Source organism: Lissotriton helveticus, chromosome 8 (assembly GCF_964261635.1).
Source record: "Lissotriton helveticus chromosome 8, aLisHel1.1, whole genome shotgun sequence".
NCBI lineage: Eukaryota > Metazoa > Chordata > Amphibia > Caudata > Salamandridae > Lissotriton > Lissotriton helveticus.
The window spans coordinates 669,215,636-669,287,724 of record NC_136069.1 but is presented as its reverse complement, the minus strand read 5'-3'; positions in this window follow the sequence as shown (position 1 = coordinate 669,287,724).

Genomic DNA, 72,089 nt, shown 5'->3' with positions numbered 1-72,089 from the left:
TTCTAATAAGTTTTACAGTGATGGCTTTCCTTAAATTTTCTGAAATGCTTTTCTTGGAAACCTGTTGTGTCAAAAGCTGCTGGATTTAATGCATTTCCACAGTTCTCGGTGTCGCTATCCGTCATTTTGTTGACTGAAAGTTTGCAAAGCAAGTTTCAAGGAAACAAAGATAAGGTGCACAATATTTTGGAACACTGTATCCTTCAACGTTGAAAAAACCAAACAGCTACATAGGATTTTTGTCCTACTCAGCTATGGTGGATATTATCTCTTTACCCACTCCAGACGTATATTGGAGTATTTAGGGAAAAAGGGGTCTCTGAGAAAAGCACAACTGAGTTACTTTAGTATCTAGTGTTAAATGAGTGCTTTACCAAATGTTGGGAGCCATGTAGTGTAGTTCCTATATTCCCAATAGGCTCTGCACATTGGAATAATATATCCTATAGATTTGACGTAGGACTTAAGTCACTAGGTCTCTATCGAATATATTAAACTTAATTGTGTGTGTGCCAGCTAACTCAGAGGTCACTAGAAACTTTCTTGAATACACAAGAAGGGATTAGTTTCTGACAACTGCATAAACATGACAACTTTGTTTCCCAAGAATAAGAATATATCTCTCAGAGTCGTGGAAACAATAGATAACTATTTTACTCAGTCAATCGTGCATGCTTTGTTTCTACAGAGTTATAGAGAAATGGACGTTTTCAATAAAAGGGTTTATTGAACAGTCTTCTTTCTCATGCAAGAGAGGTGAAATGCTACAATCATTAGGCAGAATGCAAAGTATAATGAGTACAGCATAAACAGTAATATGAAATAATACTGTAAGAGCATTGTATGGTTTCCAAGCCATATAAGCCATATAAAAATGCATACATAAATAACATACTTAACTGGTGCTTCTAAAATACGCCTACCCCAATGTACCTAACCTAAGGCTAGTACATGGGAAGAAGTAAGTATGGTCTTTTGCATAGGTTTAGTTTTGCCAAGAATCTACCAAAGGTTTCTCTAGGTTCTAATCAGCTCCATACCTTTTTAGAATGAAGGAGGTCTGGTATCTCTGTCTCGGGACTCGATTTCCCAACACCCCGCAAGGGGAGCAGAAACACTGGATCAGGATTCTTGGCAGAGAAGGGCAATTTCCTGATCAGTGCGTCAGCTGGAGAGTCGGCTTCCTTCGGCACTTGCTGTAGTGAGCTGCGTCAGGCAAGTAGGTCGTCGAACTGCTCCAAACCACCGTATCTTGCTATAGCAAGTGAAGGTATATTTTTACATTGAAGGTGTTTAGGAATGCCATAGTTGAGGTAAAGTCGGGCTTATGAACGTCATGAATGAACGCCTGTTGAATAATTGTGCATTGTAAAGTAACTGATTGTTGAAGAAATCATTATTCAAGCAAGGGAAAGTCCCTAACGGCTTAAGCTGGTTTTCCAAGAAATCGTTGTGAAGTTTGGTGAAAGGATGGGATTAGCCATGCCTGTATTTGGGTAGCATGGGCTATACCTAAATAAGGGCTTGATTTCTATGCCTATATAAGGGCAACGTGAATTGTACCTATATAAGGGCATCAATCAGGAAAATTCAATCGGAATCTAAAACGCCACACAACAAGGGAACATGCTGTGAGTAGTTGTGCAGCCCTCCCACCCCTAAACACCCTCCCAGCCAAGATGGATACACACCTGTTATGTGAGGGTGAACACTGCAATGGCTGCCACATGCTTGTGGGTGGGAGGGAGTGCTCTATCCTGCTGGTGTGTGGGACAAGGGGCATGGTAGGAGAAGTAGTGTAGGCTGCCTGTGCTCATGCTCCCATCGTAATATTGCTGGCTATGTTTAGAGTAAATGGGAGTGAGTGAAGGTTGGATCTGTGGGACAGGTTTTTGTGGGTGTATGGTGCAGATGTATGGAATTAATCTTGGGTAGTTTTTGTTTTTGTTTGTGCAAGACAGTACATATCAGTGTGTTGGTTAACATTTGTTTGTAATTACCAGCCTCCACTCCCCCAGGTACTCCTTTGAGACTCTCTTGATGCAGTATAGCGAGCACCTTCTCCTCCCACGGTGTGAATGTTTTCGGCGGGATGGGAGGGCAACTGCCAGTCTGGTTAGCTAGTTCTTGCTCCTCCTCTCTTTGACAACCCTCTTGAGATCATGCCATCGCTTCATGATCTCCTTCTTGGATCGCGGGGTGTTCCTTACTGCATTGACCCTTTGTACTATCCTTTCCCACATCTGTGTCCTTGTGGCTGATGGTATCTGTTGGGCCAGGCTACCAAACAGTTGTGGTTCCACTCTGACTATCTCATTGACAATGGCTGTCAACTCACTCTCTGTGAATCTAGTCATTTCATGTGTGGACATGGTGCGTGGTGTGCAAAGTGTTTGTAGGTGCAGGGGTGTGGGTGGTGGGTGTGGTGTTGGTGTGTGTGTGTGGTGTGTTATGTGCTGGAGGCTTGTTGGTGCTAGTGTGATGATGGTGGGGGTGGTGGTGGTGGTGTTGAGTTTGTTTTGTCCTTTTTCCTCCCCTATTTGATCTGGCGGATGACCTTCTCTTCTGGAGTGTTGCAAAGAATTGTGGTCAGTGAAGGGGATTGTTTTATGCTCACCCCTTGATGGTTGTGTCCTAATGGAGTTTTGCTGTCAGGTGTGTTGTGGGTGTTGTCCTGGGAATTGTATGTTTCTGTTTGGTATATATTTGTTTCATTGTGATGTTTTTTGTGTATTTGGGGTGCTTGGCAACTTTGATTTGTGCAATGTTAGGCATTATTGTGGGGTTTTGGCATCGTCTGCCATGTTTTGTATGGATCGTCTACTGCGGAGACTGTGCAGCAGCTCTTCTGCTGGCTCTAACATTCACTGCAGTGTGCGACCGCAGCGGACTGAAACAGCGGTTCGTACCACGGGACCATCAGGGATATACTAATTTCCCATGCGGTGTCTCCACTATGCTTGTGGCTTGTTGTAGATTTTCCGCTGCGCTTCTGACCTCAGCGGTCGGATTTTGGACACAACCGCCCGCAACGGGCGTTTTTTCTAGGCCTGCTTCCTCCGAACTTTTTTGGCAGTTGTTCCTAATTTGACCGCCGGTTTTTTCACGGTCACGGCGGGCAGTTGTTTTCCGCTTCCATGGCGGTCGGGGTGATTTTCTGACCACCATCCTAATGGGCCTCTAAGTCTGAATGTTGAAATCTTCACTGCGACTACGTCCAGCACCTCTTAATGATAACACCTCCTCCTCAGACACCGCTGGCTACCTTGCTATATTGAATTTTACCTTCTCAGAAATGTTGTTTAGGTCAAAGGTAAGCAGAGCCCGGGACCAATCCACTTCTTGTATCCACACCATGCTCTATTCCTTTCTAATTTTCCCTGGTCTTGGGCGACTAGATGTCCTCGGTTGCTACTTTTATTTTTTAGGCATTATTTTTCACTTTAAACTTTAAAAATTCATAACTCCATTGCTACTGATTGGATTTTTGATGTTCTGGTGTCAATTCGTTAAAATGTAATCTATTTATTTTACATGGTGTGTGATTTTTCTGTTACTGTGTTTTAATTTTATGACTGTGTGAAGTGCTGCATACATACTTTACACTTTGCCTCTAAGTTAAGCCTGACTGCTTTTCGGTCTGCCTACCATATGGTTAAGAACATGTTCATTTAGTGACTTTTTGTGGTTCACCCTGAAAAGGAATATGACTGATACATATCATTAAATCTTTCTGTATTTTCCATCAAAAGCTGAAGTGCTAAACAGATAAACAGGGAGCATGAAATTATGCTGGAGGCTTGCCTATTCCCTTTTATAGTTTGTAGGGATTGTGTGAAATACAATGTCTCCATTGCCCCATTTAAAACTAGGTACTCACCCTTTTTATGTCACTGGTACTAGATGCATTACAAAGTTGAACAGAATTGCTTTCAACATATGAAGGTACATGCACCTTCAATGACAGGGCTACTACAGAGCTTATGCTTTACATTCAACGTGTCCTTAGATATTCCTCTGGGCTTTTGAGCAGTCCTTTGAACCACAGGTTTTCTCCTCAAAATATTGGTTTCTAGGAGGTGCCTGAAAGCAAGCGTTTTTTTGTAGGCTGAGATATTATTGTATAGGTCTCCAGTACCCATAGACTTAATACAATTGCAGAATCAGGTGTGCAAAGCCTGATAATATTGATATGTTGTGGGTTGATAGATAACAAAGGAGAGAAACAGACTGATGTTCTCCAACAAATACAATGGTCTTTAGAAACATTATACAATTGCATAGTGAGCAAAGTTTGTGATAAGAAAACAATTGATGGCAATGTGCCCAATTACTTACATATGCTCAATAAAATAATGTGTAACATTGCAGTCCTTACATATTAATTGGGGGAGATCAGTTGGGTAGACCAACTTCAGAGGAGCTGAAGGGAGAAGAGTGACACATAATGAAACTTGAGTGAATATGTTAAAAGCATGTAAGAGAGAAAAAAGGAGAGACAGGAATTAGATCATTTGAAATGGGAGAGAATAATTCCTGTAGAATGCTGAAATTTTAAAACAGCAGCAACACAGAGCATATCAGGAACGTTTTTATCTAAATGGAAAAAAGAGAAAGGATGGAAATGCAAAAGTTAGTAAATTGGAATGCAATTCACATCTTTGCTATCTATTTTTGAGACGTGCAAAGTGATAAAGCACTAAATATAAAAAAAGTTTGAAAGTTGGAATGAGATGATTGAGGGAGGACTTGCTGATTTGGTCTTTATTGTGTGCTGTTACACATTGAAATGAGTCGGCTGATGTTAACACTATTTCGGAAAGAAAAATAATGTGGATCCTCTGCAGAATGTGACGAGGGACCCCTGAGTCAGATCAGAGGCTACGCCAATGTTGAAGCCCTATTAATTTTGTAGAAGGGGAATACTACTAAGGACCTACATCAAAGGTGAGAGCCAGGGAAGGGAAGGGCTGAGGGAAACGGAAGCCCAGCACTGTCCTACTACATGTTCAATTAAACAAATTAATTGTGGAGTGCACCTTGATCCAGGCATTTTTCTCACAACCTAATGGCCATAAACAAGCTTTCACTTATCATCTGCTTCTGATTTTCCTATCTCCAATAATGTTTTTATCTGCCCATGTCACCAATTTTCACCTGTCCAAATTACCTCGTCCCATCTCCCCTACCCCCCACTGCTTCAAGCGATGTTGTGAGGGCAGCCTGTGTGGACTCTTCTCCTTCTTTTTTTTATCTTGCTGTCTCACCTGGCACCCCCAAAAGAAATAGACAGCTTCTTTTCTTTGAGGGCACAAAATGTAGGTGTCCTACAGCGGTCCCCTGCCCGCAGTTTTGCCTACCATTTAGAACTGTGCTGGGGTTGCACTTTGTCCCTCAGCTACAACGTGCTCAAGAGTGGTAGGGCCAATCTGGAAACGTGCTAAAAAATGCAACCGGCTTCATGCAGCACCGGTGTACTACAGTCATTCCCTGCCCACAATTTCCCCTACCATTAAGAAGTTTGCTGGGATGGGACTTCCTCTTCCAGCTGCAATGCGTCCAGGAAGGGTGAGGCGAATTTGGAAGCACACTCAAAAGTGTGACATGCTTCCTGCATTGTGGGACGCACCTGGGCATGCTCCTGGGCCAAGACCTCGCCAAAACTGGCCAGTCTTTTCCTTTTGTCTCCTGGAAGCGGCTGGGTTGTGCCTCCCTCCTTGGCCCCTTTGAATGCTGCCCTGGAATAACATTGGTGAGTTCATCTTTACCATACTGACTTGTTTGCAGGGATTGGTTCCATTAACATCCTTTGACAACAGCTATGGGTAAGCACAAAATAGCTGGCAAAAAGGACAGAGTTGCTGCAAAAAGCCGGACTGGTACAATGATAGATACATTCCTGGCTTAAGCAGTGAGTGTAATTGCCTAGGAAATAGATCTGGCAGAGAGGTGCCTGTCCCTCAATATGAGAATAGGGCTTAATTGTATTGCGCCAACTGGGGTACAACCACAGTCAGGAACTTCTGAGGTGACCGCCAGGCATTGCCATAGCTCACCGCCTCCGGGGAATGCCAACATAGCTCCCCTGTCGATCATTACCAGGATGTCCCCTTCGGATCTGCCCATGAGCACTAGTCTTTGTCACCCTTATGCCAAGAAGTAAAGGAAAATTAAGCAAGGGCCAGTCCCTGGTCATGCTAAAAAACAGGGGTCTACAAAATCATCCGGGCCTAGCCTTCAGCAGTCTGAATTAGTTCCAACTTCCATCCCTAGTGAAATAAGCGGGGCTGGGAAAGCATCATTGTCTGAGTTAAAACCATTGTGGCTTCGTCAAGTGCTCCACTGACAGACAGGCTATGCTACCTGGAAGGGACCATCCATGAATTTGTCTTCCAAGTTGAATCTACTTTTGGCTCCCCCAAGATCGATGAAATCCCAAGGCTGTTCTCCTTAAAGTGATGGGGCCGGTTGTGCTATCATCAATACTAACCCAGAGTGGAGGTCGCTGCTGCCCATTGACTCATCCGCTCCCACAACAAATAAGCCAATACCTGTGCAGGGGGCAAAGTCTATGCCCCCTCCAGTCTGCAATGAAGTTGGCCAAGGGCAAAAAAGTCAAGAAGGGGCTATGTGTACCAATAGAACTCAGTTCCAGGAACCAAAGCCCCAGGTATGTATTACACGTACCACCTCTGCTTGAAATTGCCACCTGATTACTGCCAGTATGTGGTGGTTTTGGTTGCTGTACTGCCACTTACTTCCAACAGTGATGACTCATATCTGTAACTTAAAAATAAAGTTTTGCCATTGCCTTACATGGTAAACTGATTTGTCGGTCTCTGAGTACAATGATATACTACTGCTGAGAAGTATTGGGTGGATTGGCAAATCTGTAAAATCAACAAAAGAAGACTATGTGGAAATAAACTGTAGGTACCAATACATGGCACTTCGCTTGATTAAACCTGGCTGCAGACCAGGAAAACTTGGAGCTGCTGTCAGCATTGTCCCCTTAGGATATTTTTGCAAACAAAATTCTGCTAGGCAGCTGAGTGGGAGAGGTAATTTACCTTATTGAGTGGATGAACCAGGTGCCTTTAATGTTCCTACACTTAACAGAAACTTACCACTAACAGAACTTTCTTCTTATTTGGCTCGGGACTGGGCGATTGGCTTGGATAGGGCTACTGAAGCCAGACCCAGTGCTGATGTATTCCAACCTCCCACAGTTGATGGCTCCTTATACCCAGCGTCTGTTCCCCATTGCCTCTCTGTTATTGGTGATATGTCTCAATTGCCCATCGGTGAGGCCTCTTTAGTTTTAGTAGCTAATGCCCATAGCTTGTCTACCAGTAGTGGCCCTATGATTCATGCCAAAGCCTGCACAAAGATTGTCTCTTGGAACCTTGTGGGCATTATGAACAAACTTGCATGCCCAGAATAGTGTACCTTTGTGGACTAATTTGATATTTTTATTTTTCAGGAGACCTGGGCTGTTACCCCACAATGTTGACCTTGCTTTGCTAGCTTTGATTAATCAGCATCTTCATCTGAGAAAGGCCAGCCTTTGGGAGGCCTAATGATCTGTATTAAAACAACCCTGGAATGCACACTTAAAGTAATTGAACTTGACTCTACTGATGTGCTGTGTGTCATCATGAAATTATTTAGTAGAGTCTAGGAGGCATATGTACAAGCGCCTGTCGCCCCCACAATGTCACTTTTATCAATGGTGTGGTGGCCATAGGCGCTTAGCCTTAATTACAAGACAGCATGGCTTAACGCTGCCTTGTAAATAAGGCCCCTTTCTCGCTATGGTTACCAGGAACGGGGTGGACAGTGGGTGTTGAGGTGTGTGTTCCACTGCAACACCCATTCATTTTGACGCTGCCCCCTATTTACAAGGGTGGAGTACATAGGAGGCAGCGACAAAATTAAGATCAGGTAAAACCTGGTCTTAAGTTGGCGAAACGAGGAGCGTTTTTGCTTTTTCCATGTGTGCTGCCTTGCACAGCACACATGGAAAAATCTAAATGCCTTTGATTGTTTATGTACATAAATAATTCTTTAAATAAAAATGCAAATTTGTGACTTTCATGTGTGCTGCACGAAGCAGCACACATGAGAGCGATGGAATGGCATTTTAGGATTGTTTATGTGCAGAAAGGGAACACCTTCCTACACATAAACAATACTCCCCTGCACGCAGACACCTTTGCACTATGGTGCAAGGGTGCCTGTGTTGGCGCTAAGTTGCTAAACATAGCACCATCGCAGGGGGAAACGCAAGGCTGCACCACATTCTTGTAAATATGGTGCAGCCTTGCCTTTCACAAGTGGCAGAGAGAGGCGTTAAGCCAGGAAGACTAACACCTCTCCGCCATTTCCTTGTACATATCCCCCCAGGTCTCACCCTAAAAGAGCTAAAGTGGCCCTCGTGTACATTAAGGCTTGTAGGCTAGAAAGGCGCTTCTTGACGATCGCAATCAAAGTTGGGTCTAGAGTCTTAATACAGGTAGGCAGGTACTCATAGCAAGCTACTATATCTAGAATGTAAAGGATAAATGGGAAGCTCTTCAATCAGTGGTTAAATGGAAGAATCACTGTTCCTTCTGGCAAATTCTGTTAGGCAGGGGATTGGAATCCGCTGCTCCAATGTCTAGTAATATCACAGCTGCTGCATAGGTGAATCACTTTTCAGGACTATATGCACTTGACATGAGGTGGACCCCCACGAGTGTGAATTGGGGAAAACACAAGTTGTAGGATTGACAGGGGGAAGTCAAGAGATCAGTTCCATATGGGTGTCGTGCCCCCCCAAATAGGACAGGAGCCAGGAGTAGTCTTCAACACATCTTTATTCATGGTCATCCTACCCTTAACTGATCCTTCCGTCCTTGTCCCTCCTATTCCTGTTCCTCCTCCCTATCTCCGCCCCCCAACCACTAGACTGCATCACGACACGACATCTCCCCCCTTTTTAACAAATAAAGTTGATTCTCAAAGTGTCTATAGTTCCGTGATCAGCTGCACAGGGCTGCGGCCCGCCTGTTTGAGTCATGAAACACCTCTCCATTACAAACTCAAACTCGGTCTGTTTCTCAGGTGTCAGCAGGGTGCAGTCTGTTGGAGGTACTTCATTGTGTCTTTCCGACTGTCTTGACAGGATTGTCGCTTCTTGTGATGTGGCTGTTGATGGCTCCGCTAGATGTCGGCTGTCCGTTTTCTTTTGTGGTTCTTGTTTGAGTGGTAATTGATCTCTTACACGTGTGTCCGTTGTTTTCGCTTTCTTCCGAGCGCCTGCATGCACTTCTATTTCTCGTTGTCTTATTCGGTCAGGGGCCTCCCTGTCTTCCTGTCCGTGGACAGGCATACCAGATGACCCAGGTGCACGTTTCCCTTCTGACTGATGATAGTGACCTCTCTTTCTCAACGGGTTGGCCCCTCTGGGTGGTGTGACTGGGTGGTCCCTTCCCGCCCAGTGAGTACAGTTACCGGCATCTGTGCTTCTTTTGTGTCCCTTTTGTGTAAGCCTTGCTGACCCCTTCAGCGGTGACGGTATATTCTTCACGTCATGATGTGCCTGGGGCTGGCATGGCATGGTGTCTTGTGGAGAGTTCAGGCATAGCGGGTTGTTGGCCTGAGTTGTGTTGTTTCGGACAGGGACGACGGTCTTTGCTTCCCCTGTGTTTTCAAGTGGTGGACACCGTGACCGTTGTCGGTACCAGGATTCTGTTGCTTTAAGTGATTGTCCGGACATGCTTTCTGAATCGGTCGATGACGCACTCCTAGAGTCGACGTTGTCGAGGAGACACCAGGATTCTGTTGATTTAAGTGATTGTCCGGACATGCTTTCTGAATCGGTCGATGACGCACTCCTAGAGTCGACGCTGTCGAGGAGATACTCCTCTGGGTGCATCTCTTGAAGCGATGACACACTCTTGGAGTCGATGCTATCGAGGAGACACTCCTCTGGGAGCATCTTTTGAAGTGTCTTTTGTGTTATTGCTGTGACGGGTTTGTTTGCTAGCTCCGTATTTACTTCCTTGGTTTGGTCTTGGGATAATATTCGACTCTGCTCTGTTTTCTCCTGATCACAGATGGCTTGAGCGTATGCGTCTTGAGTCATTCGAGTGTATGTGTATATCGGTTTCTGGGGATGGCGTGGCTTGTCCCCTCGCCTGTGTTTGGTCCTTTCCTCATAGTCGTTGAGTCGACTGTCGTCAGTCTCCTCTGTGTGATCTGTGTCTCTGCTTGATGGTTCTCCAGTGTAGTATGTTAGTTTCCGAATATAACGTGACTTGTCCCCTCGCCGGTGTTTGGTATTTTCATCATGACCATTGAGTAGACTGGTCTCGGTCTCCTCTGTGTGGTCTGTGTCACTACTTGATATGTCTCCAGAGTAGTGTGTTGAGTGACTTCTCGGCGTTATGTCAATCCGGTTGTTCCTGGCTGTCCCAGTCTTTCGTACACCCTTATCCATTGTCCTTTGTGTTGGTGACTCAGGGAGTTCCCTGTCACTTCGTCTTTCATGGTATCTTGTCTCAGGTCCGCCTTCGCCCTCCCTCTCTCGGGTTTTGTTCGTCTCCTGGGCCTTCCTCGCGGACATGGAGGATGTCTCCTTGGATGTCTCCTTTCTTCTCTTTTTGTTTCCTGCTTCCTTGTCACTTTGTCTCTCATGACATCTTGCCTCTAGTCCGCTTTCGCCCTCCCTCTCTCGGGTTTTGTTTGACTCCTGAGCTTTCCTCGCGGACATGGAGAATGACTCTTTTCTTCTCTTATTGTTTCCTGCGTCCTGGTGGAATTCTTTGGACGCTTCCCTCGCTGTGACCCGCTCTCCAATTTCGGCTCTCCTGATGATCTCTTTTAGCAAGAACCGTCCTTGAATGATCTTGCGCTTGGTGTCAGGTTTTGAGCAGCCTTCAATCACCCGCAGTCGGATAGCATCTTCATTTGTGAAGGTGTCGAAGTGGCAACATTTCACTAGACGTTGCAGCCGGGTAATGAAGCTTGGTAAGGATTCTAATGGTTCCTGCCGTGCTGCGTTGAAAACAGTGCGTTCATGATCCACGTCTTCCTTCGCGTAGAAATGAGCGAGCAGCGTCTCTCTGAGTCCTCTATATGTCTTTGTGTCTTTTGCTAAAAATGTTTTGATTAAAGGTCGGCCTTCGTGACCCACCAGCTGAAGCAGTAGTAGTCGACGTCTGCTATCCCTCTGCTCACCAGTCGTTGTGAGGAATTCGTCCAATGACTCCAGCCACCTTGACCATTCAGGACCTAAACAGTGGGCGCTGGTCTGTGCCACTGGAGGAGGTACTCCAATGCAGGGTTTGGGTTTATGCGTGTCTTTCCTCACAGGCATGATGGTGTAGTACGCAGGCTTCAAGTAGACGGACTTGATTTCTTGGGATCAACTTGGTCGTCACTCAGCCGTTGGCGTAGTTGTTGCGCGTGGTTGTTCGTGTTTGCTTATATTTTTTGTATGCGCTCACCAGGCTTGTTCTCTTGTGTTTGCCAGCGCAAATTGTGGTTTCCTCTCGTCTTCACCGCTGTTTGTTTCTTTATTTAATTTCTTGTGTTTACGCAGTCTCGTATGTGTGTCGGTCTTATTCCGTCTCTTGCACCTTGCTTGTTGTTCTTTCTTGCACTTGCCTGTGCTTGTTTCTTTGTTAAGCCTCTTGCTTTTACTTGTGTTTGTTGCTTCGCACTTTGCCTTGGCTCGTGCTTGTTGTGTCTACCGTCGCCTTGACTTGCGCTTGTCGCTAAGATCGCTTCGATACATCATACTTTGCATATGTTCGTTCGCTTGTTCAGCTGCTTATATTGACTTGTGCTTGTTGTCTGTACACCTTATTTATTGCATTTATCAATGCTTGTTTACATCATACTTTGCATATGTTCGTTCGCTTGTTCAGCTGCTTGTATTGACTTGTGCTTGTTGTCTGTACACCTTATTTATTGCATTTATCAATGCTTGTTTACATCATACTTTGCATATGTTCGTTCGCTTGTTCAGCCGCTTGTATTGACTTGTGCTTGTTGTCTGTACACCTTATTTATTGCATTTATCAATGCTTGTTTCCAGGTTTTTCCTTCTTGTTTTTTTTTTCTTCAGAGTTCATTTCCCAAACCCTGATTGCCTGACTTAAAGATGGCCGCTTAGGCGTTTGAGCAGGGGTGTCTCTGTATGCTGCCTGACTTAAAGATGGCCGCCGACACTGAAGTCTCAGTTCACACGAGACTTCCCTTTCATTCATTCCGGTCAATGCTGATTCATCCAGGACTCACCGACCGCTAGTCGCAGAGGCAGCAACTCTTCTCCGGGTCTCTTCGCCCTCACAGCGCTGCAGCATCCAGGTGAGGTCGGGGTGGGCTCCCACTTCACTTTCCTCGGTCGCGCGCTCACTCGGCGACTGTATGCCAGGTCTCACGCGTCGGGGGTGAGCTCCCGATTTTGGGCTCCAAACAGCGCTCGGCTTCAGACGGCTCCAGCGCTCAACAGCGCTTGCTGGTCAGGCTTCATGCAATCACCTGATTGTGGAGGTGGCTCACTTGCCATGACTTCAGGTCTAGTTCATGGGGCAGCATTCAGGCTCGACGTGTGGCGCGTTTCATTTTTGCGCTTCTCGCACTCGGCGCTGACACAGGCTGCAGGCTCTCAGGTCTCGGGCCGTTCACGGACGGCAGGGGTTTTGGGCAGATGTGGGTTTCAGCATAATCCCACCCTCGTCGCCATTGTCGTGCCCCCCCAAATAGGACAGGAGCCAGGAGTAGTCTTCAACACATCTTTATTCATGGTCATCCTACCCTTAACTGATCCTTCCGTCCTTGTCCCTCCTATTCCTGTTCCTCCTCCCTAGCTCCGCCCCCCAACCCCTAGACTGCATCACGACACGACAATGGGGTGACCTGGGGGGGCAGGATGCCTAAATAAACCTAAAAAGGAAAACCGGACACTAATAGCGCTGTTTTTTCCCTGGTAGCCTGCCTATATTACAATCCTGGGACCCTCCCTTTTTTGTCTAGTAAGGGGAGCAGGGTGTCAGCAATTTATTTTCAATAACTGCCAGCCAAGTTAATAATGTGATAGACTGGATTACCCCAGGTAAAGCTCAAAGGCTAGAAATGGTACCGGGGAGACCTGTTTAAAGCCGACAAAGATAAATGGAGCCCCTATTTTGCCTTGTATAATGTATGGGTTACCAATGCCCCATATATGTGCAGGGGCTGAGATTATATTGTTTTTTAAGAAGGGTCTTTGGTCCCTCCCTTCCAACTACTGGCCAATTAGCCTTATCAGCAGCACCAAGAAGCTTTCCAGTCTGATCATGCTAGACAGACTGCATAAATGGATAAATGGATTGAGGACGTGGATTTGCTGATACCTTTACAATCTGGGTTTAGGGCTGGGACTAGTACCACTGACCAAGATTTTCATTTGCAACTGTTATACTGGGAATATGTAACAATAGAATGTGGATGTCTATATGTAGTGTTTGTCGATCTTCGGCCGGCCTTCGAACTTGTCCAAAGGGAGCCCCTGGGAAGTATCCATCTAGATCAAAGAGTACCTAAATATCTTGTAGACGTTATCAGTAGGCTCTACTTGAATAGGTATGCACAGGTCAGATGTGGCTCCCTTGGCGAATTGAGAGTATACATTCCAGTAACTCTGGGAGTAAGGCAAATATGTGACTTAGCCCTGACTTTGTTTTTATTATATATCAATGACTTGGTGGGCCAGTTGGAGTTGTTCAAGCATGATGCCTGAACCTAGCAAACAGGAAGGTCCCTGAGTTCCTGTCTGCGGATGACACCTTACTGCTCTCCAAATCATCTATGGGTATTAAAAACCTGTTAGACTAGTTTGGGGTTTTTTGCTGAGAGTGAGGGCTGGAGATAAATCTTTCTAAATCTAAGTACATGGTATTGAACCCATGTCCCATTACCCATCCACATCTGGCTCTTCAAGGTGTCCCACTGGAGAGGGTCCACATATTTGACTAATTGGGGTAGACGCTTACTGAGCAGTTTGGCTGTTCATCCAGATACAGAAGTGTAGATTTAGGCTAAAACACTATACAAGGAGTATGCTTAGGACACATCATGGCTCTACTTTTCGCCTGATATCCCCGGCCCTCCGAATCTATAACTCACAAGCACTTGAGGGGTCTTTATATGGTGGGGAACTTTGGGGGGCACAAGAATACAAGCCAAATGGAGTTTGTGGAGAATTGTGTTCTTAAACTCCTCACCAGCCTGTTGAGTAGTACCTCACTTATTCTTCTCTGGCTAGAATTAGGCCACAGACCCCTCGCCCATAGAGTAGGACTCAAACAACTGTTGTACTGGAGAAGGGTTTGGGCAGCAGTGGATCTAGTGTCTTATCAGATGGGTCAGGAAGAAATCATAAAGCATCCTGGGGCTGCTAGAGTGCCATGGTTACCCTACATTAAAAGTCGATTGATTGAGATTGGGTGTGAGAATCTCTAAACAAATCCGAAGACTGCTTGCAGAGTTCCGAAGTCTCATCTCAAAGGGGCATATTGAAGGCACATGGATGGTGGTATTATCAGGAACAGGAGGGTGGGCTCTCTGACTAGCATTTCTTAGGTTTAACGATGTCTATTCTTTAAAAGAGTACATGGATGAGATTGAGCCATTGCACGTAAATCCCTGTACATTAAATTTCGGATTGGGATTTTTCCTCTTCATACAGTTGCTGCCTAATTGCAACTTCCTACACTGAGTTCGATATGTCTTATGCTCTGAGGCAAAGGAGTATACTGAGCATGTTGTCTTCTTCTGTCCCCTTTACCACGACTATAGAAGGAAGCTATTATTGCTGTAATGTCACAAAATATACAAGATGATGGATGGAATGTTGTACAATGGCAAAATATGCACCTTCATTGACAGATCTGGGTTTAATCCATCGTTATTTTGCTCACCAAGCCACCCCAGTTCAGACATGGCCACATGCAAATCAGTCTTGACCCTGTGCATCATGGGAACAGTCCAGACCGAACTGTCAAGCCATGTCTTCCCTGGACCAGAATCAAGCATCCTAGGACCGGTTTCTGGCTATCAGCCGTCTTCAGCCAGGATAGCTTGACTCCAGTGGTGTAGTGAGCACGGGACCCACTTCTGGGCATACCCTTCTGCGTAATGTCGCATAATGGGGAATATGGATTTTAGGACAGCAGCTAGGATCCTAAGCACACATTACAGCCAATTGTATTTGCTGTTTCCCGCTTCCTGCTACATATGTGGAGATGCAGACAGAAAAATGTAGCCCTCTGATAGTTGTGATGGCTGTAATTAAAGCCTGCATCTGGGAGCTGTGCAATGGTTTATATGACCTAATGCTGACAAGTCTATTTGTGGGGGTTCACAATGCAGATCTTGGTTGCATTACAAAATAGGTCTCCGCTGTATGAATTATATGTGTATTGTTTACTATGATTTTAGGACCTTTTACCTGAGAGTGTACATTTTATGAGGTTCATGAACTCAGCAGGTATTCTGGATAATATTTGCCCTTTACTAGTAATGCTGCTGTTGTAAGGATCTTTTATTGTTTTGATGCTAAAACAATTGTATGACATGTTTTTAAGTGTTTCATTGTATTGATGTCTTAACTTTATGTTCTTTATGGCAATTTGCCGAATAAAGACTTATGATGATAATGCTGTTCTTGAACAAAATATAAGGTGTTGTATTATCTAACCAGACGCATAACCGCAGTTCTTGATTACAAAATACGCAGTGTGATTGGATGAACACCTGTGATTTTTTTCTATTTAGAGTATTATTACAGTACTATTTCAAAATTTACAAATAATAGCGTAAGTAGCAACCACTAGTAAAAGGGAATATGTGGCAATTTTAGAATGGACCAATTAGCACCTGAATACTATATTTGTGTCTTTGAGTACACGATAAAGAAATGAGTATATTTATTTCTGAAAATTCAAGAAACTGGGCGTCGATATAAAGGAACATCAGGGTCCTAATTACAGCCACATAAAGCTGTGACCAATTTTATATAATTTGAGTGAACAAAAATATTGTCTTGCAAATGTTATGTGCTTTATCCTCCATTAAAGGTGGAAGCATTTATTGGCATGGCAAAGTAGGTGTACTGAAGTGCCAGTTGAATGTGGCCAAATTCTAGATCCTTGTATTGATTTAATGATATGTAACTGTGGCACAGTCACTTTTAGAAGAACTTATTTCCTACTTAATGGCTAAACTGTCGTAATTCTGAGCGGAGAACTCGGGGAGTTGGCAAACATATGCATACTAAAGAGCTCTGCCTCCACTCTGGCAGCTTTATTAAATCTGCATGGAAGCTGCACTTTGATCCTGCCACCCAGCTTACAAGACTTTACTCACTTCGCGCTGAGAAATTAATGACAGCTCTCCCCAGGGGCAGGCAAAGCTCTTCCAAAGCAGAAAGTCTGTTTTGGAGAGGATGCGAGGATAATTCTAATTCATTAAGGGGCTCTGCTCCAATCAAGGTAGAGCGCAGCAGACCACCCAATCTTTCGAATCTCGAAGACACGGAATTTACATAGATTTCAATTATGCTTCATATTCCAATCATTTTGACACATACTGGCAGGGGCACAAAATGAAATTGCATGCATTAATTAGGAAAGACCTTAAACGTTTGCTGTTTTTTAAAGAGTTTCAGAGAAGTAGTGCTCGGATGCTATTATTTCCCATCATCGCTTGGCTTGTGTAGAAGTCAGGCACTTAAAAAAGTGCTTAAATGGTGAATGAGTTAGATTTGAAGTAATGTCCCATTTATGAGAAATTGTTCTTAATTCTACGTTATTAGGATGAGTCTATGGATTTTCTTTTTTCAGTGTAAGCAGGTGGAATTCTGTCAGTGTAAGAATAACCTATGGAAACAGTGTTTAGAGAATAGCAAGATGCTGCCACATGTGTAAAGCAGACTTAAACGGTGTACTTATTAAGTAGAAATAACAGCTAAAAATGATTCTGGCAGCCAGTGTGCCCACGCAGCTGTTTAGAGCAACGTGGATGTGCGTCGAGCTTTATGGATGAAATAAAGGTTACCAGATGAAATCATGTGTTGTAATCTGAAATGTAATTCCAATAGTTTTCTTGTATGCATAGAAAGAGGACAACTAACAGAGTGCATTAGGTTAGTAAATAGAACTCCAGGACAGGAATGAGAGTCTCGAACTGTTACCTTGTAATCTATCAATACTACAATTAGAATGCATTAGGGTGCTAAATAAATGTCGAGGACGAGAGTGTCACAAAGTCAACCAGTAATTCTGACAACACTGCCTGAACACATGAAGTTGATAAACAAAATATCAGAACTGGAGCATTGTATACTCAGTGAAAGCGAGTAATTTTGTAAACTAATTATGTTAAATTAATTTGCAATATAAAGGCCCAGAATTTGAGTTTTAGGCACTATCTGAATGGAGTCATCTGGTAACTCTGTTGTAAGGAAATGCCTCTTTTTGCATGGCCACACCATTTTTTGGACTGATGCTGGTGTGTGCCTTTTGAGTCAGTTCACTGGGACTTTGCTAACCAGATCTCAGTGCATTTGCTGTGACCCTAAAACATGTCAGAATTTGCATAGTTAACATAAAAGTAATTCCCTAATATCTGGTACAAGTGTACCACACGCCTGTAATTTAAATGTCACTAGTAGACTGCAGCACATATTGTACCAACGCGAAAGTAGCAATACAAAACACGACTGCAGGCCTGCCGCCATTAACTGAGCTGTGCGGGTTTTTAACTTAGACCTGTCAAAATATTCCCTTGTGACAGGTCTAGACCTGCCTTTTAAATATTAGAGAGTTACCCCTAAGTACGCTGTGAATACCCATTAGGTATTGTGCATGTTATATAAACGTAGGGTATGTAAAACGTCATTGTTGAACATGTCTTTACAGTGACAATACACTATTTTCACTGTACAAGGGTTTGCAGTTCTGTAGGAAAGCTTTGTGATTCTTTTTCAAAGTTAATAAAGTTATCGCCACCTAGGATCCATATACAAAATTTATTGTTGGACTGTCCAAAATATTTATTATAATTCCAATTCATTGGTAAAGTCAGATTTTACAAATTGTTTCAAAAAAGGCACTTGTATCATTTAATTTTAGCCTGCATAAAATGTCTATAAGCCTATTTCCTGGACTTCCAGCTCTCACCCAGCAGCTGAATAGCTCCTTGTTTAGGTGTGAATTGGCTCACAGAGATGTGACAGGATGACCATCTGATTATCTGGGCAGTGTCCAAAAACATAATTATCTTGAAAGGGGCCTTCCCTTAGCACAGGTATATGTAGTTCAACCCTGGGCCTTTTCCCACTGTCGTCTTTCTAGCTCACCAGGTACCAATTTCATTGGGAGAAAAGCTACCCCTACAGCCGATTCTGGGGAGGGATTACTCATTAGCCTGACGATCCCTCTCAGGCGGGCACAGGATCACTGCACTGGGGAAATACGGTCTTGTCCTCTTGGTTTCACGTAGAGAGGGGCACTGTGGGACTATTTTCAGTAAGACACATAAGAACTTCTGCAATGGTAGGTAGGGTGGCCCCTGGGAACTCTTTCCCCATTGGCTAGGGAGGGGCCAGGAGTCACCCACACCTACAGAATAGTGCCAGAAATAAATGTGGAACCCCTGGGCACCTTTTGCAGAACACCACCGAACATGTGGAAGACAGAAGAAAGACTCAACCTGCTTTTGAGATCTGTGAGGAGAACCCCAGGGATGAACCTGCTTTCACTTGCACCCAGGACTAAGAACTTCACTCCATGGGTCAGTTGGCTTACCTACTGTTAAGCTACAAGGACACAAATGCTGCAAGAGGACAACGTTCCTGAAGGAGACTGCTGACTATTTTCAAGTGGACCTGCCCTGAACCCTGCAGGTAGCTTCTGTTGAAGTGAGTCCTGACCTGTTAAAGTGCTGATCCTGAGATACTGGTGTTAGAGTGAGTGTAACGTTCCTGCTCATACTGTAAAACCTGGAACTTCTAAACTTTTTGCAAACTTTCTGTCCAGAGAACCAATGAAAACTGGATTAGTTTTGGAAGCCCTAGCCATTGTCACAAGTCGGAATCCGCTTGCTGGTCCCGCTGAAGGAAACCAAACCTCCAGAAAATGTTCCAATTGGGACCATAGAGTGCTTTCCGGGGAAAGGCGCTCAGCAGCATCTGATTGAAATTGTGCCTTCCTGGACACAGACTCCAGTCTTCATCAACCTACCATTGTCAATCCCCGCTTGGCATTTCAGCTTGCAACTTACCCCTTGATGAAATCGTCAGCAAATTGTTCTCAGTTAAAAATGCACGCATTGCATTTGTATGTAGAAAGTGGCAGGCACCGCGCGGTGCCTGCCGCTTTCTGCATACAAATACAGGGGGGTACCATAGTTACCCCCCATGTGCACCCCCACCCCCCCTTCACCTAGGGGGCCCGCAACGGGCCCCTGCAGTGAAGATCCGTATGCTTTTCAACGGCGGGAAACCCGCCGCGGAAAAGCATATCTTGTCAGCAATCCTAATATGGCGGACGGTGTCTTAGAGACACCGCCACCATATTAGAGCTTTTCCGCCGCGGTTGTAAGCCAACCGCGGAGGAAAAGCGGCGGACGGAAACCAGGACCCACCAGCCATCCTAATGTGGCGGTGGGTCTTTGGTGAGTCCGCTGCGGTTTTTCCGCATCCTCCGGGCCAGCGGTGGCTTCCGCCGGCCCGGAGGATGCGGAAATTCCGCAATCATAATAGGCCCCTAAGTCAGAAAAAACAGCTAAGCAGTGTCATGCGCAAAGATAGCAAAAGGGAAAAATGGCGTTTAAACCTCGAATAAGCCATGCTAACTTAACATACATGCAAAAGAGGCCCATAAACCGTACGAACCCCCCCCCCCATGTTCGGGGAACACACATCACTCAGGGCAAACATGCTAGAACGCAGAGTTCAAGTTCGAGGAGGACAGAGTCAAGCTCAAAAAGTTCGCTGATTTCGACATTTTAGGAGTGAAAATCTAAAATATATCCAAATCAGTGGGAAAAACACCTTAGCCTTGCAAGGAAAAAAGCTAGATAACAACTAAAAATATTCACGAGTCTAGCACGTGTCTATGAAGTAAAAAAATAATCAATACTCCAGTCCAACAACGTGTAAGCACCAAACGTTGCAACTGCTTCCAATAAGAAGTTGTTGTTCTCATCCATGAACATTTCAGCCATCCAATTAAGCAAAGGGTAAGAACATACATGTTACTAGATTGCCGGAGCATCTAGAATCATCAGAGGACAACTCGGGCTTACTTCAAAATAACTGGATCCAGAAAGTCATTGGCTGCAGTCCAAACGTTCCAATTGCCTAGAACCCCATGTGCCGCTGCGCAGGCCATAATTTCAGTACCAGAACAGTCTATTTAATGAGCAACTAAGGGACTCATTAGTAGATCAAAATCCAGATCAGGAGACACCGTGTTGCAGAGACACAAATTCAGGGCCCACTCGAATACACAATCCAGGCAATGAAAAACAGGCTGCACGCAAGTGAAGAAAGAGAACCGGAAGGACAAACCATATGCTACACTTAGAGTCGCCAAAGGAAGCGCGCCATAGTATTCTAGCATCCGGTCATGCAGGTGGAGCAGCCGGGACTGAACGTCTAGGGGCACATACTGTGCATCCATTTTGCAATAGACAAAACAAAAGCAGAATGCCCGAGCCCAAAGCCAGGAGCAAGGGGAAACCTCCAAAGACGCTCGAAAAAAATCGAATGAAAAAATGCAGGGATCACACCGAATATAGTCTGAAACGAGGTAACAAGGCCAGAGCATACTACTTTAAAAAAAATGAGCCAGGCCAGTAGTCGACGAGAAAGAGAGAAAGGTAAGGTTATTAACCCATGAATAAGCAAAACAGCTGAATTCGCTTCTGCTACAGAAAATGGCAATGGTTCTAATTTTTCAATATGCAACAGGGAAAACGTGGCATCTTTCATTGACATAAATTGCTCTTTCAACATCAAATTAAAAGGCAGGAGTAACAAGGTTGTGTTCATGTAATTTCATGGAACGCGCCAATTTTTAAGTGTTTGCAAAGTCCAAGCAAACTGCATAACAGAACGCTATTGATTTTGCCCATGATGCAATACTGCAACATCTTCTTGTACAATATCAACCACAGATGACTCAATATTATCTAAAGTGTAGATTCAGGAAGAAAGGGTGTTAATGCTATTTTCTACTACAGCTAGCACTTTTTCTAAATTAGCTTGATCTATAGCTGTAAGCCTAGAAGCAACTTCAATTTGCGACAGTTTCCAAACTTCTTTGGAAGCAGCATATATCCATTGTTTCGATCTGCCACCCGCAGGGCCCTTAACAAAATCATTTAAATTGACAGACTCAGTAAGTTTGGACAAATGAGGCTTGACAGATGGTAAGGATGATAGTCTGAGCCAGCTCTGGCACAATTTGCCAACAGAATAGGTGGTGACTGAATGGTGAGTTGGAAAACGGGGATCAACTCTAACCGCCTTATTGCCAGGGGCCAGACCCAGAAAGAGGTGCTGGCAGGAATCTGCACTTTTTAGCCACAACAACCAGCCCTCGGGATTAATGCTGGAAACAGTAAAGGAGAAATTAAAAAACAGTGCCTGAATTTCACTCAGGAGTGTACTGGTAAAATTATTCAAATATGTGTATTCACCCAAATCAGGAAAATAAGGAGCATTCAATTTTTTAGAAGTAGCCAATCCAAAGCATGTTGTCTGTGAAATAGTATCATTCAGAAAAAACATATGGTTTGGGATGAGACCAGCTAGAGAGGGCTGGAGAGGAAGATGGCGGGCGGCTAAGACGATCGGTTGGGAGCTTCACGCTCACCGAGAACAGAACTTTTTTCAAACCCAGTTTCCACCTACATCACGCATCAAAGAAAATAGCAACTGTGAAATAAAGGATTAGAGATTCTACCTGGCGACTTGGACGTGCAATTCTCTCCCCCATATGAGCTCCTCCGGAACAAGCAAGACCGCGTACATTGGGACCTGAGCGGCGGCGTTGGATGAGAAAAGAAGTTGCCGCACAGCGATAGGAAGAATCCCCTTCCTGTTCTGGGGTAAGGGCAGTAGTGGCAGCAGTAGCATCGGATGCATCAACAGAGCCAGCATCCTAGAGACGGCGATGCCTACCCAAACTAAAACGAAAACGCTGCAACCCCAAACAGCGAGAGGAGGACACGTCGGAGCCGCGAGAGCCTTGAGAGCCACGAGAGGGGGACACGACGGAGCTGCGCAAAAAGATTTCACCTTTAACAAAAGATATAACCCCAGAGGTCCGGGCTCAGAGAGGACAGCAGCGAAGGAGACTGAGCCGGGGGGACATTTAAATCTGCCCATAACCACAGAAGAGATTGCACACCGAAAACGTCCGGAAAGAGGGGCCCGACTAGCACCCAAAGCGGAAGCAAGACATCTAGAGCCTCAGTTCCAGCCCCAATTCCAGTAGGAGTTCCACAACGGGAAAACGGGCTATACGTCCATGATTAAGGTACAGAGGGGAAAACGAGGTGAGGGGGCGCAGCGCCTGACTTGATAGCTGGGTGCAAGCAAGTAAATTTCACGGAGGGACAGGTGGTGAGGGATAGCGAGAAGGCAAAGAATTAAAGAGTGATCACAGTTGAGATCCCGGAGAATAGAAACGCTGAGGGCGGCAAAGACTCTCACTCCCCAGTATCACCTGAGACAGTGATTGAAAGCGGAAACAGAGTAAAATCCTCCTACTGTCTCAGGAATAGACAGTTCTCGAAACAAAACTTCCTTCCACCCACAAAACAGATCCTGGCCCCTAGGAGCACAAAAAGAAAACAGAGAGGGTCTCCAAATCTTGAAAGTTTATCACAAAACATAAAAACCAGAGGGGCAAAAGCAAAAGAGCTAAGTAAACTTCAACTTGGAACAAAAAATCAAAATAACTCCCTCCCTTAGATCTTTCTTTAAAGTCCAGCAACTAGTTCAGGTCAGAGGCAGCTGCTCTACCTCACAAGATAAGATCGATCACTTACCTTCATCCCCAGTCAACACTGTAATCATAACTCCACCAATGGATGAGGGATTAGACGTGGCAAACACAGGAGATAAAGTACAGGGGGCTAGCAAGGGAGAAATCTCTCAGACACCTACAAGACTACAGTCAATAATGAGAGCCTCCGAACCCCCTTTAATGGAAACCTTTGAATCAGTTTCATTCGAAACAGGGGGGGATCCCCCCACTGTAATTCAGACCGAAAAACTCTTGGAAAAATGTATGGATAAAATGATGGGAGAATTGAGGGAGAGATTTACAGTCTCTGAAGCTAATCAGAATAAAATCCACGAAGTATGTGAGAGCTTAGACCAAAAACTAAACAAACTAGGAGAAAGAGTCACCACAGTTGAATCTGCAGTGGAGACTCTGAGCAAAGAAGTAGCCGCAAGTCAAAAAGAAATAAGGTCGCTAAAAGATAGAGACAGAAGTATCAGAGAAAACTAGAATCGCTTGAAAATCATGCAAGGAAAAACAACTTAAGAGTACTAAATGTTCCAGAAAATCTGGAGGGGACGGACATTAAAACATTCATTATCTCCCTCCTAGAAGAGTTTTTCCCCTGGACCAAAGAGAGCAACCTGGTGGAGGATATTCAAAGGGTTCATAGAGACCCCTTTGGAAAAAGCAAAGATAGAAGGACACCAAGAAAAATCTTAATTAATTTCAAGACCTATACATTAAAAAAAAAATGTTTTAAGTGAAGGCTTAAAAAATGGAACACTGAAAAAAGACACTTGGTCCTTCAGAATCCGTTCCGACATGTCCAAAGCCACCCAGGACAGACAATGGGAACTGGGACAATTCATGCAAGAACTAAAATCCCTTGGGGCCACGGTTTAAATGAAGTTCCCCGCAGCCCTCCGGATTATGTGGCGGAACAAAATGCACAACATAAGAGAACCCAAAGAGGTAGAAATTTCCATTGAACAGCAAAATGCACAACATAAGAGAACCCAAAGAGGTAGAAATTTCCATTGAACAGATTAAGGACCAGCTGCGAACAGAAAAATAGAAAAAAATAAAAGAAGGAGGAAACTGATCTCTTATACCTGGTGAAAACGGAGCTCGAAATGGGCGAAAATTCTGCCCAAAAAGAAGAAGGGAGGCTTCCTCAGGGTGGGAAAAATTGAACCTCACAAAAAAACACTATCACAAAGTAAAACCAGACCACGGGTGGGGAGAAAATTAGGAAAAAAAAATAAAAAATGTCCTCTGCGATTAAATTAAAAAGAGTCATCGGGAACAATGAATGTCAAACCTGCCTAGACTTCCTTCCAAAAATATAAAGAAATAAATGGTGACAAATCAGAAAAACATAAATGTTCTCTCATGGAATGTTAATGGCCTCACAATGATTAATAGAAGAAGAATCTTTGAATACTTGAAGGAAGCCGAGAGTGAAGTAATTATACTGCAAGAGAAACACCTCTTAAGCACTGAGTGAGACCAAATATTGAAAACTCTAAACTGGGTGGATATCTGTGTATGCACCAAACAAGACTGTAATATTAAAGGTGTAGCAATTATTTTCAAAATATCACTTAAAGCCAAGGTCTAATATGAAGCAGTTGGTAGCAAGGGTAGATTGGCTGTGACCAAGGTAAGAATAAATGATAACATACTTTCTATAGTTGGCTACTATGGTCCAAATCTGGACGACCCGACCCCTCTCCAAATACTCTACTCAGAGCTGCTACCAACCACTGCCCCCATCATACTAGGTGGCGACTATAACATCATACTCAACCCTAAAACGGACAGATCCCCCCCCAGTAAACATGTAAACCTACCCAAGATGAGGGAATGGATTGGAAACAACCAAAAAGTCAACTGGACTTTTTTAAACCAAGTCCTCACCAAATACAATCCGGGGGAAAGCTTTGGCCACATGGTAGGGGAAATATACAAAAAGCCAAGAGCAAAAATACTAGTCAACGGCAGCCTCACTAGCAATATTGAAATACAAAGAGGTACAAGACAAGGATGCCCACTATCGCCGCTTCTTTTTAATCTTTATATTGAGCCACTCGCATGTTCCCTGAGAAACCACACCCTAATATCACCATTTAAACATCAAAATGAGTTTAAAAAAGTGGCACTCTATGCGGATGATCTGATGGTATTAACAGATAATTTTGAAAACTCCACAGAGGCAATAGAGGACACAATAATAAACTTTGGTAAAGTCTCAGGCTACTTAACAAACCAAGGTAAAACGGAGGCTATGAGCTGGAATACGCACCCCAATACTCCATACAACAGAAACAAAATAAAATACCTAGGGATCAACCTGGTCAAAGAACTAGAAAAAATCCCCCAACTGAACTTGAACAGAGTCCTCATAGAAACAAGGATTTTACTCAAAGTTTGGGATGGATTACCCTTAAGTTTCCCTGGAAGATCCAATATAATAAAAATGTCAATCATACCCAAATTGACATACCTTTTCAACACCATACCACTGGAATTCAAGAAAGAATCACTATAAAAGATCCAGGGGGAACTAGCCAGTTTCATATGGTCATCCAAGAGTACAAGAATTCCTTGGAATAAATTTAGGAGGAAGAAAGAGCAAGGAGGAATAGGTAGCCCAGATCTTTTCGAATACTACCGGGTATTCCATTTCAAGAATATGAGACCCTTATTAATGAAATACCAATCCTACCCTGGTTTTCTACAGAGCATGACCGGCAAATTAGACCATTTCTTGTTTAAGTTTGGCCACCCTAAATTCTTCAACAAAAAAAACTAAAGATAATGCACAGTGCCGCAAAACTATGGTACCAAATAAGAAACACAGTAAAGATACCGTACTATTGTTCTATGGCTCCGATATGGGACTCTCCAGGCACACCAGACTGTTTAAAAGACTCTTTGGCCTTACCATTAAAAGCGGCAAAAATCGAAAGTTGGGGGCAACTGCTAGTAGATAACACCATAATTTCGTGGGAAAAATTATCATCAACCACCAACTTAACTCTATCGAAATTTAAATATTATCAGCTGACCAGCTGGGCCAAATCCCTACCAGATATAAAATGGGGTAACGAAGTCTTGGAGAAGGATATGATAAAAGTCACACCAATAAAAAAGGAAATATCCAGATGGTATTGGGGTCTCATCACGGCTGGAGAGGAAGAATGTCCAGTTCCCAAAACAACATGGAGGAAAGACATGCCTGAATTGGAACTACAAACTATTTGGCAAAAATCTCTAGAAAGATGCTGGTCCACTATAAAACCAGCTACTCTGAAAAGGAATCATTTGTTCACAATTCACAGGGCATACTGGACCCCAAAAAGATTATCGACATTCAAAGGAGCAAACACAAAATCTTGCCCTAAATGCGGAATGGAGAAGGCAAATGATATCCAAATGTTCCAGGATTGTCCCTCACTCACCTCCTTCTGGCATGAAGTCGGTAAGACAATAAACATGGTTTTGGGAATCCAAATAGCTGTAAGTATTACTCTAATTATTTTTGGTATTTCTCTCACAAATAACATGGGCACAAATAATTTGACCAAAAAACAGGAAAGGCTGGTATTTGTCTTAATATTGTTAGCCAGGAGAGAAATCTGCATTAACTGGGTCAAACCAGCACCTCCTACGCATACAAACTGGATAAACTCCATATTAAAAACTAACAGACTTGACAGGAAAGGGAAACCCAGCAAATAATCTCACTTTTGGGAAATATGGGAACAGTACTACCAATTAGTAAACTAATATCCTTTGTATGTATTCGGCAAATAAATCCAATGATTAAAGCGATGACAATAATTCAGGCAAAAATCATTTCTGCCGAGTAACCAGGAAGGCTAGCTCCCCCCACATTCCTCAACAGAATTATTGACAATGATAAAGGATAATGGAGAAACGTGTTTGGAAACAACATCTAAAGGGATACTCCCCAAACAAATACGATAACTATGGGGCAGTGACGGCACAGGAAGTTGAATTGACAGACTCCCGAAACTCCTTACACACACAATCGCAAAATGAGGATAACATTTTTTTTTTTAAATAGTTTGGGCTGAGACATGCACGATGCAAGCCTTGGTGCCTTGCACTTGCCAACTTTTAGAACCCCAAACAGATTTAAGATCAATAGTATCTCTCCACAGGTCATAGCCCCCAACAGCCAACTAGTCAATAAAGGAATTTGAATAAAGTAATTTGGTGTGGGTAAGTCTAACCTTGGAAAATAACTCTCCAGTCAATTTAAAATAAAATGCATTAGGGTTGGATTGATCAAAATCAGTAAAATAGGAAAACTTTTTCAGGAACGTTTTGGAGCTGCATTCCACTGGTGCAGGACAATGTGCCCACTGTGTGAAATTAACCATACTCCTAAATGAGCTAGTCTTATGCAGAAAGTGATTGCCAAAATGTTGATAACAGTATAAATCACCATAATTCGCAGACTCTAAATATAAATATTCAGCATCAAAGGCAGCATAATATTTCAAATCAGTAAATAAGGCCTCCACAACTTTAACAACTCAATCATTAGAGTGAATATTGTGTTTAACCACATCCCCCATAGAAACATGGAGTACATTGGGAACATTAATAACCTTTGTGGGACCATGAATCTGGAACTTCACAGTATCCCATACAATCACATCTAAAATGACCAAGCAGTTATATTAACATAAGTCTGGTCCTTCTTCATGATGTGCGAAGAGGAGTGGGGAGCCAATGTTCCATCAATCACTCAAATTGACGTTCTTTCTTCAATATAGTGTCCATTGATAAAACCAAAAAAATATACTACAAATCATATGGACATGAACAAAAAAATAGCAATCAGCACCAGCCAAATATAAATCCAAGGGGGAATAAAATTTTTTTTTTAAAACCAGGTAGCAAAAAGCAAAACTTTTGAAGGGGCCTTCCATGTGGATGAGCCAGTGTCAAATGAAAAACGGGATTGATTAGCCACACGGGTCTCCAAATTAGGCATAGACAAGTCAGTTGGATAAGTATATTCAGTGTCATTAAGAGGATCACCAGCAAGTAGATTTACTATAGGATTCGTAAGTGGACTCATTTCTATGGCAGCATCAGGCCCAATGGCAGGATCTGGGGCCAAAACAGAGTGTTGCACCATTGCTGGACACAAAACTGCAGGTGTAATACTATACAGTTCAACCCAATCACACGATTAGGGAACTCGAACGTGTGCACAGTGAGATATTTCTTAAAGTGCTTAGCCCTCAAATTATCAACAGTTTTGCTCACTGAGAAGCAGTGGGATCTCGTGTTTCTCACGGAGACCTGGCTTGATGATTGCTCGGCCCCTGATGTTATGGAGGCGTTACCGGAAGGCTACACTATGATTAGGCAGGATAGACCTACCAGCAGAGGAGGGGGGATAGCTATCGTAGCCAAGCAACGCTTACGGTGCCACTTAGAGTACATCGCCATTCTGGACAGCGAGGCGGGTATTTTTACCATTAAGGTGAATGATGGCTACACTATGAAGGGTCTCCTGATCTATGTTATGTTATGTTATGTTATGTTATTTATGTATTTAATATAGCGCAACGGCTACTCAAAAAGAGTGTCCCGGCGCTTTGGGTAAGGGGGACAGATTCAGAATAACATAACGCAATTAAAAAGAACAAAAAAAGACACCACACACACAGAGAAACAAGAAAGAACAGCTAGTGAGGCCTACTGGGTGAACAACCAGGTTTTAAGACCTCTCCTAAAGTCCAAAAGACTAGTCGCTCCCCGAAGTGAGAGTGGAAGCGCATTCCACATCTGTGGGGCTAGCAGACTGAAAGAACGCCAAGGAGGAATATTTAACTGGGAGGCGTGCCTATCATGGGTTAATTAGGAAGGCCAAGCCGGCATATTATGCCAACAGGATTAGGGAGGCAGGGAATTCCATGAAAGAATTGTTTTTAATATACAAAACTCTTTCGGTAGGAAATCTTCCACTGTGCCAGATGATCTATAGACCCCCAGGCCCTCTTGTCAGGTTTGGGGACAGCCTAGTAGAAGGCATTATAGAGGCTGCGCTACGCAGGGATAAGTTCCTGGTGCTGGGGGATCTTAACATGCACTTGGATGACCCCATGGATAAAGCCGCCATGGACCTCTGCCAAGAATTACGTGCCCTTCAGTTGGATCAGAAAGTAAAAGATCCCACCCACCAGCGAGGCCACCTACTGGACCCCATATTTGCCAACTGGGGGGAAGTAGATGCCCTGACTCCTATCCCTATTCCCTGGTTGGACCATCATCTGGTACCTTTTACCATACGAATCCCAGGGGTTAGATTACCGGAGCCAGCTCCTCTGAACCATCCGAGGCGGAGATGGGCCACTTTCTCCCAAGCTAACTTCAGTGCGGCACTTATTAGAGGGGGGAGTCCAGGGGGGGATGATGTGGAAACAGCTAACACTAACCTCTATAAGCGCATTACCGAGGCGCTAGACTGTACGGCCCCACTGTCCCATGCAAAATTGGGTTGCCGTACTCAAAAAACGGCCCGTGGTATAGTGATGAGCTTCGGGTGGCTAAAGCCGTACTTAAGCGCCCTGAAAGGCAGTGGCGGGTGGCATTTGCCATGCACGCCAAGGAGGAATATTTAACTGGGAGGCGTGCCTATCATGGGTTAATTAGGAAGGCCAAGCCGGCATATTATGCCAACAGGATTAGGGAGGCAGGGAATTCCACGAAAGAATTGTTTTTAATATACAAAACTCTTTCGGTAGGAAATCTTCCACTGTGCCAGATGACTGCTCAGTGGAGTCCTGCAATAGGATTGCGGACTTCTTCGCCGGAAAAGTAGCAAAAATATACTCTGCCTTCCCTAGCCATCCTACAACAGGGTCTGAGTTTGTAGAATCCCCTAGGGAAAGGGGGGACCAACACATGCTGACCAGCTTTGTTACCCCATCCCCGGAGATTCTCATGCAGATCTGTGGGTCAGTGAAGTCAGGCTCCCCTCGGGATCCGACAACGCCAAAACGGCTAGTCGGCAGCCTGCCGGCTCTGGAGCCTTACATTAGACATCTTTTGGACGTCTCCTTCAGGACCAAGACTGTGCCCAGAGACTGGAAACAGGCGGTGGTGCTTCCTCTCCAAAAGAAGCCTAACATCAGCCTCGAAAAACTGGAGAACCTCTGGCCAATTTCCCTCTTACCCTATATGGTCAAGGTGGCGGAGAAAACTGTTAATACCCAACTGATGGACTTCGTGGAAGAGGCCACCCTGCTGCACGAGACCCGGTTTGGTTTCCGTCCCCGCCACTCTACTGAATTGGCGCTACTGATGGCAGTAAAGTAAAGTAAAGTAAAGTCCACATTTGTAAAGCGCACAATCACCCGTAAGGGTCTCTAGGCGCTGGGGGCCGTCGGGAAGATTAAGCGAGCTATTGCCCAGAGTCACATGGTGCTGGGCTAACCTGCCGCCGGAGCCGGGGATCGAACCGTGGTCCCCAGATTCCAGCGTCAGTCGCCCTGGCCGCGGCGCCACACCTCTTCGATGGCAGTGGAGACCATACGCCAGGGGGTGGATGAGGGCCAGACTATGGCTCTCATCCTTTTGGATCTAAGTGCAGCATTCGACACTGTAGCTCATACCACCTTGCTACAGTGTCTGAATGATGGAGAGATATCAGGGGCTGCACTTGAATGGATCCAGTCTTTTCTGACAGGGAGAGGCTTTCAGGTTCGACAGGGAGACTGCTACTCAAGGGAGATTGGTTTGGGCCAGGGCGTGCCTCTGGGCTCGTCCCTGAGCCCAACCTTATTCAATCTATATGTCTCCCCGGTGGCGTCCATCATCAAAAGCCATGGCCTGCATATAGTGTCCTATGCCGATGACACTCAGCTGGTCATCTCCCTATCGCGCGCGCCCAGTCTTGCGGCGGACAGATTCAGAGCCTGCATGCAGGAGCTGGCTACCTGGATGTCCACCAATTGCCTGAAGTTAAACGGCAGCAAGACTGAAGTGCTCGTGGTGGGGGGGGCCCGTCTGTTTGGTCATCGGCATGGTGGCCACCCATTCTGGGGGATGCTCCCACACCCTGCCAGGAAGCGAAAAATCTTGGGGTGTGGCTTGACGCCGATCTGTCTTTTGGACCTCAGTTAGGCCGTGTGGTGGGGGTTTGCTTCGGCGTCCTGAAAAGCCTGCTGAAAGTTCTTGATCTCCTACCAATGATAGCCCGAAGGACGCTGGTGCATGCCCTCGTCACATCGCCCCTGGATTATGGCAATTTGCTTTATCTGGGGGCCACTGGAAAGGCCATCAACCGCCTCCAGGTGTTGCAAAATGCAGCAGCCCACTTGGTCTTGAAGCTTCCCAAAAGATCGGTGGATAACTCAGCCCTCCAGGCCCTTCACTGGCTCCCAGTAAGGAGCAGGGTTGAGTTTAAGGCTCTCTGTATGTGCCACCGCATTTTGTGCGGTAAGGCACCGGCTCCGCTTCAGGGCCTGGTCACCCGGTACGCGCCTGTGCGTGCTCTGCGTTCCTCCTGTACAGGGCTACTGAAGGTCCCCAGGATAAAAAAGGCACGCAATAGGGTAGGTCCTTTAGATATCTGGCCGCAAAAAGATGGAATGCCCTACCACTGGAACTTCGCCTGGAGCCCTCTGAACTTGGCTTCAGGAAGAAGTTAAAGACTCACCTCTACACGCAGTAAGCCGGGCCGACTTTGCGGTTGTGACTCTGTTGATTCCACTCACTACAGTACGGGGACACGCTGTTGCGCGTAACCAGGCGCTCTACAAATTTCCCTTAATATTATTATTATTATTATTAATAAGATTGACACTCTAACTTGGAGTGACCCACCGTTAAAGCCACTATGGGGTAGATGTATCAAGCCGTTTGAGATTCACAAAGGCCGGAATTCGCAGAATTCCGGCGTTTGCGAATCGCAAACATTCTTTTTGCATGTTTTGACATGTAGCAAAAATTCGCAAAATAAGGAATTGCAAAAATTTGCGATTCCTTATTTTGCTTAAGCATTTAAGGAATCGCAATTTTGCAATTCCTTAAATGCTCTGTATGTAGCATTTTGGAATTGCGAATTTAGGTTAAGAAATCGCAAATTACCACCAACTTGTAGTTGGTGGTAATTTGCAAATTCTTTTAAAAATGCAAAATTTTGCATTTGTGAAGGTGGCATGTGATGCACATATATGCCCATAGGGCATGTATGTGCGTCATATGCACACACATGTAAATTTCAGGGGTGCAGCAGGGTGTTCTTGAGACACCCCTGCTCCCTTGAAATTATTCTCAATTTGCGATTAGCAAATTGCAAATCGCAAATTGAGAATTATTTCACAATCATTCCTATGGGCCTCCTGGCCCATAGGAATGAATGGGAAATTATTCCTTAATTGCGAATTTGCAAATTGCGAATTCGCAAATAAGGAAGAATAAGAAATCGGAAAAAAATAGCGAATTTTTACATACATCCTATTTTGCAATTTCTAAATAGCGATTCCTTAACAATCGCTATTTAGAAATCGCAAAAGGGTATGCTGATACATCTACCCCCGGACATAAACAAAAACTATTAACCAAGGAGTATCAAATGTGCAATTTCAATTTAAAGCATCAATATTTCGCCATTTGTCAGAAGAAAGAAAGTTCCAAGCAGGCTTGCTTCATCACTTCATAAATGTCTTTAATTTGTTATCTCATTTGTTGGTCCTATCGACTGTACAGGTGAACATATTCTTTTTTTATCTTCATTCCCATGCATAAAGATTTCACAATTTACACATTTCTCACAGCTACAGCCTACGCGTTTCGTCCCTACCAGGACATCATCAGGGCTGTAAGAAAATAAGAAAAACAAAAAAATGTAACCGTGAGGATCGGAGTAACCTTAAAATAATACATTTCCTTATAAATCCACATCCACTGGATCCCTCCTATATGCCATCCTATACATCATATTTGCATTTAGCAATGGCCTGCCTTTATTCCATTCTAAAACAATCTAAATAACAATCATCCATCTGTTATGTTTTTGATCAGATACCGTCGAACCCCCTCTACGTGGTCTTGATAGAAAAAAAAGGACATTCAAACAATTTTATGCATATTTCTAGTACAAGTTACTCAGTCAAGAAACATGTGTGTTCATGGTGCTGTCAACCTGGCGATATCTCTCACCTTATAAAGTAATCGTCTTTGCTCACAATCAATAAAAGTCTGATCACTGCATTACAATATTCCTTCCAATTTATACGGTTCTTCTTGATCGATATCAGAAAAACACAAATACATTCAAAAACAGAAAAATAAACGTGAGTATCTCTCTATTCTCTCCTCACATGCCATCTAAAAATGATTCAGTATGTTGACAAGAAACCTATAAAGAGTAAATGTTCGAATTCCCACTCACCTAAAATAAAGTAGTGAGTGCTTTCAATCATATCATCATGTCACGGTGACGGGGAAGGTATTTCCGTATGCAGCGTCCAAATATTTTATGCCAATTTGTTTATCAAGGCGACCAAAATAAGTCTGTAATCAATTAACTATATCTATTAAAATCCTACACCCCTGCTATGGTTAATGTTCCACCATTCGATCCAAATGAATTGCAAAACATATATATCCCCCTGTCTAAAAAAGTCCCCCATTATTCTTAAATGAGCTTCAAAAGCTGTGCACAAAAGGTGTTTTACGATTCAGAAAAGGGGGTGGTGATGAACAGAGTGCCTGAATTAAGCAGACCACTCTTACCCAGTCCAAAGATCAGGGCTTGATCCATCACCGTTTTTTAGCTCACTGCACCATCCCAGCTCAGAACTTGGCTATATGCAAATTAGTCTGTTCCTGTCCCAGTGCATGATGGGAACAGGGCAAACCAAACTACCAAGCCAATTCTTGTACTGGGAAGGAAACAAGCTTCCGGGGACCGGTTTCTGCCATTTCAGGCGTCGTCGGCCCGGCTTGCTTGAATCCTGATGGTGCAATGAGCAAGGGACTCACATCTGAGTATACCCTTCCACGCTTATGGTGGACAAAATGATTCAGAAAAGGGGGTGGTGATGAACAGAGTGCCTGAATTAAGCAGACCACTCTTACCCAGTCCAAAGATCAGGGCTTGATCCATCACCGTTTTTTAGCTCACTGCACCATCTCAGCTCAGAACTTGGCTATATGCAAATTAGTCTGTTCCTGTCCCAGTGCATGATGGGAACAGGGCAAACCAAACTACCAGGCCAATTCTTGTACTGGGAAGGAAACAAGCTTCCGGGGACCGGTTTCTGCCATTTCAGGCGTCGTCGGCCCGGCTTGCTTGAATCCTGATGGTGCAATGAGCAAGGGACTCACATCTGAGTATACCCTTCCACGCTTATGGTGGACAAAATGATTCAGAAAAGGGGGTGGTGATGAACAGAGTGCCTGAATTAAGCAGACCACTCTTACCCAGTCCAAAGATCAGGGCTTGATCCATCACCGTTTTTTAGCTCACTGCACCATCCCAGCTCAGAACTTGGCTATATGCAAATTAGTCTGTTCCTGTCCCAGTGCATGATGGGAACAGGGCAAACCAAACTACCAAGCCAATTCTTGTACTGGGAAGGACACAAGCTTCCGGGGACCGGTTTCTGCCATTTCAGGCGTCGTCGGCCCGGCTTGCTTGAATCCTGATGGTGCAATGAGCAAGGGACTCACATCTGAGTATACCCTTCCTCGCTTATGGTGGACAAAATTATTCAGAAAAGGGGGTGGTGATGAACAGAGTGCCTGAATTAAGCAGACCACTCTTACCCAGTCCAAAGATCAGGGCTTGATCCATCACCGTTTTTTAGCTCACTGCACCATCCCAGCTCAGAACTTGGCTATATGCAAATTAGTCTGTTCCTGTCCCAGTGCATGATGGGAACAGGGCAAACCAAACTACCAAGCCAATTCTTGTACTGGGAAGGAAACAAGCTTCCGGGGACCGGTTTCTGCCATTTCAGGCGTCGTCGGCCCGGCTTGCTTGAATCCTGATGGTGCAATGAGCAAGGGACTCACATCTGAGTATACCCTTCCACGCTTATGGTGGACAAAATGATTCAGAAAAGGGGGTGGTGATGAACAGAGTGCCTGAATTAAGCAGACCACTCTTACCCAGTCCAAAGATCAGGGCTTTATCCATCACCGTTTTTTAGCTCACTGCACCATCCCAGCTCAGAACTTGGCTATATGCAAATTAGTCTGTTCCTGTCCCATTGCATGATGGGAACAGGGCAAACCAAACTACCAAGCCAATTCTTGTACTGGGAAGGAAACAATCTTCCGGGGACCGGTTTCTGCCATTTCCGGCGTCGTCGGCCCGGCTTGCTTGAATCCTGATGGTGCAATGAGCAAGGGACTCACATCTGAGTATACCCTTCCACGCTTATGGTGGACAAAATGATTCAGAAAAGGGGGTGGTGATGAACAGAGTGCCTGAATTAAGCAGACCACTCTTACCCAGTCCAAAGATCAGGGCTTGATCCATCACCGTTTTTTAGCTCACTGCACCATCCCAGCTCAGAACTTGGCTATATGCAAATTAGTCTGTTCCTGTCCCAGTGCATGATGGGAACAGGGCAAACCAAACTACCAAGCCAATTCTTGTACTGGGAAGGAAACAAGCTTCCGGGGACCGGTTTCTGCCATTTCAGGCATCGTCGGCCCGGCTTGCTTGAATCCTGATGGTGCAATGAGCAAGGGACTCACATCTGAGTATACCCTTCCACGCTTATGGTGGACAAAATGATTCAGAAAAGGGGGTGGTGAAGAATTGGCTTGGTAGTTTGGTCTGCCCTGTTCCCATGATGCACTGGGCCAGGGACAGACTAATTTGCATATAGCCAGGTTCTGAGCTGGGATGGGGCAGTGAGCTAAATAACGGTGATGGATCAAGCCCTGATCTTTGGACTGGGTAAGAGTGGTCTGCTTAATTCAGACACTCTGTTCATCACCACCCCCTTTTCTGAATCATTTTTGGCCACTATAGGTGTGGCAGGGTATATTCAGACATGAGTCCCTTGCTCACTGCTCCATCAGGATTCAAGCAAGCCGGGCCGACGAGGCTGAAATGCCAGAAACCGGTCCCCGGTAGCTTGTCTCCTTTCTGGTGACGAATTGGCTTGGTAGTTTGGTCTGCCCTGTTCCCATGATGCACTGGGCCAGGGACAGACTAATTTGCATATAGCCAGGCTCTGAGCTGGGATGGGGCAGTGAGCTAAATAACGGTGATGGATAAAGCCCTGATCTTTGGACTGGGTAAGAGTGGTCTGCTTAATTCAGACACTCTGTTCATCACCACCCCCTTTTCTGAATCATTTTTGGCCACTATAGGTGTGGCAGGGTATATTCAGACATGAGTCCCTTGCTCACTGCTCCATCAGGATTCAAGCAAGCCGGGCCGACGAGGCTGAAATGCCAGAAACCGGTCCCCGGTAGCTTGTCTCCTTTCTGGTGAAGAATTGGCTTGGTAGTTTGGTCTGCCCTGTTCCCATGATGCACTGGGCCAGGGACAGACTAATTTGCATATAGCCAGGTTCTGAGCTGGGATGGGGCAGTGAGCTAAATAACGGTGATGGATCAAGCCCTGATCTTTGGACTGGGTAACAGTGGTCTGCTTAATTCAGACACTCTGTTCATCACCACCCCCCTTTTCTGAATCAAAAGGTGTTTTACTGCCTAAGTGCCGTCCTAACATCTAAAAATACCCTAGTTATTCTTTCTACCATTATCTGACTGTTACCGTAAGCTTGCTATTAGCTCACCTTAGTTCCAATTCCATCCGTTTACCCTGTATATTTATTTCTTTTCGGTTCCAAAGTGTTTGTCAATCACATCCCGTCTCCGCGATCTACAAGCCCCTAAAGTAACAAAGAGACAATGTCTTAAAACATGCTCTGCCTAATTCCCACTTGCTCCTACTACCAGCATCAACAGTCTCCTCACCTCCCGAGTCTCAGTCCTTCTCCTCGACCCTTTCCTCAAGAGTGACAGCCGGTACGATAATTTCTGCCGTAAGTCGCTCCATCCTTAGACCCATTACTTGTAGCAGGTCGCCACCAATCACATTTGACTGCGTTTCCCACGGAAACCTCCGAAAATGAGAAACCGGGTTCCTCTGTGGTTCGCATTCCCATGCTACGGCCGGATATAATTCTTTTCATTTCCTGATTATCCCCTCAACCAATCACAATTGTATATATTACCGCACATGACTCAGAGTTCTGTTCTGTTTGGTCCATTTAGTCAAACTAGAGTGATGCACCTCCCGCGGCCCAGATCGTATCTAATGTTATTCATTTACTGTTTCCGGACTTATGACTTACAATGTGCACAAAGATAATATCTACAGGGTGCTAAAGAAGAACTGGCATTTGTTAATGGGGGTGCCAGGTTTATAGGAGAACATAGGGGAAGTTCCTAAAATAGTTTACAGAAGGAGCCCCACAGTAGGGAACATAATCATGAGAAATTATATTAAACCAATGCAAAACGCTACTATTGGTTGGATGCCCCCACCACCTACAGGTTTTTTACCTGTGGCTCATGCAATATTTGCCCTTTGGGCATCAATCGAATTAAGGAGTTCAGGTACAATAGTGAGAAGTCCTATCGGATACAGGAATTTATTAATTGCAATAGCACAGGGGTGGTTTATGCGTTGATTTGTGCATGCAAAAAAATGTACATTGGCAGCACCAAGAGACAATTGAAAATTAGGATACAAGAGCATAGACGGGCCATTTTGAACCAAGATCCCAAATCACCCATATTTCAGCACATTAAGGATTGTCACAATACCCTTAGGGATTTTAAATTTCATGGTATTCAGAAAATAGAGCGGGGCATGAGAGGGGGTGATTGGGAACTACTAATTAAAAAACAAGAAGCTAGGTGGATCAGCCGCTGCAGAGCGGTTAGGTAGGGTTTAAATAGCGACTCAGAATTACATTATTTTTTATAAAGTCAAGCTGCAATGAAAGGTTAACAGAGGGCTTGAAGTGGGACATCCGCCTTTAATTTAATGATATTAGATGTGATTTCATAGCATGCTTAGTAAAGTTTCTGTAATGTTTTATCAGTGTGTTTAGGGTAAATTGAGGTAAAGTATTGCACTTTTTCGAGTAATGTGTGGCCGGAAATCTATAGATTGAAAAATATGAGATGGCATATGTGTGGCTAGATATTACTTTGTTGTTCACATAGGGGTCACCACTATAGGACATATTGTAAATAATGAGTAGTCTTTCACGTTCATCGGTGCAAAGATTATTGAGAATGTTTTAGAGACAGAACGTAGTATTGGATTGAATGATCACGATTGATTGCCAGGATCAATAATCGGGGAATGTTAGCTATTCGGGCCGTGATTGGGGAATCATGGGTGATGACGATGGTTGGCCGTAATTAATAAGCGGGTAATGCGAGTTTTTGCTGGGCCGGGATCGGTGCGTCATGCGCGATATGTTTTAAGTTTTAATAGGAAATGAATGGAGTAATTTCCGGCAGAGGCTGTGGTAGTGGGTGATAGTGAGATGATATAAGTAATATGGTAAGGATGTGATTTTAAACATTCGAGAAGAAATGGTTCGATAGCTGGTGGTTTTTGATGAATGTATGATAGGAACCATGTCTGTAGATTTGAAAGACCCAACTGAACAAAGATGGTGAATGGTGCCGGGAGTTAGAAATAAAGATAAAGCGAGGAACTATTCGAGTCTACGTGATGAGATTAACGTCAGTTTGATGTAAGGACCAATCAGAACAAGAAACAGAGGTATATCCGGTATGGAGATAGCGCGAAAAAAATCGGCTATAAATAGCATTAGATACGGTCTGGGCCACGGGAGATGCATGACTTGTATTTGAAAAAAGGAACAATCAGAACAGAATACTGAGGTATGTCCGGAAACAGGAAATGAATAGCATTAGATACGATCTGGGCCACGGGAGGTGCATGACTCTAGTTTGACTAAATTGACCAAACAGAACAGAACTCTGAGTCATGTGCGGTAATATATGTCTAAGACATTCCCCCAAAATTGACTAATTTCAAACAAATGCTAAAAACTCACCTTTTTATACATCTTGAATAGCTTTTTTCCTGATCACTCTGATCAGTTTCCTCACCGCGCCAGGACAGTCTTGACTAACAGTGCGCATAATAAATCGATATATAACATATAACATAACATATACAATTGTGATTGGTTGAGGGGATAAACAGGAAACTAATAGAATTATATCCGGCCTTAGCATGGGAATGCGAACCACAGAGGAACCCGGTTTCTCATTTTCTGAGGTTTCCGTGGGAAACGCGGTCAAATGTGATTGGTGGCGACCTGCTGCAAGTAATGGGTCTGAGGATGGAGTGAATTACGGCAGGAATTATCGTACCGGCTGTCACTCTGGAGGAAAGGGTCGAGGAGAAGGACTGAGACTCGGGAGGTGAGGAGACTGTTGATGCTGGTAGTAGGAGCAAGTGGGAATTAGGCAGAGCATGTTTTAAGACATTGTCTCTTTGTTACTTTAGGGGTTTGTAGACCGCGGAGACGGAATGTGATTGATAAACACTTTGGAAATGAAAAGAAATAAATATACAGGGCAAACGGATGGAATTGGAACTAAGGTGAGCTAATAGCAAGATTACGGTAACAGTCAGATAATGGTAGAAAGAATAACTAGGGTGTTTGTAATGTTAGGACGGCACTTAGGCAGTACAACACCTTTTGTGCTCAGCTTTTGAAGCTCATTTAAGAATGTTGGGGGATTTTTGTAAGACAGGGGGATATATATGTTATGCAATTCATTTGGATCGAATGGTGGAACATGAACCATAGCAGGGGTGTAGGATTTTAATAGATATATTTAATTAATTACAGACTTATTTAGGTCGCCTTGATAAACCCATTGGCATAAAATATTTGGACGCTGCATACGGGAATACCTTCCCCGTCACCGTGACATGATAATATGATTGAAAGCACTCACTACTTTATTTTAGGTGAGTGGGAATTCGAACATTTATTCTTTATAGGTTTCTTGTCAACATACTGAAATTTTTTTAGATGGCATGTGAGGAGAGAATAGAGAGATACTCACGTTTATTTTTCTGTTATTGAATGTATTTGTGGTTTTCTGATATCGATCACGAAGAACCGTATAAATTGTAAAGAATATTGGGATGTAGTGATCAGACTTTTATTGACAGTGAGCAAAGACGATTACTTTATAAGGTGAGAGATATCGCCAGGTTGACAGCACCATGAACACACATGTTTCTTGACTGAGTAACTTGTACTAGAAATATGCATAACATTGTTTTAATGTCCTTTTTTTTCTATCAAGACCACCTAGAGGGGGTTCGACGGTATCTGATCAAAAACATAGCAGATGGATGATTGTTATTTAGATTGTTTTAGAATGGAATACAGGCAGGCCATTGCTAAATGCAAATATGATGCATAGAATGGCATATAGGCAGGATCTATTGGATGTGGGTTTATAAGGAATTGTATTATGTTAAGGTTACTCTGATCCTCATGGTTACAGTTTTGTGTCTTTCTTATTTTCTTACAGTCCTGATGATGTCCCGACAGGGACGAAACGCGTAGGCTGTAGCTGTGAGAAATGTGTAAATTGTGAAATCTTTATGTATGGGAAGAAGATAAAAAAAAGAATATGTTCACCTTTACAGTGGATATGACCAACAAATGAGATAACAAATTAAAGACATTTCTGAAGTGATGAAGCAAGCCTGTGTGGAACTTTCTTTCTTCTGACGAATGGTGGAATATTGATGCTTTAAATTGAAATTACACATTTGTTACTCCTTGGTTAATAGTTTTTGTTTATGTCATACTATACAGTATCGGCCACCCTGTGTGGTTTGACATGGTCAATTGAAATGTACCTGTTCCCCTTTCGTCCAGGAAGAGGAGGTAAAATGACTGTTCTTGTACCCTGCACATCAAGCACGGCAACTGGAGCACGATAGGAAGGACCAAATTCTTTCTTGATGTCGATCTTCTCTCAGACTATTTCTCCAACCTGGGGTAGCCAGCCGACTACGGAAATCTGCAACGCAGCTTCAGACGTAGAGGGCAAGTGTTCCTTTGCAAGACTGTCTCTGGTCTTTTGTAGATTCTGTAAAACATTAGAATGTTCGTCTACGTCAAAGGATGCGGCTCCCGTCCCCATGTCTAGACCGTCAAGGTCCGGAACAAATATCTTGATGCCAAAGACCATTTCGTATGGGGTCCGCCCACCCAGAGACCTTCTAGGGAGATTATTAAGTGCACGTTGTACGCTATGCAAGTGGGTGAGCCATTCTCTGCCAGCACCTAACACCTTCGCTGTCAATGATTGCTTTAAGTCATGGTTCATCCGCTCCACAACACTATTGCCCTCAGGCCTGTATGGAGATGAAAATTTGACTTGGACCCCCATTGAACCCATGGCATCCTTGTACGCCTTAGAGGCGAACGGTGGACCCTGGTCTGAATGGAAGGTACCACATGCAAAAATTCCCACAAAGACACGCAAATCTCCTATGACAGTTCTGGCATCAGTGCTCCTTTGTGGCCACAGCCACACAAAGAGCGTGCAAGAGTCAACTGCTACTAAGATGCATTTATACGCTGTATCAGAGGAGAAAGGACCGCAGTGATCCAAATAAACACGCGCAAGTGGCTTATTGGATATGTACAACTGAGTTTGGGGCAGTCGTGCAGCAGAAGAAGGCTTAATTTGCTGATGAATGCCACGTTGAAAGAAAAAATCACGTGTCTGTTTGTACAAACCCCACCACCAATACCGTTGCTGGAAGAGAGATACAGTAGCTGACACGCCGGCATGCGCCGAAGCCATCCCCGCATGGGCTGCAGTAATCAAAGCCTGTCTGCATTGGGAATCAGTCTGTCACCAACGTTGTTAATTCTCACATAAGGAACTTTATCGGGACTTAAGTGATAAGAGTACTTCGAAGGGAAACCCTTAGGATAATTACCTCCCTTCTCAGTCGCGGCAATAGCTACCAAGATGTCATCATCAATCTTACTTTTGGAATGTGTTACCGCTGCCACTGCAAATGTTGCTACTGCTGTCTTCGCGGCCTCGTCTGCGAGACAGTTGCCAACAGCATGTACTCCCACGCGCTGATGACCCAGAGTATGAATTACAAAAATTAGTGGGAGACGTTCTTTAAGTTCCGCCACTCGAACCCAGATCATTTTAGGTTTTATTGTGTGACCTTTGGAGTCACGATAATCATTTTGAGTCCAAAAGGGTAGATTGTCATTGAAAGACTGTACACAGTAGTAAGAATCACTCGCAATAAGAGTAGTCACACTAGGGTCTGTATACTCCAATGAAAGCATCAGAGCACATAGTTCTGCTAATTGGGCAGTACAGTCCCCTAATGTCTGTGTATGCACGACATAGGACTTGAATTCACCATCCATCATTGCACCAACCACAATTGCACAGGCCGCGGAATACGCATGTCTAGAATCCGTAGCCGCTTGAGCACTTCCATCAGTGTAAATGATACAACGAAAATCCTCCAGTGGGCGCATAGTCTGAGGAGCAGGATGAACAAACTCATACTGCAAAAACTCCTGAGTCTGCAAAGAGGAATCAGAAACGAATGTTACATCCGAGGATGTCAAAGATGTAGCCCATTGTATTCACTGAGGGTGCAAAGCCTTGGAATTTGGTACACTGGCCTTCGTCACTGCCTCCAAGGCAGGATATGGAGTAACAACAACAATGCGTTTTCCCTGCAACAGTGCACGCTCCTTAAGAATCGCCATTTGCACTGCTGTCAAAACTTTTTCCACAGTGGAAAACTACAACTCCGCCAAAGTGTACCGGTGTGACTTGTACGCAATAGGAACTGTGTCTCCCTCATTAAAAATGAGGTACGTGAGACTCACCGCCCCTGGCACGATGGTTATCACAAGTCGACAAGAAATCAGATTTAAGTAAGTCAGCCTGCAAAGATTGCAAGACGGCTGAATGTTCAGGCAGCCAGCACGGTTTGGAAAAAGTAGGTTGTATCAATGCATAAAGCTGCTTGATACGCTGGGCATATTCCAGAATGTATGTAAACTTGTAAACTTGCCGATTTATAGAGCGCGAATTGTTGCCCGGAGGCGTCCAAGCGCTAAGATAGCCAAAACCTACTGATAAGCAGAGGAGGGGGGACAAGCAGTTAGTACGAGGATGTGAACAGAAAAGTCTTTAATTGTTTGCGAAACACCGTGAGGTTAGGGTTAGCTCTGAGATGGAGTGGAAGAGTGTTCCAAGTCTTGGACGCGTTATATGCGAACGTCCAGCCGAAATTCAGAAAGCCCAGTAAGGATTGTAGTTTCTTCAGCATTGTGGGGACTTGCAAAAGTGTGCACTTCTCCAAGAAGTGAGGAGCCAAGCCTCTACCTTAATTGTTGAGCTAGTGGCCTAGGAACAACACTGTATATTCTGCAATGTGTGATTTTGCAAAGTTTAATTTATAGCCAAAGTCTGCAAAGCTGCAAATTATGCGGTCAACACGGCACAGATGCAGCCATAACTCGTCGTCAGTGACATAAATGTCATCTACATACAAACATGCATCTGCGTCGAGCCTCTCAAGCAGAGAGACAACACGGGCAGCAAAAACACCTGGACGAAGAAACTGGCGTTGTTTGCCACCACAGGTAAAACTCGTCCACTCACTACTAAAAGGGTAGAAGTTATGGGCAAAAAAGCCATTGGAAATGTCAAGTGTGGTTTTGAACCTTTTATACACTAGACTATTCCCTAGAGCAGAGCTGTGAGTATTCTGCACTTACGACAATGTGAGTTTAAGTGGCGGTAATCCAATACCAAACGGTATGAGCCATCTGGCTTGGTCGCAGTAAAAAGTGGGTTAATCATCGGAGAAACTTACGTTTCAATTACACCTTGATATTCCAATTGTTCAAGGATTTTGGCTACAGAGGCTTTCGCCTCATGCCGTATGGGATTCAGGGGTTGTGGTTGTGGCATGGACCGCAAAGGGATCTCATGTTGAGAGGATAACTTGTCCCATCCACAATGAGTACGGTACAACGCAGGCGCAAGCGCCTTAGCCCAACCTTCTGCAAACTGCAGCGCCTGCTTCTTCGGCACGGTGTGCGCGAAAGCAGGGAGGATCACCTCCTCCCCTTGCGGAGGGGCCAAGACAGATGGTGCGGGCCAGTCGACCTCTGCCAACAAAATGTCATAAGTAGTCGTTAGATTTTCCCAAAATACCCCCTTTATGGTATGTTCTATGTCACCTTCAATCACAAGTACAATTTCATGAAGCCTGTCAGGGGGAGCCACTTTGGTGTCTGCTGTCTCAACAACAACGAAGGAGTCAGTCGCTGTCACCTTCAGTAGTGGACGCAGCGCCTCTCGAATGATAGTAATCTCCACCAGGCTGTCCTACAGGGTCAAAGCCCATGTCAGATTCCGAAGCTGCGTTCTCACTATCTGTGGCATATCTCGCTGTTACAGCAGCAACTTTCTTCTTCTGAAACTGGCGTCTCTGATGCGGTGACTCTTCCTGCTTGCCTTCTCCGTCAGCCTTACGAGGCTGCTCACGGCTCTGTTGGGCACCTTGACCTTTGCCTCCGCCTCCTCCACTAGTGGCTGTTACCGATGTATCCTCCAAAGAGCAAGGAGAACCTTGTTAAAGGAACCTATCAGGTGACTTAATAGTACTGCGGTTGCACAAATCATATTTACGCTCCACAGGGGCAGGTGTAGGCGAAGCGGGACGGGAACCATGTTTCTGCTGCTGCTTCCCCTGTTTTTTGTTCTTACTCCAATTTTGTTTCTGACCTTTCGGGCGGTCATCCTTATCAGATGGCCCTTGCTGAGCTTGCTGTTGCTTTTCTTTATTCGCGAAAGACTTAACACCTAAACTATTACGGCCCACGGTCTTATAAGCCTCCGTAAAAATTTCGCCAACTGACGGGGTTTATCGATGTCGGGTACCTCGCGCAGATCATTAGAGACCGGGAAACTTACAGCATATCCCTTGACATTAGCAAGGACGAGATCACGTACCATATCAAACGCTCCCACGAGGCGCATTCCCAACTCCACTGCTGCCTCTGGTCCGTGCTCATCCTGAACAAGCTTGATCACAGTAGGCAAAACAGTAATTGACGGGGTGCCAAAGCACCGAGTGTAGACTGCTGCAAAAATCACCCCCCCCAAGTTGTACACTCAGTTACGTCAGGCACTAAGTCTTTCTACAAACACACAGTGAGAATCCTTTGTTACTCAACAGGACTAGTATTTGGGAACACTGCTTCCAGTTGGTCAAATTTGTTGGCAAGCCAAAAAGGCATTTCTTCCTTATCCTGGGGACGCTTGCCCATGACCGCATTAACCATGACGGGACTAAGTTTGAATCCGCCACCGCCAACTGGATGTGCTGCACCAGCTGGGGCCCCACCCGGGAGGTTGCGTGAAATGTAGTGAACCAGACCCCTGATAACTGCTACAGGGGTCGCAATTGAATGGCTGTCAAAGCGCCCACCTGTGAATGCAGATTGTAAGCAGCCAACACAGGCCAAGTTGCACCTGAAATGGACAATGGTCCTTGTCTGACCGCTGTAACAACGTGTGGGAGGGTGCCATTAAACCAAACGGCATGCTGCCAAACAGAAATTAGAATTTCTACAGTCCGATATGGAGCGTGCACTGCAGGAGCATCAGCGGGGGTATACGAGTGATAAACACCAGAAACAGCATCCACCGCCAGAAATGTGACCCTTGAGTAGTACAACTCAAATGGGTATGCCACATCAGCAGAGACCACAAAAATTACCGCCTGTCCCTCAAGAGAGACAAGGTATTCCTGCAAATGATTACGCACAGCAACACGACTGTGAGCCGGGATATCAACCTCAGCCATATCAGAACAGTAATAGAAAAGTACAAGACAAAACTAGAATGCACAACTGGGTTGTAATTCAAAGAAGTAACCTTTGAGAAGTAAAAAGCTTGAAACAGCCTATGTAAACATAGGTAGGTTTTTTATCCGTCACTACAGTCAACCTGATACGATAGTGAGGGGTTCGTAGACTGATATAAGCACTACTCAAATGTTTCACATTAAGACCACACTCGTTGGCGGTGCCATATAACAGGGATTCTGAGCAAACACAGAACTGTGCACAGAGACTTGGGACATCAGTGAATTAGGGTGTGCTAAAACCCACTTTAGTACCCAAAATCCCTTACCAGACTAGCAAACAGTGTCAAATTAGCTCTTCGTCCTATAGCAAAGAAACCAATGATTAGACAACCTAGAACATGCGACTTAGAACCATCTCAGGAATGGTGGGAAGTGAGAACACTCTTTTGTTATACGTACATACCAGTCCACAATGGGAGTCAAATAGAGACACAATAATGTTAAAATGTTTATTTTAACAACGTGATCTCAAGTGCAGTATTTTATTCAACATCAGCATACATATGGATAATAATAATACGAACAGCATGGTTACAATCCCATAAAATACAAAAGGAGGAATCATGTTACAATGATAGTGCAAACAGGTGATAAAAGCGCATATTTAAAACACCCTCCCTATCTAGGTACTATCAGTCACATGCATCAAGCTGTTTTGCATTCGCAAACGGTGCGAATCGCAAAATTCGGCCGTTTGCGAATGCAAAAAGCTTTTTTGGGATGCATCATTTTTTTTTCTTTTTTCGCAATTTAAGAAATCACATTTTTTTGCAATTTCTCAAATTGTGATAGCATTCATGAAATCGCAAATTTTGCGATTTCTTAAATGCTATGCATGATTTTTTTAAATTTGCGAATTCGCAATTTGTAAGGAAAACATTACCATGAAGTAAACCTTCATGGTAATTTGCGAAAAGTTTCAAAAGTGCAAATAAATGCATTTTTGAAACTGATATTTTACACACACACCTGCCCTTGGGACATGTGTGTGAGTAAAATGTACTTACATGACATTTCCGGGGTGCAGGGGAGGGTCCTTTTGACCCCCCCCGCACCCTTGAAATTGCATTCTCATTTTGCGATTCCTTAATTGCGACTTCGCAAAATGAGAATGCCTTCCCATTGATTCCTATGGGCCTCTAGGCCCATAGGAATCAATGTAATGCAATTCCTTAATTGCGATTCGCAAATAAGGAATCGCAAATAAAGAAAATTAAGGAATCGCAAAAAGTTTTGCTATTTCTTGCTGCATAGGAATTAGCAATTCCTAAATTGCGATTCCTTAATTTTCGCAATTTAGGAATCTCAAATTCCTACAATGATGCATGTACCTGTGAGTATTTTAAAACTATAGAAGGTCTCTGGAGTTAGTTTAGGGGGACCCCATTTACCTGTCCAATCAGTAAGTGTAAATTACATCAGGATTGGTTAATCTCTCTGCATGCCTGGAATCTTCCAAGCGTGTGCAATTCTGGCAAGTGTGCTATGATTAAGGCGCTGAAATCCTACTCGGCTTGCAGCTGCCAAATTGTTGTATTTAGAATGTGTTACACAGACAAGCCAGTAAAGAGGCTTGCGTTATGATAACCTTGGCGGCTTAGCACTCACTGTACAGACTGGGGATACGACGTATGTCTAGAGATGTCGAAAAACAACCCTTTTCCCATGTATAGACCTTCATCCAAGCTAAGGCAGCAAAAACAGCTAAGCAGTGTTGTGCACAAAAATAGCAAAAGGGAAAAATGGCGTTTCAACCTTGAATAAGCCATGCTAACTTAACATACACGCAAAAGAGGCCCATAAACCATACGACACGCCCTCTCAAATGCTTTAAAAATTATAAAGATAAGGCACTTACCTGTGTTTCTGCCACCTCCCCTGCCTGGCAGCTCTCATTCCTGCTTCTCGGCGCCTCGCATCCTTCTCCAGTGATAGAATACACTACATTGTACGTCTTGCAGATGCGCATGCGCAAGACGTTCAACCTAGTGTTTTTTTATGAAAAAGGAAGCAGGAGGAGTAAGAAGGAGAGCGGCCAGGAAGTCGAGGTGGCAAGAGCACAGGTGAGTGCCTTCTTTTTATTATTTTTAAAGTATTTGGAAGGGGAGAGGGAGCGGCTATCTTCTCTCCACCACAGATGTGGAGTTTTGCCTATCTCTCCATTCACCATGCGGAGTAGGTAAATCTCCACAAACTCCGCCGGTGGAGCAGAGTTACCCGCCTAGAGATTGAAAAATGAATTTAAGAGTTTTTCACTACCAGCACATGTAAATATATAAGTGTATGTCCAAACATGTAATTACAATGCACCCTGCCCTATAGGCTATCTGACCCTACCTTCAGTGTGATGTACCTGCAAAAAAAGGGAGTTTAAGGTTTGGCAAGGGGGTTAAATTGTCATGTAAAACTGTCTCTTTAAAACTACATTCAGGCTGCAATGACAAGCCTAGGATATGTTTTATGGGGTTACTTAAGGGGGTGGCACAATATTGTCTGCAGGCTTGCTAGCAGCATTTAATTTACAGATCGTTGGTATTTGGTATGCCATTCGACAAGGGAAATATGGAAGCCAGGTGTACGCCAATTTTACCATGTTTAAAGGAGAGGGGACAGGCTCTTTAACACTGGCTAGCAGTAGTAAAGTGAGAAAGTATGTTTTTTGTCACGTTTGGTTTGGCTGTTCAAGGTTTGAAGCCCTCTGGTTGTAGACCAAGTAGATGCTTAAATCTGGCTAGCATTTTAGCATATGAAGCACAGAGAGAAAACTTTTTAAATATAGTCCAAGATAGGTTAACCAGAACAATGGCATTATTTAAGAAAGCTACTATACAATAAATGTGTAATGCAGCAAATTGGGCATCCCCTAATAATATCATGAATCCTCAAGGATTTCTGGTAGAGGGAGACTTTCAGCTTTGTTTGGTGCTTCAGTGTTGTGTTTATAAAGGTTCATTGATGTCTATCATGATTATATATAACAGTAATATCTTAATAAGCTGTGTGACTATTTTACTTTATGAAGAGGTTTGCATACTTGGGTATCAGTTCACTTAGTTAGGACTGTGACTGTGACTGGAAGAAGGATGAGGAGGTAATGGCTGATTTTGTACCGGTAATTTTCATAACTCCCATTACTATTCTGTGTCAAACTCCAGTTTTCCATAGCTCCTATACCAGATGGTTGTTGGCTTCAGATGGTGTGTGATTAAAGAACGTGAGGTCAGTTTCTTCCATATTTTGTGTCATAGGACAGGAAGGGTGAAAGTGGTCATATTGGAGGGATTGGAATAGGGGCGACTCCTCCATTATAAATCCAATTTTCAGTTTCTGCTTCTCAGACTGCGAGAAAGCATAAGGGTTTGGTTGGGGGTGAGTGGGTAGCTGGGTCTGCTCTAGGGCAAGGGAGAAGTGGCTTGCCCACGGCTGAGGGCACTGACTGTTTGGTTGGCCCTCTGGCACGTTCCAAATCAGTCATGCACACTTGGCCTTTTCTCCATGTAGGCTGCACATGGAGAAAATGCCCTCCCATAGACGCCTGGCTGGTTGGCATACTGACCAATCACAATGCAGCCATTGCAGGTTTGTGATTGGCTTATGGGAGACGAGCAGAGAAGCAGAGGCGATGCAGGACTGGGCAGGTGAAGGTAAGTTAACTGTAAAATAATTTTTTCTAATTAAACCTCCCCCCGCATGACGCCCTCCCCGCACGACCCCCAGCCCACACCCGTGAGTCATGCCGGCAGCGACTGGATGGGAAATATGTTTGTTTAAACTTGGTTACTGTACTGGTGGGAGGAGCTATCACCTATTGGGTAAAGATTGTGGCTGGGAAGAGTAGAACTCAGGGTAATGAAGATTACCCATGATATATACTGCAGGACTTGTGCATTTCACATAGAGTGCATGGAGTCATCAGTTAATGTGAGGGGAGAGTTATATAGCCTAATCGCTGGTGTTGTAAAACAACATAGGGGCATTTTCTCAAGAACGTAGGTTAACCATCGCAAATTTAGCTGAACACATCTTTGCATATCGCAATCTAACGCGAGAACATTACACCGTCTTAATAAAAAATGCGAAAGACAAAAGCCAAAAATGTTGCGATGCCCCAAAGCCCGATACCAAAATCAGCGAAAACCAGCGACAGACCTGCAATTCCCACGCGTCATGCGGGAAAATGCACTATAAAAGCCACAAAAAAAACAATTCAAACTGTGTAGCACCATGGATGTACCCGGACCAAGTACAGAGGACAAGCCCACAAGCCCCACGGAGGACCAGCATGGAACCCTGTGTTCAGGAAGGTCAAAGAGAAGAGGGAGAGGAAGACGGGGTTCAGCCCGCAGGAACACCCGATCATCGTCACGGAGGTGATAGACCACTATCAACTGTTTGTCACCTCCACTGCGGCACTAGCAACCCATTCGGAAATATGGCAGACCAATGTCAACAACCTCAATGCAGTCGGAGTGTCAAGGAAGTCAATGGAGGAGATGAAGAGGCACTGGCATGACGTGCAAAGCCAGACCAAACAGAAACTCACCGCCAACAGAAGGCAGTAACGGCGCCTGGAGGTGGGAGTCCTGCGCCACAGGAGGAGCTGGTTGAGCTGGAGGAAATGGTGGCCACAGTCACCAGTGTGGAGACAAGGGCAGGAGTTGGGGGCTCGGACACAGCTCAATATGACCTGACCCAACAGCAACAGAGTGAGTAACCAATAGAGACTGGGGGATGGAAGCTATGAGCACAATGGCACACATGCACAATCATGTGTAGCACACTGCACATGCAAAATAGCTGTGGAACATGTCCCTGATACCCTTGGCAAACTGCAACACACATGGAAACACCAAGTAGGCCCCCATCCACCATATGCACATATGGGCCCCCTCCAAATCACCAACGACATAACCTATTCATGCACATCTGATAAATCCAAAAATGTAGCGGCTCTGTGAGACACACAGACTATGCAAGTGACACTGCATGACCCCTAGCATGGCAGCAGCCAAAATACATGACATGTTGCACAATTCGACATGGAGGTGGCCCAGTGTGGATCACATCTGTAAAGGAGCAGGTCACACTCTGACATATTATCTACGTGCACACACAACCTGTGCCGTACAATACTTGCAGTAGACAAACAATGCACAAGGCCACACAATCTGTCCAAGAGCACAAATAACCCAAGTCGCAAACATTTCAGACTCCCCCACAATGCAGCACTCACAAATAGCAATTACAGAACATCAGCAATTACGGCAATGTGGTACAAAGTGCAAAACCTACACCACAGGACAGAGGACGCAACAGGTTCCGCTTGTGCTTAGTAACTGGCCACTCACATCTGGCATTCCCTGACACTGTGTGATGATAATGGACGGGTACTACCACACAACCGTCATGTAGTCGAAAATCCCACTGTCTGCCATCAAATAGCCAGCTCCACCAAAACAGTCACAATGTGAATTGTCATGCAGTCTGTATGTAAATATCTGAAAGCGTCAACATACATGGGGAAACTCTGTTAACCTACATCTCTCCTTAACATTGCAGAGAGCCAATCAACAGTTACTGCAGAGTAGACCAATCCCATCAGTGATGATGAAGAGGAAAACCTGCACCTATGTCCAGACACCCACCAATGGATAATGGGTAGTCTCCGTACCCCACCCACAGGAGCAGGGCAGCTCAGCTGCCTCGAGGGGACCCCACCACCTGCATATACCACAGAGCAGGAAACACACACCACCACGGATGTCTCCCAGGACCCCCACGAACAACACATGAAATTTCAACGCTGTGTGTTGGGTTGCCAGGTGGAGTTGGCTGATCAGCTATGGGTGGGTTTCGAGCTCGTAGCAGCCAAACTCAATGCCATTCATGGGTGTCTGAGTCCCATCGGGGACCACTTACAGTCCATAACAGACATCCACTGTCCGCATCATGCTCCCCGACAATCCTTGGCTGACATCACTGGGGCCATTACTCAGATACATGAACTGTCTAGTCAGACAGGCACCAGCGATAACAGCACAGAGTTGGCACAGATGCGCAGGTCAATGGAGACCATGGAGCAGATGCAAGCTGGAAGTATGGCTACCTCTTCTGAACACCAGCGAGATGTAGCTCGGATCTTCCATGCCTTGCAGTTCATCATCCTGCCATTTCTGCCACTGAGCCATTCGCAGATAACTGCAGTGGGAACTTCGACACACGTCTATGACCCCTGATGTGTCAGTGACAATGAAGAAGTATCAGAGGAGTAAGCTGTGGATGGCAATTACTGTGTGAGGAAGGAGGTAATGGCATCCATCATGGCCAAATGGCCTGTCCCTGCCTGGTTCTGCCCTATACATCATGCCCTGGGGCAACACCTTCCACTGACCCCCGAACACTCTGCGACATTCACCTGGACCCCGACATGGACTGCCATATCTACACTGGTCCTGCTGCGGACTGCACTCTCCCTCTTATAAATCACTTTTCAATCTGCAAAGGACTCTTGTTGGCCCACCACTGGGCTTCCATGTAATGTGGGCTTGGATCGCCATGTACAGCTCCAGCTCTGTCATTCACCAGAATGTGAATAAAACATTCAAAATCACATGACTATGTTCACTCAAGTATGGAAGTATGGCTGGATGTAGGGACAATGATTGCAAAAGAAGGTACACCCTGGTAAATTACATCAATGCGCATGTTTAACCCTGAGCCACATGGCCAATTGGATGACTGTGAAAGTGAGTACTAGTTGTGTCCCCATTGCAAATTAAAAACAATCTTGCAACCGCCCAACATAGGCACACGTCCATGTATTGAATACGGCTGTGTGTAGGAATGACCAAATCGGTAGCAGGCCAGAAGTGGTGTCCTACATCACATATGACAACAGACCTTCATGTCACATACCTACTCACACACATCTGTGTGGACACATTCAGTCAGTTATGATTTATAACATTGCTCCACATGGTCAGAGATTGGACATCATACTCACATTGCTGAAGACACGTCAGTGCACAGGTCTGCCAGCAACTGCCCCAAAACAATGTCTAGCTAACAGAGGTGGAGCTGTCAAAAGGGACCCACCCCCATTGTACATGCGTCAGTCAGTCCCTCCCTGTCTGAGGACGATGCTCATTGTGGCACATGAGTTGTCAAACTAATCAACACTTATAACAGTTCGACACCAGTGAAGTTGCGTAGACTTTATTGGCATTTGCGTGTCAGAACAGACAATGCAAGGGTCACAACATGCAGGGACATACTTAAGACACTTACACGCAGCACGGAAACATGTTAAGGTACAAGAAATGGGGAGGCAAAAATGTACACAAAATCATTACGGATGGCAACCGTCTCAGCCCACCTTGCCTTGCTGGACGAGTCATGTGATGTTTGGCGTCTGCCCATTGCCCCACATGAGGGGACACGACTCTCAGCCAATGGGGTCTGCATAGTGCTCTGCCACCGGACTGCAGCGACGGTCTACTCTGCTGACAGTGATCAGGTGAAAGGGTCTGACAAGGTCACACGTTGTGCTACATTGCCATGTGTGTACTCCCCCCCCAGCAGTATGTTCAACTTGATAACGTTGCCAAACGACGCTGTGCTGCTCCGACCATGGAACTGCAGCACCTTGCACAGGTGTGTGTACACACGCGTAGTTCCTTGTACGCGTATTCAGGGTCCAGGCAAAGGCAAACATGCCAACAGCTGTGGTGGGATATATGGGAATTCCCCATGATGCAACAAGGCGTGTGGACCTGTGCTGTGGGTGACAATCCAATGTGGCTGCAGGAACGTAGTTACTCATCCATGAATGCCAGCACAGCTTCATAGGCAATGTGTTCCAATAGTACGTTGTTGTCGGGTTCAAGGAATACCAGGGTGAACCAATCCATTAACTAGTCCGGGGAGTTGTGCTCAGTCCACCCGTTTCCCCAATCCGCAACACAGCCCAATAGGGGAGCGCCTCGATGTGGTCACTGCACACGAAGAGTTGTGCAATCTCCCATGCACAACTGCCAGCACATACGCCAAAGATCAGTGCATCCCACGCACGGCTATCCCGGTGACACACCTTTTCGTGGGCTAACAGGGGGCACACTGTCAGGTCATAATCCAATTCAGCAACTGTTGCGTTGGATAGGCAGACCTCCATGGGCCAATCGAATGCGCATGATCGAAGGTGAAACCAGGGCTGAATGCAAGTGACGTAGGCAAGACAGAAACTCAGACGGAAACTGATTTGCAACACTGCCATTGGCAAGGATCGCAACAGATGCAGCATTCATCCTCGGTACAGTTCCACGTGACAGGGGTTGTGCATGTGCCCGAGAATGCCTGCCATTGTGTTTGTTGGTCTCGTGGCACCAGCACTCCTCAGCCGGTAGCAGTTTGGTGGAGAATATGCCACAACTCTGGGCAATGAGTCGTATGTGTGTACAACATTTGGATGTATGGGTAGTTTTTAACCAATGTGTCAAGGGCATCCCTTGCAGGTGTTGGTTATGCAGGGACAAGGGTGTATGGGCACGTTGGCTTTTCATGAGCGATGTTCGTGGAGTGGGAGGCGTCTGAGGCTGGTATGATATCTCACGCAGGGTGTGCCAGTCGCATTCAGGGCCTAGGTCGGGGGTTTGTTTGTCCTTCCTTCTTGTGTGTTGAGACAAAGGAGCTTTCATTCCTAATTTTAGTCTGACTACTGCTTGCATTTCTTAAATGCGATTTGGACTTCACGCTAACTTTGATGCCAAGCCTCTGATTTGGGGTGCACAGATTTCGAGACACACGCAGCTGTTGGCATGTTTGCATGAGCCCAGGGCCCGATTGGCCTTGCGCTCCTTGTTCAGTCTCTCTCTTTCTCTCTTTCTTTCTCTCTCTCTTTCTTTCTCTCTCTCCCTATCCTTTGATGAGGGCCTGACAAACCTTCTTATCTTGGATATTGTCTTGCAGGCTGTGAGTCACAGATTGTTCAGGGATGCTCCGCCATGACTCTTCAAAATAATTGCTTTGAGACAAATTAGAAGGTGACATTTTGTTTGTTCTTTCAATGGAGAATGAATGAATCAGGATTTCAGTACTCCCTTGTATGTTGATTGTTGAAATTGTGCGACATCTGGTGGTGCTTTTTTTCATGTTTTCGTGCCGTTGCTGTGCAGTGTCTTGGTCCGGGGGAGGTGGAGGTGCCCGGGGTGGGGCCCTAGGGGGGTGGGGGTGGTCCTGGGGGTGGTGCGGGTGGGTGTTGTGGCCCTCTTAGGTGTCCAGCCCGCATGTTCAGTGGCTCCATGGCATCTGTTGTACTTCTGGTGTGGCTGTGGGCTGGGCTCCCATTTCTGGTGCAGGCTGTTGTCCGACTTTGCATGAGGTCAGAGCAGGTGTTAGTTTCCTGCTGCTAACGCGCCTTTTGGCATGTTTTGTGGTCTTTTCGCCGATCTGGCTGGTCATTGAGAATGTTGCAGAGTAGTGTTGCTGTGGCTTTTGGCACGGGAACGCTTACTCTGCATCTCATTAGTGATAGTTGGGGGGGTCATCTGTGGTGATGATTTTTGCGGCTGCTATTGCAAGTAAACTGGTGCTGTTAGTACCAGCTTGTGAATGGGGTGATAAATTTATTGCGACTTTGGCGGCGATGAAGTGCCAATAACTCAGCGATAACTCCTTGAGAATATGCCCCATAGTGAAATTTTAGGAAAATCACGTAATCTCCAGGTGGTTTTAAAATAAAATGTGCAAAATAATCTAGTGCTCTTTCATGTAACGCTGTTTCAGGAAAAAAGCCTTAATTATGTCACATTTAAGCTATAAAAAATGGCATTAACTAAAAAAAAGTCTTATTGATATGTGCCACAATTTCGAGATTTTAAGGTCTGGTCATTGAGCACCAATAAAAATGACTATATATTATAATCTCCGCAATGAAGACAGAGATGTGATATATTAAGCTGTTCGGTAGTACTTTGCTATATTCTAGAGTATACTGAGCCTGTAAAGAAAAAGTTAAAAGACCCTCTTTCCGCTGCTCCCCTAGGCGCATCCTGGCTAATTAACAAGAAGGCAGGCTCTCAAACAGTGTGACAAGACAATAGACTGAAATTCCGTTCAGCAAAAAATTGACTACCTCACACAACAGCACCGCATGGCTGCTGTGCATTTATCAGCCTCACGTGATTATTGGTAGTCAAGCATTGACGCCTCATTGACCGCCACGTGCGTTCTGGACAGTATTGACAGATTAAATCCCTGCAGCAGGACGGGTGAGTTTTAGTTTGTGAATTGCCTGGAGCTATCGCTACATCCTGAAATAAGATACAGAAAATAAAAATGGTAAATGTGCAGGAGGGATCGGTGTTTTAAAAAGTGTTAAATAATTTATCCAAACAGACTATGTTCACGTTTTTGGAGGGACTGGTTGATAAACTTCTGCACATTGGACACTGAACAGCTGCCTCGTAACTCTGTTGCTAATAATTAAAAAATAAAAATGCCGTTCAATAAAGCTATCACATAGTGATTTGGTTTCTCAAAGGATGAATACATAGCAAACATTTCAATTAAAACGAAAAAAAATCGAACTCTCATATGCCCATGCTAGGAAGAAATGTACCGTGTTCATTTACATCTGCTTCTCATTGGCTAGAATATTGTATTTCAGTAATATACAACAGCTTCACAAATGAAGATTCCGAGTCAGGCAGACCCAATGCAGGAATGACTTGAACAATGTTCTTTTTCTGAGAACCTGGGACACTTTTGTGCCACATGGCATTTTCTGTGGTTCTGGGCTATTGGCAAGTGACCGACTTGCCAGAGCAGCAGTTCAATGGGAAGATATTAGATACACGGAAACTTCATTAGAGACAACTTTGTTCCCTCTGCATCACATACAAGTCCAAGGTTCTAGCTTCTTTAGGTAACAAGTTGCACATAACTGTATAATACAATCTCTGTAGGTGATGACATTTAACTATAGTTTCTATATAATTTACTATTGAACATCCTCTACACATAGCAGGAAAGAATTGGAGACAAATTATAATGTGACATTTTGTTTGGTCTTTCAATAGAGAATGAATCAGGATTTCAGTGCTCCCTTGTATGTTGATTGTTGCAATTGTGCGACATCAAGCGAATTCTCCAACATCAATCACAAATCCGCTGCAAGGTGGAAAATGCTCCCCTGGTTGAGCATTATACCAATCTCAAAAATTCAGGAAAGAGACATGATGTTGTGGGTCATTGAAGGTGTCAAACCCTGCAAAAGAAAACCTAATGTAGACCAGGTTTTGACCTTAAAGGAAAACCGTTGGAACTGTCATACTGATAATATAACCAATGGTTTGAATACAGCTATAGAGTGGCACACTCTGCCCTGTATGTTGTAACATTTGTGGCCTTTGCTTGTATATCACCTTCGCTGCGGCGGCTATTCCGCCGCAGCGCTAAGGGGGAGGCGGGCCGCGCGGCGCTCCCGTACTCGTGACGGAACTGCTCCGTCACGGCCCGCGGGTGAGCTGTGCTTGTGACGGAATGGTTCCATCACGGCCCCGCCCGCTCTTTAGAACGTCAGCGCAGGCGCGGAATTCGCGCCGCGCAGGCGCGGCGAGCGGGCCGTGACGGAACCATTCCGTCACCAGCACAGCCTACCCGAGGCTCATGACGGAACGGTTCCGTCACGAGCATGGGAGGGGATATAAAGCCAAGTATCCATTCAACTCTATCACTGGATGGATTTGCATCTACCCTTCAGTTGTTACACAACTGTTTTCTTCATTTCACAGGTGTATATCTTTTCTTTACTCTATGTCTTTAATTGATGTGTGACTTATTCAATCATTTTGTCTGTATAGGGGTCATTCAACATATGAAACCGCTGTCTTGAAGATGGTCTAGCAGATGCATTGACCATATAGACTGAAACGCAGTGGCGTAGCTAAAGCTTCTGGTGCCCGGGGCTATCTCCCAGATTGCCGCCCATGGCAGGTAGCGGCGGGGAGGGGAGGATCTGGGGAAAAATTACAGCGAGCAGCAGGGGTGGATTTGCAGGGTTTAAGTTACAACGCCACTCTCTTCTCTACTGCATAAGAAAGGGCGTGAAACTGCGGCGTAAGCATAGAGCAAACCTCGAAGGTCAAGTCTCAGTTGATGAAGGCCCACCAGCACTAAAATGGTAGCTAAATGCATAAGTAAATGTATCCCTTCCTCCTCTTTACACCACTCCATACTTAACTGCTACTACAAGACCACAGCTGTAAAACCACCCGCTAGACATCAAGCACAACACCAAAACAACTCTCACATAGATCACACTCTACACCCACACTCCAGCAAACAACAACAGTATTTAGAAACATAAGCAAAGCTATAGCTATCTCCTTTTTGCTCCACTCCATGCATGTCATTTAAGAAACACCCCTCAGGTCCTTATGCATGAAACCAATGTCACATAGGCCACGCTATACACATTCATGCTCGAGAAGGCCACTGAAGTTGCACTGCGAGATAGTGCTCATGAGAAGGCCGCTGAATTGCACCCCTAGATAGCAGTGCTTGAAGTGCAGGGCTCCCAGGCCTCCCTGAACCATAGGTAGTTTCAATTTGGAAAGGAAAGTGCTATTCTGCACCATTCATTATTTCAAATTAGATCCCCTAGCATGGCATCCAGCATGTGGAAGAGGCTCTTGGATCTGGGAATTGGTAAGTTTGAGAAACAGTACAGTGATCTTGACAGCATCACCATTTTAGTCAGGTATGCCACAGACCTATTATGTTTGCTGGGGTTTTTCAACCTCAAAATGGTTTTACAGAGACTTGGACTCACATTGACTGTGAGGTTGAGCTGGGTTGGGCATGCCAGCCGGACTATAAAATCCTTCACCTTCCCAGATCTAAAGGACGTGGTGGTGGGTTGGGAATAATTTACAGGGCTTCCTGGCATAATAAAACTATTGACTTGGACCCTGTCATTGGTGCTGAAATATTTGGTCTATCTATTCATAGTCATGCCGGGGCTATGTTCAATGGATCATCTGTTACAGACCGCCCGGGGTTTTCAGCGTCCAGCAACAGCAGTCATTGCTTACCATCTTTACTAATATGGCTGCCTCCCACAATAAACTGATAGTTCTTGGAGACTTTAATCTGTGGCCGAATGGTTCCCTAGACGCAGGACTGTTCAACCTTCTCCATTCCTGTGAAAGTATTGGTCTCCATCAACTTGTTATGGGAGCCACTCACAGGGCTGGACATCGGCTTGACCTGATTTTTTCGACTCCTCAACTGACCTATCTGCGTGAAACTTTGCCCATGGTCTGGACCGATCATTTCCTTCTTAAGTTTTTCGTCAATAGCAATAAGGTTCGCACACAGGCTCAAGATACTACCACAGAATTTATGTGTAGGGATTGGAGAGCCCTTGGGAGTTTGAAAACTATTGACAAGGTATTTAAGGTTGAAGATTGTTTTTCCTCAGACTGTCAAGTTGATGAAAACTATGATTCTCTGTGCTTCAGAATCACTACGAGGGTAGACTCTCTAGCCCCGTTAAGAAACTGCAGGTTTAAGGGCAGAGCCTCGGCTCCCTGGTTCAATGACTCTTTGAAGACTTTAAAATTAGCCTGTAAACAGGCTGAAAGAAAATGGAGGCAAGGATACTCTAATGCTAGCAGACTACTCTGGAAAGCTAAACTTGCCGAATATAAAACCTTGATCTATAAATCTAAAGCCGACTATTTCTGCTCCATGACCTGCACTGCGGCTAATAGCTCCAAAAGCATTTTCCAGATTCTGACTAGTCTTACAAATCCTGAATGCACTAAAACTTCGACCCCCCCTACGCAGATGCTCTGCGATAATCTTGCTTTGTTCTTCAAAGAACAAATCAACACCATTATCCATTATCTCACTCCTTCTCCCACTCTGACCGGTTCTACTAGTTCAGGTGATGGGGGTGCAGGGGACAGAAATGGGAATCCTGGTTGGCAGCCTGTTGATCTTCTTTTGGATTTCCCTCTCATTACGGAGGAGGATTTCGGCAGGCTGGCTCGTGGTATTTCATCAGGATCACCTCTGGACCCTATTCCTCATAAAATTTGGAAGGACTATGGGGACAAACTATTTCCCACCCTCTGCAGGATTTGCAATCCATCACTGGCCAGTGGCACTGTTCCGGCATTCTGGAAACAGGCTCTTCTATCCCCGTTGTTAAAAAAACCCTCCCTTAACCCATAATGTTTACAAAATTATAGACCGATTTCTCTGCTACCGTTCCCTGCAAAAGTAGCCGAACGTTGGGTGAGCTCACTCCTTTCTAAACATCTGGAGCAACATCAATTCTTGGATGAAGTCCAATTTGGCTTTCGCCCAGCCCATGGGACCGAAACGGCCTTGCTCACTGCCATGGAGGAACTTCGACTGCGTGTAGACAGAGGTCAAGCAGTGGCTCTGATTCTGCGTGACCTGTCTGCCGCATTTGATACGGTAAATCATGTTACCCTCATGGAAAGATTGAGTGAGGCAGGGGTAGGGAGTGTCACCTTGCGTTGGTTTCGCTCCTTCCTGCTCAATAGGAAGCAGGCAGTGTCTCTCCCCCCTTTTAAATCTGTTTTTTCCCCGGTGTCCCATGGGGGGCCTCAGGGTTCGGCAGTTAGTCCGATTTTATTTAAAGTTTATTTGAAACCTTTGATTACGTTGATAAAATCTCATCGGATTAATGCTATTAACTACGCAGATGATACTCAAATCATCTTGTCGTGGGAGGGTGCAGAATCGACCCCGCTGGAGTCATTTCATGACTGTATGCGAGACATTGCTATCTGGTTACATAAGAACTCTCTACAGTTCAACGCCAGCAAGACTGAGGTGTTTTACATTGCAGCAGGTGCTGCTGGCTGCATCATCTGCCGCAATGTAAAAACTGACATGTCAATCAATCAATCATAGCATTTGTAAAGCGCACTACATACCTGTGAGGGTCTCAAGGCATTAGGGGAGGGGGAACTGCTACTGTTCGAAGAGCCAGGTCATGAGGAGTCTCTTGAATGTTAGAAGGTCTTTGGTTTGTCGTAGGCGGATGGGGAGGGTGTTCCATGTCTTGGTGGCGAGGTGGGAGAATGATCTGCCACCGGTGGTCACTCTTCGGGTGCGGGGGGTGATGGCGAGGGTGTGGTCTGCGGAGCGGAGCTGGCGGGGGTGTAGAAGCCGAGTCGTCTGTTGAGGTACGCCGGTCCGGTGTCATGAAGTGCCTTGTGTGCATGGGTGAGGAGCTTGAAGGTTATCCTCTTGTTGATGGGGAGCCAGTGCAGGTCTTTCAGGTGCGGTGTGATGTGGCTGCGGTGGGGTATGTTGAGGATCAGTCGTGCGGTGGCATTCTGGATGCGTTGCAGTCGTGACAGGAGTTTGGCCGGGGCTCCTGCGTACACAAACACCACTGTGCAGGAGAGCACCCCAGGGAAAAAGGGAAATGGAGAAAACAATAAATGCTACGGTTTTGGTTTGGTGTCCTGGCTACACCTGTTAGGAAGAGCCACCCAGCTTTAGTCAAAATCCTTCATTGGTAAACTTTATAGAAAAGAAACAACAAGAAAACAAACGTGAGATGGAGGGATTACAATTACACCATTCATACAGCATACCCCCTTGCTAAGAGCCCCAGGACCCCTCACTCACTTCATCGAACCGAAATGGCTCCGGATTACAAAGAACCAAGGACCAAGAGTACTGTACAGGGTGCATACAGTATATAAGGAAGAAGAACCTCCTGTCCCAATAGTCTACGGGAAAGAAGAGAGGCTGTTCAAGTCATTGCGCTTTCGTGATAGTTTTGAGAAATTCAGGCGCATGATGTGAGGCACTGCAAAGTTCCGCCTGCACTCCTTACTGTAGCCGTAGTCACTATTCAATTCACAGGGAACACAGAACCACATAGCAACAGAAAGTAAACAGCCCCTGAGTCCGGGAGACTGCTAATCCAAAATTGAGTCGGAATTACGGGAGGAGAGCATACACGCCGCACCCCCGCGAGGATACCTAAATACATGAAAGGGCGTCCGCGCCCTCTAGTCAACCTGGTAAAATGAACACCAGTTTCCCTGGTGACACGAAATTAACAGTGATGGGTCCAGAATCAGCAGTATTCGAACTCAGGAATGTCGGAGGAAACCAGCGCTCAACCTCCAGCGGGGCACACCATCCGCTTAGCGCTGCTTCCACAGGATAATCAAGAAGTTTGTCAAGGCCCGTTATCAGGAAAGGGAGGGGTTTTATAGCCGTCGAATAGACAGGCGACTCCTGCTGCGGTAAGCGGGTAAGTGGGTCGATGTCCCTTGGCCTTCTGGGATTTGTAGTTTTTTAGAACCAGCACTACTTTCGGCGGCACCCTGTTCCCTATTGGACTCAACCTGCACACATTACAAGGGGAGGAGGGAGAAAAAAACCTCAAGATCCCTTCCCTGGCTCAGGGTCGCGACACTGCCCTAATGGCCAACTAATTACAGTTTTCTGGTGACAATGGATAATTCATGGGCCTTTTTATAATCTGATTGACGTTCTTGCACTCACGTAATGATTTATGTGTTTTATTCATTGCATGCAGTGTATGTACTTATGATCAACAAATAGCAGAAAGGTGGAAAAGGTATCAATACAGCTGAAAGCTAAGGGAGCCCGGGGCCCAAATGGGCTCCCAGTTGACCTTTTTAAGGATGCGCATGAAGGTTGGGCAGTAGTGTTCTCAGCTCTCTATAACCATGGTTCTCCAAGCTCTGATATACCGGATGGCTGGAGAGGATACATTGTATGCTCTATATTTAAGAGCCGAGATCGGATTGCAGCCGCAAATTACATATCAGTTGCCTTACTGGATATTGAAGCAAAACCCTATGCCATTTTTTCAAACAGGGTTTAGGGCTGGAGCATCTATGATAGACAATATTCAAACTCTCTCTGTCCTTAGGCAGCAGCCCATTCATACATTACAGTGCAGATTTTAACAGAATAGATAGGGGCATTCTCTGGATGAAGCTTGCATGGTGGGGTATACCATCGAACTTGTTAAGAGCCATCATATCACTGTATTCAAAGACATGGGTCCGAGTGAAAACAAGCGCAACAACAGTAACACTGAAAGTGAAAACTAATCGTGGGCTAAAACAGGTTTGTGTTTTGGCACCCATGTTAATTAATCTGTACACAGCGGATTTAGGGAAAGACCTGGATGGTTGTAGTTTGGTCCCCCCTATTCTAAACACAGTTCAATTACAAATAAACCAATATGCTGATGATATTGTGGTCATGAAACGCATCAAGTCAGGTTTGCAAAGGGCTTTAAACGCTTTGTTAGATATAATAAGGCCAACTTTTTACTGGTTAATCAGTACAAAACTAAAGTACTGATATTCGGGAGTAACTGCAGGAAGAAGTTGGCAACCTGGCAGCTGGGAGGTCAGACCTTTTCCACAGCCAGGCATTATAAATGCCTGGGGGTGTGTTTTAGTGAAACTGGATATGCAGTAGCCCAAGTCAAAGATCTTAAGAAGAAAGCTGCAACCATTTCTTATGGCAACGGCCAACTGAATCACTTATTAAGTAGCGCATCAGCTGCACCAATTTAAAGAATTATAAAGGCAACCTAACTCTCAGCACTGCAGTATGGGCATCTTGCTTATCCTGGCACGATGGACAATGCTGTGAGCGAAGGCACATTAGGGCATATAAAAAATATTCCATCAACAGCGACAAGTCTGACACTCCAGGTTAAGATTTGAGATAGGACTAACAATTCAATCTCCTGACTGTAAGGTTTCCTTGTTAAAATATTTTATTAGGTGTAGCTGGGCCCCCAAGCATTCATTAAAAAATTATTTGAAAGCGATTTATGAAAAACGGGGCAACCCATGGTCTAGTGAACTTAAAGAGACGATTCTTCTATTCAAGATCGAGGAGTCCGCTCTGGGGGATGGTGTCATTCCTTATCGGGCAAGAAGACAGCTATTAACAAGCAAATGAAAGAGTCCTCTTGGGAAAAGGATGTATGGTCAAATGAGAGTTGAGGATGGGCTCAGCCCCTAACGGATTCCTATCATGTTGGGAACCCTCAAAAATATTTGTAGGATCTCATTAATTCAAATACTCAGGACCAAATCCTTTATATGAGTGCTCTTGCATTACCAACAAGAAATTTCAACCTGCATTGGGCTAGCGGCGGGGGTGATTTTATGTGAAGGCTATGCAACATCTATCCGGAATCATGGTTTCATCTGTTATGCTGTTGCCCTGCCCTAGATCAACAAAGAAGACTACTGCTAAAACTTTTTTCTTTGGCAGAGGTAGATCACTCTTGAGCACAGGCATCAGCCTTTTGCTTCGGCAGTAGCTCACCCAGGGGGGCTGGGGAGATGTGCTAAATTGGTGAACATCTTAAAAAAAATACTGTTCAACACTCCGGCAACAGCTTTTCCTTCGAAATAGTATCTGTAATTAATGTACTGATTCTGTAGGAGTGTAAGTTAGAGCCGTTCGGAAAGACGGTGGACACCTTGGACGTGTGGGACCTGATGGTGAGGTTTAATCCTTCTTGGACTTAACTGCTGGGATTTAGGGCTCCCAATTGAAGAACTGGTAGCTCTAAGTTAGGCAAGATAGGAATGCAATAAGCATTTCGTTCTTCCAGATTGAATTACCCCACTGGTCCACAAGTAAAGGATTTAGGCATTATTTTAATCTGGCTCACGTTAACATAAATTAGATCTGTGTATATACTCCTGACTTTGTTTTAGGAATATTTATTGTTTTATAAGAATTTTAGTGACAATGAGATGATGTACCACTTTCATGATGGAGTTGACCATTTTGGACTGGGCTAGAACTAGGCACTTGGTATTTTAAAAAGGACACTGTATAGGTTACTTGTAGAATGGACCATCGTTGATTATGTTGTTAATACGTCTATGACATTGTGGTATTTTATGTTGTTAGATTCAAATGATTTAATGTCTATTTCGTTATGGTTTTATTTAACTATACAATAAATAAATAAATAAATACTTATGATCATCTTTGGTGATAATGTGCCTTATTCATTACATACTGCATTACAGGCCCTGATGCGATGATGCATATCATTTTGACTCTTTTTTATTCAGGATAACAATACCATTTCATTACCTGGTTAGTATGCACAGTACTAATGATACATGGTGATTCATTGGTTTTCTGCTGTAACCCAATTGTTGCACTTTATGCCCTGATGTTATAATGTATGTCGTTCTGATTCTTGTTTGGTAGGTTAACGAGTATTACCTCGATAGTTGCATAATTTGCACAGTATTTTCATGTCTATGTTTTATGTACAATATACAACCTAGATATATTTGTATTTATTATGTAATGTAAGGTTATGTTATGTTATTGAAACTTTTATAGGGGACATATACCCGTAGGTGTATTGACGCTTTCAGGATCATGAATATACTGTGCTGAGGTGTAGCTAATTTCTCAAAAGCCTAAAATATGCTTAATTGGCTGTTCCAATTTGGCCTCTGTAGTGTCTTGTGAGTTTTATGTTACCTTTTTGATTCCTGAAGGACTCCATAGAACAGTAATGTAAGTGCGTGGGTGATAGAAATTATGATTTTGAATGTTTCGTTATCGATTACACACTGAGAAATAAAGACATGTAATACCAAGCTCTGTATTTGGCTTAAAATTTTGCATGTACTTGATGCTGCGGAGGATGCTACAACTGGTGATGAGATAGAGGATTACATAAAGCCCGTGACCCAATGAACCGGAAATGCTCGCCCAGAGATTTGCCATGGTCCAGCCAACTGCTCGCACGTGCCACAAGTGCCTCAGTCAAAGTGGAAAAACCAACAGTTGTCATGTCTGGAGTCAAAGCACCACTCCAGCCAGTGCAAGGTCTCTGAAGAAAGTGAAGGCTGTTAGAAATAGGATCTCTAGTTGGCAGAGGTATGCACCCAGTCCAAGTAGGGACCCCAATTTTAGTCAGGGTAAGCTAGATTTAAACTAAAAGATAACCTGAGCTCACTTTCTGATAGTTTGGCATAGAGCAGGCAGCTTTATCTACAGAGGCAATGTGTAAAGTATTTGTGCAAAATACTCTACACAGGTTTAGAAAGCTGGAAACCATGCTCATGAGAAAATCAAGGCTACAATGACAAAAATACAATAAGTAGAACTGGAGTTTGAATTTTTTTAAACTAAACCAAAAATAGTGCTTAGAAATCAAAAGTGCTAAGAGATTACTTGAGGTCACGCTAGACATGGGAGAATCCAAAGTTCAGGCCGACACCGATGGAGGGCAGGCGGGATTTGGGACTCAGACCGGGCCTACTAGCAAAGTACCTCTGAAAGAACAAGCGTCGATGTTGTAGTCTTGCTGCAATAAGTCAAGGAGCCACTGCTTCATTGTTGATCCATCGGATGGAGGTGAATCCTTGGCGCCGATCTGCGATGTCAATGAAGTCCATTGAGGCAAGGTCGTCAATCAGATCCTGCATCAAAAGGCACTGGGTTGGGTCCATTCGGCGCAAAGTCATCACTGCATCGATGTTGATGCTAAAAACAACTGCAGAACCCACTTCAGAGGCCTATGACTGGATTGGCACCACAATCAAGGGAAGACTCACAGATGGCAGAGTCCAACAGCAGCAGTAGGATTGCAGGAAGTCTTTGAGGACCCTTAGACTTCAGAAGAGGGGACAAGCCAGAAATGCCTTAGAGTCACCCTGAGTTCAGGTGAGATGGTTCCAGTCCTTGTCCACAGAAGGGCAGAGATCAGCAGGGCATCTCAGCAAAGCAGATGAGCAGTTCCTTCAGAACAGTCAGTCAAGCAGAGTGTCAATGCTTGTAGCACAGCTGTCTTTAATTCTGGCAGACTTCTTCCCCGGTCCAGTAGTCTACTTTCTTGGTAGAGTCAGAGCCCTAGTACTTATACCCAAATGCACCTTTGAAGTGGATGTGACTTCAGAGTAGACCCTTGAAGTTCACAGGTCCCCTTTCATCCCAACCCTGTCTGCCAGGATGCCAGCAGGGGGCAATTAGCCCTTTGTGTGGGACACCACACACTGCAAATTCAGGTGTAAGTATACGCTTCTCCCCGTCTTCCTGCCCAGGAATAGCTATCAGACTGTAGATGAATACAGAGTTCTCTGTCACACCCACCCTTCATGTGTTTGTGGCTGTTTAAAGGGAATGCAAAATATATAGCTATCACCCACCCCAGACATGTATTGAAGACGGGCTGCAGTCACCCAAAGCTAAGTGAAGAGCAGAGAAATATCCACTTTCTAAAAGTGACATTTCTAAAACAGTAATGTTAAATCCAACGTTATCACATAAAAGGATTTATCATTACCATTCCAAAGATATGAAACATGATTATACCCAGTACTTATGGCTGCCAGAGAGAACGAAAGAGCTGTTAGACAAGCAACTAAAATTGAGGCCAGAGCAGCCCAAAATGAATCAGTGTGAAAAATAAGTCAAAATACAAAGTAGAAGGTCATAAAGTAATGTTTACAAAGAAAAAAAAGAAAAAGTTATATTTTCGATGTGGATTTTCCTTTCTAAATGAAGGCAAATGTCTCACCTTTGGACAGATATGCAAAGTGTATTGTCTACCCAGCTGGGGATATCCGTCAATGAATATGCCACACATGGAGCTTGGTATCACACGTCTTTGCCCATCAGTGTGTACCTGCAGACTCAACATTCGAAAGAAGCCTTCACTGCAATACACCCTATTCATTATGTCATAGCTCTACCGAGTTCGTTAGAAGTCAAAAGTGATCCGTCATTGTTAATTTACAAAAAACTACATCTCCCTCTCTGTTAAACAAAAAATTCCCAATATTACTAAGGATATACACATATTTACATTTAAATCTCGTTGGTGCGGTAATTGTTTTACCTGGATGTATTTTGGCAAGTTGAGATCTGTCACGATCATGATCCAAGAGTTGCAGGGATGGCGAAAAGGCAGCAGCAGGCATGGATGCTTCCGAGTCATTCTCTCCTTCAGCACTGAGATCTGGGGAACTATGAATCAAATGCTGAAGTGAGCAGTCTCTCTGGTAATAGAATTCCCAAGTTGCTAGGCAGTCACAACGTGTCCTTTGGTTGGCATTACTTGGAAAGGTACTGCATCAAAGAAAGCATCAGATTTTCTTTTACGCATCTGTTGTGTGAGCACTCTGTCTCCTCTCTAGAAGATGATGTTTTTCACATGTTATTTTCATCTTTTGTTTCTGAATTAAGTTCCTTGTGTGAGTTGCATTTCTCACCTCTTTCTCTCTGATTGATCCACTGGGGTAGTATGGTTGGCAGTGCTCTCCCAAAAATCAATGTTGCTGGACTTTTACCGGTGGTTGAGTAAACAGTGGGATCATAATGTTGAGCTTAACACAGTTTGTAAATTGAGCTTTTCAGGTGTAGCACGGCTATCTTTAGTGTATTCATAAATCTCTTAACTGGTCCATTGGCCTGCGGCCACAGAGGAGGTTTTTTATGCTTTATACTGATAAGAAGTCTTTGAACCCTCAATTATTAAATAGGGGGCAATTGTCAGGTTTTCGTATGGCTGAAACACCCCATGTGACAAAGTTGCAATTGAGTTTATCAATGAATCATTCGTGAGTAGTGGAAGAGAGATCCTCGACTAATGAAATGTGATGTCTGTTGTCGAGTGAACTGAAAAATCAATGGCCATTCTCTCGCAGGCATGCATCAAGTTTTCTGAAATGTTTATGGTGTGTTGGGTAACTTTTATACATAGTCAGTTACATAGATGACAGGCCTTTGATTCATTCTCAACTCGCTCATTGAGATATGGAAACCAAACTAGGCCTCACAGAACTCATTTTGTGGCAACAATTCCTCTATGTCCTTCGTGGGCCACTTCATACATTTTCTGCCGCAGACTCTCAGGAATCAATATTCTTAACCCTCTAAATATAACTCCCTCTTGAGTTATGGACAGTTCATCTTTGACATTTCTGTATATGTTATATTCACCCTCACTGGTGAGAGGCTGAGTGTTCTGGTTCAATGACTAATATTTTGGGCTCCCGGTTTTATGGTATTTATTTTTCTGACATTTCTGTCTGTATTTATCCAATTTTTTTACCTTTATCTTTATTTATCCATATTTATCATGGGTGTTGTGAAAAATTAAAGCTGAAACTGGCATATTTCCACATATATTTAACCAATAAATATGCAGTCATGCTTCAATGCCTGCCACGTTTCAGTGATATGGGCACCCGCAGAAAAAAAATCAATACACTAATATGAAAAAAATTCACATTTCAGTATCAGTTTTGTGCATATCTACTGCTGTTTAAGTCTCTTTACTAAAATTCCTTTTTTTGAACCCCCTTACCTATCAGTCCACAAACTCATTGGCCTGGCACTCATGGCAAAGTGTTTTTAGAATCACTCAAAAAGAACCCAAATTTAATTTTTATCCATATTTAAAAATAAATACAGACAAGAAAATAAAAAAAATTCTGTCTGTATTTATCTGTAAAAATCAGTAAAAACGGAAAACAGGGAGCATTACTGATATTCTAGTATATCTTTCAACTCAGCATTTCACTATCTTGCCTTGTGGCTGTGATAATCTGGGCTATCGAAATTAAAGCAGGTGTGATTTCAAGATGAAGTTGATATAAGCTTCAGCTAACTTGGATGGAGTGCCTTGACCCTGAATAGGCACTCTGGAAAAGTAGTCAGCACGGTTCTGATCCTTTCCTGGCTAATTCACAATGTTATAATTGCACTCTTGTAGCCGTAGTTCCCAATACTCAGTGCAAGGAGGCATCTTGGCCTTTGAATTGTCAAATATTGTTAATAAAGTTTGATGATCAGTTACAAGCATAAAAGGCTTTCCATAAAAGAATACATGGAAGTGTTCACATGCCCATACCATGGCTAAACTTTCTTTTTCAGGTTACGAGTACGCATGTTCTGGTTGGGACATACTCCTACTCGCATACGCCATAATATGCCTTCGAGCACAAGGGTGTCCACTGTGCTCTGCAAGGAAAGCGCCTAACCCTACTGTGCTAGCATCAACAACAACCTCTGTATAAAGTTTTGGATTGAAATAAGCCATTTCAGTAGCATTCTTAATGGCTTGTTTGATTTATTTAAACTGCTCTCACATTCATAGTACCACACGAAAAGAAACATTATTTTTTGTCAACTCTCTCAATGGAGCACTTACAGTGGCAAAGTCTTGTATATATCTAGAACAGTAGCTGGAACAGCCAAGAAATGAACACATCATGAAACCATCTTGTGGGGATCATCATTTTCCAGCGCTTGCCCTTTAGCAGGATCTAGTGTTATACCTCACATCAGAAAAGATATGGCCAAAGAATTTTAGCTTTGGTTTATGGAACTCACATTTGTCGGCATTCAAAGTGAAACCTGCTTCAGCAAGTAGATGACATACTTGTGTAAGAGCTTTATCATGTTCTTTATGGTAGCTGCAAAAACCAACATATCATTGCTGTGATTGAACGAATTCGTGGTAGACAGTATGATATGTCAAATGAAGTCTTGAAACAGTTCTGCAGCTAATGACACACCAAAACCTAGGCCCTGATTATGATCTTGGTAGACAGGAGTACTCTGTCACGTTTGTGACAGATATCCCTTCTGCCAAATTACAATTCCATAATATCATATGGAACTTGTGGACGGTGGACAGGATATCCGTCATGTTTGTGATAGAGTATACCATCTGCCAAGATCATAATCAGGCCCTTAGTCTTTCATATCAAAACATATCAATATGTCTAGAAAAGGTTGTAATGCACTTGCAATCTTCTTCAAGTTCCAATGGATGATAACCTTTATTTAAATCAATTTGAGGGAAGTCTTTTGCAGCATCAGTAGCCTTATCATGTCAGCAATGTATGGACCTGGATGTCGTTCTCATTGAATTGCCTTGTTTGTCTGACGCACATCAACAAATATGCGTACCGCTCCTTCACTGTCCTTTTTGGGCACTACCTCGATTGTCGAAAACCATGGCGTTAGACCAGTAGAACGCTCAATTATATCATGCTCAAGTAGCAATTCAATTTTCTTTTCAACAGCGCTTTGTAAATGAAAAGAAATGTGTCTTTATCTCTGAGCAACAGGAGAGATGTCCTCACTAATATGCAACTTTACTTTCATAGTCTTAAGCTTTCCCAAACCATTAAACAATGAAGGGAACAGACATACTATTTTCATGGTAAGCAGTCATGATGTAGTTCATGAAAGTCAGTCCAGTATCAGCAGCTTTGCTGAACCTGAGTAAACAGGAACTCAACCCTGTCCCTTGAAGCACATGGATGAATGATTATACCTTTGTTTTTTAATGTTTCATTGTCGCTACAAATGAACCTTGACTTTTTAACGGTGTTGATGCACCCATGTATACACTTTGGTTTTCAACTGCATAAGTTATGCAATTCATTATATTTTTCATCAAGAATAAAATTTATCAACAAACCACTGTCAATGATGTAAGATATTGAAAAACCATTTACTTTCAGGCAAAGTATGAATGAGTTTGGTGCTTTGACATGTTGACTTTTATTTGATTAACAGTTTTTCTTTATATACGGCCAGTCTCACATACTGACACTTTTCTGAAGAAAACATCAACATGGAACAACATTTTTTTTATAAACAGATCTTTAGATAGTGCGAACTTGACCAGAAGGTTTTGGGTATCAGAGCGCTTTACATGAGCAGCAGTTGCGTTACAACTTCACATGAGCACCAGTTGAGTGAATTCTTCACTTTCACTTGATAATGATATCAAGGAACTGTTTGGTTATGATTTGGATGACAATCAACTTCATTCAGTGTAGATTTGTGGTATCTGATATCTCCGCTGGGTCTTGTGGGTGCACTGAAATATTCCCTGGCCATCTTATCTTCGCGTCGTGACCCGCTTG